Source organism: Battus philenor, unplaced genomic scaffold (genome assembly GCF_028537555.1).
Source record: "Battus philenor isolate CCGP_79_NKW_IND1 unplaced genomic scaffold, ilBatPhil1.0.hap1 SCAF_4, whole genome shotgun sequence".
Lineage (NCBI taxonomy): Eukaryota > Metazoa > Arthropoda > Insecta > Lepidoptera > Papilionidae > Battus > Battus philenor.
In genome coordinates, this window is record NW_027181704.1 from 8,022,416 (window position 1) to 8,094,504 (window position 72,089).

A 72,089-nucleotide genomic window follows, 5' to 3' on the forward strand; every position below is an offset into this window, starting at 1 on the left:
ATGTGATTAATTTATACTCAAATCAAAACTAATTGACTTTTTACACGTTTTTATAGACAACGTCACACAGGGTGGTTTGTTGAATACACAAAAAATCAACACCTTCGCCAGACAGAAACTAGTAGACACAAACAATTACCCTTATCTGAAACTTTTCTTCATTACATAGAAGAGAGGCTCCCAGAGTTTTTTCTCATAGACCACATTCAAAATTTAGCTGGTTACGGTAAACCTCCTTCATCTATATTTCTACGATATTCCCAAAACTTGTAAAAATGTGGATGTTAGATCTGACTATAGAAATTTTGTTGCAGCAGAGTTCCAACCACGAAATGAGAAGGCGGCGTTTTGCGAGTCTTGACCCATTGTACTAAATATAAAATAAGCAAGTTTTTACAAATAACAGTCGCTGAACTTTTTAAAATATTATCTACATACATTGATAAGCAACGTCAAACCAACATTTTAGTTCTTCAGTATCGAAAGCAGATAAAAGTTTCTTGATTCCCATTTACGAATTGCGAACCCACGTTTTGTTTGTAACGCGAATACAGACCCCTAACGAGTCTTCCGTGACTCCTGTGAGTCCTAGGACCGCCTTGAGAACTACTGGCCTGAAATGACAAAACTAAATTCATACCCTGATGATCAAAAAATCCTGTAAATTATCCTTTTTTAAAAATATTCAAACTTTTAATTTATTGTTATGATCAACTTCTTAATATTTAAAATAACATAGTTATCAACACCCAAGTAAGAAATCGAGGTCTACTCAAATGTTATAGTAAGGCAGAACACAATATCGAAAGCGGGGTACGCTAAGCTAACAATCACACGGACTGGCGCCATGTTTCAGTGCCAAGAAATAATCTCCAACGTGACATTAACATACATCATGTACAGAGCAGCTGCCAAAACTGTCTGCCAGGAGTCCCGCTCGCGACTTACCAACTAAAACAATATTAGGTGCTTAGGAAACTTATCCCGAAGCATTGGTAAACTTTGTCGTTTTGGAGCCTCACTATCTAAGAGCACAGAACACTATACCTAGCCTAACTATACGGAACTTCGAACAGAAAAACTAAAAATTGAAGTTATAAATGTATAAACAAGAATAATTATTTTATTATAATACTATGTTAATATTAATAAAAAAAATATATTCTTGTTTAATCAATATATTTATAGTAAGTAGATATGTACTACGGTTTGTAATATATTTAGTGAATACAATGTTTATAAACACACTGAATTTAAAAAAATAATATTTACTTTTCCAATACAAATAATACCCCTGGCTGAAATTTCGTAGTACATAAAATAGCGCCATTGTACAAGGGATTTGTTTTAAGTTTTATTATTGTATACATATACATATAAGAAAGTTTTCTCAATTTTGTTAATTAAAAAAAAGTATATATTACATTTTGTATTTTAAAATTGTTAAATAGTTATGACCAAAAATTGTTCAGGTTCTAATCAGGATTAGTTATATAATAAGTATTCACAAAATAATTTTTTTTTGATTTTAAATACGATGTTTTTCTTTAATCTCTTACCAAGTTATTTTAGAGGTTCCAAAAAACGAAAATACCACAGATCTACTTTTTTAAGACGCAATTGTTGTTGTACAAGACATCTGTATACATTTATGCATAGTAATAAATAAATCCAGTTCATTTAATATTTACAAATAACAAATATTTGTAAATATTATATATGTATATATATATATATATGTATATATATACATGTGTGTATATATATACATATCTGTATATATGTATAATACTATACATATAAATTTTAACATTACAATGTTTTTGTATTAATATTTAACGCAAATCCTCTAATAAGGTCTCTCTTGCAAAAGACCGTCTAATAGGTGTTCAGATTTGTTTAAACTTCATCATTTATTAAATAATTTCATGTTACAAAGTGAAACAAAGCGCATTTTTTACCGTCAGGTGCGACATTTTCGTCTTATTTTTATAATTTGTTACGGTAACAATACGTGTGTATTTTATTTACACTTGACATAAACCCTTAAGCTCCACTTAACATCAATCGAACGATGTGCATGCCTGCTCAAAGTTTAGAGATATGTCAATCAGGATTCCAAAGGATTTCTTTACAAAATACCCGAATAGGTAGAAAGTGCAAAAGAAAAATAGAGAAAAAATTTTCTTTGTACAATACGCCTTGTCGTTTACTCACATATCGTCAACTCAGCTCTGGAATAAACAGGTAGTTCTTTTTAATACGCTCTATTTGGCTTCGCATTAAATATTTATCAATAATTTGTTATTTTAAAACAAAATATAAGATGGGCAAAGACATTTATTCAGAAAATGGATCCTCCGGTTCGCACAAGCGTCAATTGTCCCCGGAATTAGCCGCCAAAGTTTACATTATGAATGTCAGAGAAGAGAATAGCATTCAGGTGTCTGGCTGGGGACTAGGAACTCTCCTATTCTCTCTCACTTCCTGAGCCTTTTCGCAGATAGTTTTCTGTTACAAAATTATTGCTTCCATGGCTTTATCAAGTCAACTATTTGTAAATACTGTTAGGCTTATTTTTTAGAAGATATTAGGACTGTGTAGCTCTTTTTTCTTTCTTTCTTTATTTTTTAATTATTGTTGACTTGAAATACAGTTTCATTTTAAAATAAAAAAAATGTTTTTTTTTTATCTATTGGAGTCCGAAGGGTCTAAAACTTCTGGCAGTACAAAATCTTTATCAGTACATATAGTGAACGGTAATTAATATTAGTACATACTAATCCTAATTTTAAAAAGACTTTTTCGTACTATTTTGTCATTGTATTGCCAGGTATGTGAACAAGCGCTCTCATGCCTCACGGCGCAATTGATGGTGTTCGAAAACCAGTACCTTAGATTATAGGTACGTATTTCATCGCTTTGAGGGTACACACAACTTGGAACTATCTAATAGCTCTTGTTAGCTTCTATTAATTATTATAATCGCCCTCTGGTATTTTAAAGCGCATCAAACCAGAAACGAATGCTATTGATCAAGAAGTCGTTTTATCTTCCGCTAACGACGCAAAAGCCAAAGCAAAACTTATCCTAACTATCGACTCATTAGAGAATCAAGATTACGAAGGTGCTGTGGGAAAAACTTAAATCTCTTTTCGATGACTCCGGCTCCACAATGAAAATAAATCTCCTACGACATTTGTGCCTATGCGTATATATAACTGCCTTTCCATGACCTCGTACATTACGCAAATAATCGAGATAGGTCAGAAATTATGAGGAACAGATTTTCGATTAATGACGAATAGATTGGGTCGTTGTACTTGGCTTGATTACCAGAAAAGTTCTCTCCCATGATCATGGTGATTGGGCATTCAGGCATACAAGTCACAGCGTATACCACAAAAAGTAAGCTACTTTATATGAACTCCGGAAATATTGATAGCCACGATGACAAAGATAGTGCATTTGCTGCAACCGAGAAATGGCATCAGAAACAAAAGCAAATGCAGCACCGCAACAAAAATGGCCCTTCAGATATACCAAAGGAAAATAATACCAATAAAACCTTATAAGCTGTCAATGTCAAATGCTATGGGTGTAAACAAATCTGACACTATCAAACACAAAGCCCAAATAATCCAAAATGAAACAATAAAAGTGAAAACCGTAAGCAAACCAATGCATAATCAGCAATATTCTTGAATGGAAGCTTTACCAAGCGAGACTAGTACGTGGATTCCGGTGCTAGCATCTATTTATCCGCTTACATAGATTGGATCACCATTAGCTATCACAAAGCTTAACAAGAAATCGTAGTAGCAAACCACGAAAAAGTTCCTGAACGTGTGCTGGCGATGTTAAGATAGTAACCTCAGTAAATATGTGTTCAATAATATTTTGATGACTTTAGCTAAATGATTTTTTCTATTTTTTTAAACACAAAAAACCCAGAAATGTTTTAAGAAGAGTAAGACAAGGACAGAAAACCAAACTGGTAAACACACTGGTTATAGTCTTGAAAGTGACAACAGAGAGAAATTTTGTAACTCTGATTTTGACAACTAATTAAAGAAATGTTTGAATAATACACCAGAAGACCATCCCATACATACCTCAACATAATGCATAGGACAATTATTGAAAAGGCTGATTGCATGTTATGCACAGTGTATCTCTATAATCTTACAGGTTCATCAGTGCTCAATGATGTAACACTATATGGGCTTTGAACAGGTGTGAAACTAGACTTAAGCAGTCAGAGTTTTTGGATCTCCTATCATGTCCATCATACATGTCAGTAAAGAGAAAAGATGGGACAAGAAATCAACTGAATGCATACTTGTTGAAATTCCTGAAAACATCAAGGGTGATAGAGTACAATCCAATAAGTAAATCTGTTATAGTTGAAAGTTCACCTGAGGAGAATAACAATGGTCATTTGAGTAATGAAGAACTAGAGGAAACTGAAATACAGGATTTAGTGGGGGAGATCATGAATAATACCTTAGAAAGTATTATTCATGATCCATTTAGACTATATACCAAGATCTTTTTATGAAGACATCATTGAAACCCTAGGTGTATTGAACCTGCTGGTGAGATTGATCAAGCAACGACAGGCTCCCAATAAGTATAGGTTTGGCAGCATGTGTTATACAGACAATAATGCATTTAGTAGGGAAAGTAAATTGACTTTAAAGCAAGCATTAGAAGGACCTGAAGGAAACCAGTGGTTGCGGGCAGTTCACAATGAGCTGCAGAGCTTTAAAGAAAATAACGCTTGGCAAATAGTGAATGTGCCAAGTGTAACATAATAGAGTAGTGTAAATGGGTGCTGAGAAATAAAATTGACCCTAACTATAAAGTGTGTTTTTGCAAGTTTGGTCACATGAGGTTTCATGCAATGGGCTATGGTAAGATTTTTTTGCTGGTGCTAAGACTATTAATGATTATTGCCTTGCCTGTAAAACTTTGATTTGACATTTTACCTTAGATGTAATAATATTCTTGAATGGCAACCTTAATAAATATATGTGCATGCAAATACCAGGTTTTAAATGTTCTGATACCAATGAAAGCTATTTATGGATTAAAAGTCAAATTTGGTACAATAAATTTGATTCTGTTAATCTGAAAATTTATATGGAAAGTCATTATATGAACCCATTTTATACATAAAAACTGAAGGGGAAAGTAAGACTATAATTGCATTATATGTTGATAATTTTTTGGCTTTTTCTAATGACTAATGAAGTCAATACATTAAAGTCTGTAGTGGTATCTGATTTTAAAATAAAAGGCCTGCATCATATAAACAGTGTCTCGGCATGACGGTTGCTTATCATAAAGAGAATAGAGTTCTAACATAGGATCAAGCAAAACATATTGACCAGTTGATGTAAAAGTTTAATACGTTGAATTGTAAAACTGCTTCCACACTTATGTTGTTTAGATTTAAACTGGCTAAAGCCAAGTCATGTGATAAAAGTTTACCTTATCAGCAACTACATCCATGAAATAATAATGACGTAAACCTAACTGTTAAATATAATGACGAAGGTATTTTGAAAATAACATGAGTAAATTTTGAGGACTCCATCTTGATTTCGATAAGACTTTGAAGATGCGCAGAATATATCTGTAATAAATTGAGTCAATTCTCATACGCACATGTTACGACATATTACGAAAATCAACAAACATCTCAACACTTAACGGCCTATCACGGGTTTGAATCACACATTACGACATTGCATGTTTTGAGGCAATGGCACATATAAATCTAACATATTTATAGCTCGAAAAAGGTGTATCAGAGCAATTTATAATTTGAAGCCAACAAACAGGGGTAACCCATATTTAAAAAATTCAAGGTTACTCACGTTGCCATCGTTGTACATCTACGACACGGCTGAGTTCACGAGACACTTACACTTACACCAATGTCTTTCTGGCCTGCGGAACGGCATTAAACTTAGTTTCCCAAAATCTAAAACCACGTTTTCTAAGATGTACTACTAGCAATGTCTGTGCGGGTATACTACAGAATCGACTGCTCAAGTGTAACTTGTTCACACTATTTGTCGGTAAAGCATATTGTACTGTTTACGAATTTTTAAATGATAAATTATTATTTTAGATTGTGTATTACGTATTATTATTATGACCATATTTAATTAATTCGTTTTTGACATTTCCAATTTTATTTTGATAATATTTTTTTTATAATTTTTCGGCCTTTCTTCCTGCTTCTATACCTACCCACATAACTTCCTTTTTATACTTACCTATATAAAATTTTTACGCCACTAGGCAGAACACATTTAGACTACTGTTCTCTTTTATTATCAACATCTTTGACATGTGTTTTACTTACGAGATAAACAATTTGAATTAATCATTTGATTTTAAACATTATTATTATTTAATATTTTTGGGACCATAAATTTTTGGATAAGGTGTACTATTACATACTTTAATTGACTATATATTGAATACTTTATATCCCATTATGAATTTACCAAAGTATTTTATTTCATTATATTGTTTTGTTATTGTAGGAAATTTTAAGTAAATTTTGAAAAAAGTATGCTTAAAAGTTAATTGAGATTATTATTATGAAGAAAAATAAAAAGCAAAGATTATACATTATAGATTATTTTGTGTTATGCCAACTGTTACAAAACTAGAGTAACGACGTTTTAGGCCTGACCGGGGCTCGGCCTGCTTCATTTATGTAAAGGTATGCCAGGAGGATTCCACGGATCAACGGGGATTAGTCCCGTACAAATCTCTATTTAGTGGTGCGATCTCTGCCCAACCAAACTGGGCCAATTAGAGCTTACACGCGACCAACTCTAACGTCGATACAACTGTGAACATTGATCAATCTTAATATTGTATTTATAAAATCATGACATAATGCCATAAAGGTTGATATAGTTTTAACCAATCAACCTGTTTAACATTAGTACCGCTTATATAGTAAGCAATAGCTTTCGATTACTACATATTAAAATTAATTATTGTTTACTATCTATCCTCCCAGGCTTTGTACTGCCAGGATTTAATAGCCTGTCGCATTCTATTATAAACAAGAAAAATATAAATTTTCAGAGTAACCACGTTATACAGAAAGCTAGGAAAATAATCATATTTTATATTCATTTATTGTAACTTATTCTGTCGTTATTATATTCAAACGTTTAACTTTTATACTTCTTATATTATGAATATTCTTCGCTCCGCAATATTTACACCAATGAAACACCAAGTGTTTGCACAATTAGGTTCGTTATGAGAGTCATACACTACGCAGAACCTGCGTCAATTTTCAATTCTGCTGTTTGTAATCAGAAGCAATGTTTTTTCCAGTTCAAACCTGCCAGGAATCAAATAAATGACTTTGTATCATAAACCCTTAACCAATAACGCTGCCTATATTTATTATTTAAGGGTGCTTAAATATATTTTAATATGATTGGAAAATGCAAGAAAATTCCGTGAATAAATACAAAAATCAAAAAATTTTCAATATTAAAACACTGTTTTTTCTTAATTTATTATTTTTCATTACTGTTCACAGATAAAATATTAAATATTCTGTGTTTGTTTTTTAATTTCTGATCATTATTAAATAATGTATTAGAAATATTTTCTCATACTTAATTTCTGACGATATTTTACAAAAAAAATAGAAAAGGGCAAGACTATAATGACAATATTGCTTTTTTTATTGAATCAGAAGAAAGAGAAAAGTCAACATGGTTTGATGTTATGATTTTTTAATAATATCAATAGACCCAAAGTGAAAAAATCTTAAGCTAGCTAACCAATGTTTATTTCCTGGAAAGAAAATACGGTCGCCTTATTAAGCAACAAAGTAGCAATGTAATTAACCCCCGAATCCCTGGCCAATTCCAGTGTTTAAGAAAGATAAACGAGAGAAAAGAAAACTATTTCGTCGAGACTTCAGCCGCGAGCACAACAGTTTGGTAATTACTACCTCAGTAAGCCGGGATAACGGGATAAGCTATTATAAGGTAAATACAATTTCCTTGTTTGATCTCTTACATCGTATAGAACAAAACTTATGTATCCATGGCGCTGATAGTTACGTATTAAAAAAGAAACAACCGTAGTCCAATGTTTATTTTTAATTATTAATAATACTCCATTCACGACTAATTAAATGAATTTAAAGTTTAAATTTATGTGCATTCGAGCTAAGACAGTAAGCGAAAATAAAAAAAAATGTTCCATAGCAATCTTCGCAATGTTTGTCATTGAGTTATGATAGAGATTAACTTATACTCTGTATATATTTCTTTAAAATTCATATCAGTTGTGAGTAAATGAAGTGAGAGAGCCGCTTATAACTTTATAGGTAGCGTAATTACGTTGCTGCAAGTTTTTCACGGAACGAACCGCGTGACTTTCGAAAACACTGAAACAACAGCAAACATTCGTCATTAGTTTACATTATTCACTGGATTGCTTGTTTTTCAGCGTCTGGCTTTTACAAAATGTTTTTCGTCTCGCTTTAAAGCTTCTTACATTTTTATTTTATTCGTTAAATATATTTCTTTTTAAAATCAATGGAAACGCATGTACTTTTGTAGCGCCTTGAATGATGCTTTGCCAGGTCCAAAACAAAGTAAAACTTTTCGCGTCCCCTACGGACAAGTTTATACTTTTATTAAAAATAGTGCCATCAAATAAACCACTAGTCTAACGGCAAAATATCCGTTAAAATAAGTTCTTAAGTACAGTTTATTCCTACATGTTAAAGTGATTATATTATTCCAAAACGATATTCCGTGACGATAACATGTATAAACTCGGAACAATTCTTATGACTATAAAATGCCGTAATTGCAATTATATATATAAGTTAAATCTGTGGATACTTTAATGAAATATTGTTTAATTTCGAAAGATAAAACAATTGACCAATTAGTTCTTTTCTACAAAAAATTACAGATAATCAATCTTCGATTATCTGATTATTATTATTATAGTTCTTTGTCTACATCATTTAATCCGATGTCTCTTACTTTATTTATTTGCGTATAAATATTTTATTTTTATTTTATGTTTACTTCAGCTTTAGGTTGCGTTTCTGCCCTGATTTAGTTTTTAATAAAACTTTGTGGTAATGAGTATCACAAATAGCAAAAACTGTGATTGCCTTTAACAAGTAGTACAACTATATTTGTTCACTTCATAATTTATAGAATATTTCTATGATTGTAACGGTTACTGTCAGTCCTACTTCTATAAATAAATAAAGAAAAAGTAATGAAACCATGGTAGATTTATTTCAGATCCTTGCGAAGTTCTGCAGCGATTTAGATCTAGTTCTCCTTGGTCGTCCCTTACCTTTATTGTATGATTTTCAATATAAAAATGTAAAATCGGTCTAACTCAATAATAATTCACTTTTACATTCTCCTATATAATGAAAGAAATAAATTTGTAAAAAAAGTGTTAATAATTTTGAATAAATTTATTTTTAACGTCAGTCGATACATAAATTACATGCAAGTGTAATTATAACGTAAACTGTGCGTCATTTGGTGTAATGCTTTCCAAAGATGTAATAGTTAAGGTTAATGTTTGTAATATATGTAATCAAAGTTCCATTAGCAGAGATTACATATAATTTACTAATTCTAAAACTGACAGTTACTTAATAATTTATGTCAGTTTCAAAAGGATAAAGGCTTGTACACAAAACAGATTAAGTTTTCATATCTGACAGAGGGTGTTCCCATAACATACTTACCTAATAATACTCAACAAAGATCCTACAATACAACAAGAATAGAAATGCCAGTCTTAAGAACAGACGGGTACACACAGCTCCTGTCCGTAGGCTCGACATAAGTACGTGATCACTCTCTAAATATTCCGCTTTATTGTGCAATCCTCTTCTTGTCATGAAGATAGGAAGGCTGCCATCTGAATAATTTAAACGGTCGACTGCGAATATGTCCCATTTATCCAAATTGTTTCCAACCTGGCTGCGGGCTGGCGTTAAAAATGAACGAGCCGTCAACTTCGAGTCTAGCTCGCACCGATTCATTTCACAAAATAAAACAACGGAATGTTTATTTAAACATATTTGAGTTACTCAAGCCTGATTAATGTTTTATCTCACTGGTCATAAATTTTATACCTTACTATTAATTTCGAGTTCCTAATCACAGTTTTTATTTTATTGTCACAAATAACATAAAGAATTAAACAAAAATTTATTATTCAGAATAGGCTGTACATATCGATAAAACGTACATTTTAATATGTATTTAAACACACCCTGCTGCCAAATCTAGATTGATGGTTCTAACGAAAAGAACCTAAAAAGAAACTCGATATTCTTTTAACGCCAACTTTACAATTAATCCTGTTATAAATCTTTTATTTGTCACCTAAAAATCAGCATGGTCCTAAACCCAGGTATGTAACCTATGTAATCTGATGAATTCTGAATAATGTTGCCTTAACATAAACGTATTATTTTTGCGCAGATAAATTTAAAATTTCCTCAGGAATTTTATCATAGAAGCGTAAGTATAATACACGTATGCTTTGTCCCAAAAATGATGAATCAACTTTATGTGAACGAAAACTTGATGTTAAATGCTTGTTTTTCCTCCTTCTATTAAAAGATATATATATATATATGATTACGTAAATAGCCGCGACCATCACGACGCTGTTTTTCTTTTCGAAAAATATCCTTATTAGCATAAATGTCACAAAATGTCATTGAGTCATCAAAAGAGATGTAAAACAATCGAGTCGAAATATTTGCACTTCATAACTACAAATAAATACCAATCAATATTTTAAGCGCTGTAGTCGCTGAGCATAGAAACAAAAGTCATTTCTACTGTACATGATCGGGCGACATCCCTCTCTACACCACACGTAGAGTTCAGTCCCTTATCTAACGTCACCTCCAAATCACAATAGAACAAAACACTAGTCACCACACCACAACACCCGTTCTTGGGGGGCGGCCGCCCGCTCCCTAACCGCGAACAGCGTGGGCGAACCAAAGCTGGATCCGGATCCATTCTTGGCTCGCCTATGGTGCACTCTGCCGTCCCAAGCCGCATACACAACATCAACACTACACAGCTCTACTCGAGTAGAGCGGTTTACTACGTGCGAACGTCATCGTACAACAAGTACATAATATATATATAATACCGTCGAGGTTTGACAGCAAAGCCGAGAACCCAAAATACGTGTGTCACGCAGTTTCCGTCAAAGCTATTGTGATAGAAATGACAATTCAACCCAGAACCATTTTCCACCTTATTAAACAAGACAAAAACAAACAAAACGAAGCAATGGACATCGCCTAACAGCAACTTACGTAACATAATCTTACTTCTCTTCATTCGTTTACTATGAATCAGAAATACAAGAAGTCAAAAAAAGGTGGCAACTACAGACAATTAGGTGTAAAGGCATTAAAGCTTTTTGCTGAAAATTTGCTGCACTTTAACCCCTTTAAAGTTTTAACTTTTACATTTATTTCCAATCACCCTCTATATACGTATTACAAAGGACAGACACAATCGCTTTGACCGGTGGCATAATAAATGCGATATATTATGGGCAGAAAATATAATAAAAAGTTATTACTGCAATGATAATGTATTTACGTAATCACTCGCACAGGAAATTATTAATACAATAAATCAATATAATAATCATGTACCATTTTTAAACATTAAGCTTTAATGTAGTTGCAATATTCGTAAACTATAAAGAGCGTTTAAGATGAAAGAGATTTCAATCACTAAGTTTATAAATTTTATTAGCCTTGATTGTATAAAATGTTTTCGTAGTTTTTAACAATCGCATGATTCTAGGGCATTAAATCCTACTACGCAAACATATAATTGTAAACTTTAATTGACAAACCTTTTGTCGACTCAGCCATAAAAAGATCACTTATATAGTCTGAAATTAATTTAATCGTTAAATTAGCAAGCTAACGAAATGATTTTTGGTAAATGAAGGACATCCACCCTCAAGGTGGACAGACATCACGTTAAGGTTGTCTTAAAACGCCGGATGTTAGCGGCTTTCAATCGATCCTATTGGAACATTAAAGAGCAGGCTTACGGCTGAAAATATGGTAAATCAGATATAATAAGGTATAATATCTAACTTCGATCCGGTATGTAATAATAAGTTTAATATCAAACGGATCTACTATTTGGCCTTAAAAATTGAACTGTTCGATTATTTAAATCGTAATACCATACAGCAAATGCAATATGAAAGTATAACATGAAAATGTTATAGAATTGATGAGATTATACCAAAGGACAAATAGTTGCTTTATTAAAGGCTACAAAGTGTAAGACTTCTTTACTGAACAAAGCTTACAAAAAATTCCAATATTTAACAACTAGAAATTGTAATAAAAAAGACAAGCAAAGAAAAAGTGTGAAAAACATTTAAAATAAATATGAGTTGAGATATAACAAACTGACCGTGTCATTTTATTATCCTAAAAAGGACAGAAAACAAAATACCCTTCGTGCAGAAAATTTCGATCTCTATTTTTACGAGCATAAATTGAAGAGGTAAATCAAATAATAAGGGTAAATTGCGTTATAGTCCCGGCTTCGGATAAATCGTGGAAGTATCGAGATAAAAAATATATAATTTCATTTTCTTGGTACGATTTAAACAATTTCGTTTGTTATAGAAATAAAGAGTGCGAATTATTAAATGATTTCAGATTTGTTTCGATTAATTAGAAAAGAAAGCGATGAAGATTTATTGACATTTATATCAAGGTTCCAGTTAATTCCGTCATCACATACCTTCTTCATCTTTACACTTCATAATGTTACCAGTACGAAAATTATAATCTAATGTAACCCGGAATACTTACACTCACTCGAAACTAAATTTTGACATATTACTTCTATATCATAATTATGTAGCCATTCACGCGAATATCATACACGAAAATTACACACAGGTAATAAATATAAATCAAATGAAATAGGTATATAGTTGAAGTACGTAGTAAGAAGTAGTTGGTGATGTTCTTTTTAAAAGTCAATTAATATTACTTAAATAAAAAACTAACATTTTGTTATATTTTTATTAAATTAGGCGTTACATTGCTCTTCTGTCCTAGCGAACTAAAGCTAATTTTCCAGATAACCGTAGTGGAACATCACAAGCAACATATGTTAGTTAATAAACATAGTAGACACATTTGTGCACAAAAATAGACAAGTTAAAATAAGTTTTAAATTATTCTCGAACGAACAAAATTGTTAAATGCTTGTTCCTTTGCATAAACGAAATAATGCAATAGCTATTTGTGAAAGTAAATTAAGCATAATTTTAAATACCAGAAGTATAGATAGATAGCAATCATAAAACAAATGTAAAATCTTTGCCATTTACAATGCTTCTGATCTTATACTATTAGGTTATTAGCAAGGACGACGGTCGGGCCCTCGACGGCGAGGCGCTGCTTTTAATATGTTATCTACACGTAATATCATTTCTGCCGCCTCGGCCGCTGACAGTAAGACTTGTCGCTTAACCACATACGACTCGGTTATTCCCAAAGTTTTCATGTCGCCGACACATCCATTCTCCATATCTGTGCATGAAAATTTATAATTAAAGTAAAATTATTGATTTAATGGTCACTTTCTGGAAGGTCAGCCAAAACAACAATCCCGTAAAGTTATGTTAAAGATGAAAATCTCTCACTGGATGGAAACTGAGTGGCTTATTAAAAAGAAACAAACAACAAAGTTTTATTTTCGAATTTCATTCATTAATATCAAGATGAATAGGTAAAGATCATTTTTACTAATAAAAACTAAAATTTGGGTTAAAACAAATGTACATATATATTCAATTATTAATTAACCAAATTCACCTCTATGTTAAACAAAGTGGACAACTTGTAACTAAAAAAACACGTGAGATTCAATCCTCTGTTAAGCTTCAGTTAATCAATAGTCAAATCTATGTCAGAATAATGTTAAATAACTAGAGATTAAATTAAATTAAAAACGATTAGCCTTTTGGAAAGCAGATATGAGTTTCTTGTACAAGTTTGGTAATAAAGGTAATTAAAAAAAAAAACTTATTTTTACCAGTGTTAAGTATAAAAATAAAAACTCACCAAGTCCCATAGTATTCTCTCCTTGTGCATGATGAGCCCTCAATCTAGCGATAAGATCGGCGCTATCATAGCCGGCGTTATCAGCGACAGCCGAAGGCAGACGGCGCAGAGCAATCGCGAACGCTTCAGCTGCGATAGCTTCTTTGCCCGCCGTACGCGACGCAGCACGAGAAACAGCTTCAGCCATCAGCATCTCACTGGCGCCTACGAAAATATGTGCAGTTTTGTTATTCTATTATAATCTGTAGGTTACAAAGTATGGATGACAATGAAGATTTTCTAAAATCCTATTTGTTACTATGACTAACTAATTTTTTTATCTGTATAACTGCTGTTAAAGTCGCATTTGCAAATTCCACGGGTACGAGGGGGACAGTGCGCTGAAAGCGCTTAACCTAACACTTGTCCTTTTAAGGTAGCGAAAGCTCGAGCGCGTGTTGGTAAACCTCGGCTAAGACCGCTGCATACTGCAATTTCACCGGATAGAGAGGCCACCGAGCTCTTAGATTGCTTCGGCGGATGACTACGGAGTGACTAGGCTCAAAGGCCCCCACGGCATGACCATGACTAGAACTGTTATTCATCAATAACACCCATTTCCTTAAATTAAAATTCAAACTCAAGATTTGTATTAATTTAATAATTATAGATCTTTTCTTTTTATTTAGAATAGAAGCTAACCAACTATTTATTTGTAATTTGTAAGTAATAATAAACTGTAAACAGCCTAGTACATATTGGAGGAAGAATTGCAATTTACTTGCTTTAAGTACAAACTTACCTCATACTTTATTATATGCTTTCTTAGGAGCTCCATAAAATTTGAGAGGAAAATATTTCAGCATAGTAATAATTATTAAAATAACTAATCCAAATTAATTATGAAGGTAGTTTTAGCTACAGTAGGCTTCCATCATACACACTGTTCATCTCTATCATTTAAAAATTCTGTTTTGTAAAAATTAGAAAAAATACTTTTGTATGCTCAGTCTTACTAATTAAACCCTAAGATATTCCTTTGATAAACAAAAGTAACCAACATAGTACATACAATGGCCACTGGAGCAATGTCCAACCCGCACCAGGTGGACAAATGCCTTTGTCGAGTTCATTAGAAAAAGCTGGATGCATGCCACTCTATTATAGGGCCTAGAAGGGCATTCACAGAAAATGATGATGGGGGGAGAAAATTAATCTCCCCTTTTCCTCCCAAAAAAGTAATAACATTTGCTCAAACTTACCTCCTCCAAAAATGACCTTTGGCTCTTTCACAGTAGCAGCAAGTACACATAGAGCGTCATGCAAAGACCGTTCTGCTTCGTCAATGACTTGCTGAGTGGCACCGCGGATAACGATGGTACAGGCGGAACCCAGCTCCACACCAGAAAACCGGATCAAACTTTCATCACCAATCAGAATCTAAAATTATCAAATTATAAGCTTACAGTAAATTATGGGTGCAGGTACTAAAACAGCAATAAGTACAATAAATCATTTTGTTACAAAAGTAAATGAACAAGCATTCAATTGTGTTATATCATAAAATACAACATTATCAATCTGGGCCTTCAATAAATAAAAGCATTCATTCACACAAATACATTTTCAGTTGGTTTCATAAATATGTAACTGAAACTCCACTTGTCAGATTAAACATCATATGTAATTATTTAACAGCAGTTGCAGTAATATTTTGTTAAACTAAAAAATTCTTTGTTTATATATTTTACCTGCTCAATCAGTTTGCAATGGCCTAGTTTAACCTTTTCAGGAGTATCAAATGTGGAAACAATTTCGCCCCCAGTTACAAGAGCAAGCCGCTCTATACCATCAAAATCTGCATGTTCAATAGCCATAACGCCTGCATCCGCAAATAACTGTTCTGGATAGTTATAGATAAGTTGCCTGAAAAAGCAAATTCATTTTATTATACCAATCAATATAAGAGTATAATATTATAGGTCACAGTGCAAAAGTTATATTAACATATTCTACAGTTGCATTGTAAAATAATTTAAATTATTTCGGTGTTACACATTTGCAACTTTTTGAGATGTTATATCAAAATAAGCCGAATAATACTACATGCAACATATTGACAATAATTCATTCACAAGTATAGAAACAAATCTATATTTTACATAGGTTTTAAGAATCAAGTATATACAACTTTTTTGCAATATCAAGACTGACAAACTTGTATATAGTAACACCCATATGATTTCAATAATATAGGCTTAATTATTACTCTCTTATTCTATTGCTAGTGTCAGAAATTATAGTCTAAGGACAGGTTTCTGAGGACACAGAGATCTTTCTCACCAACATTATATAGTCACTTACCTATTAATAAACACATTGCATTTATGTCCTAGTATTTTATTCACTTTATCTTTCATTTTTTCCTTTTCGGCAAGTTCCAATTCAGCTATTTTAGCCATTGAGTCTACTTTGATTACAGATCCAAACACTTTAATTTTGTCAGTATCCATTGGTGTGTTGGCAATCAAAATATTAGCATTTTCAATTCGTTTTGGCTGATGAACTCCAACCTTGATACAATAATACATAGTAGCATTAGAAATTTTATACTGAATAATATTTATATTTATCTTTATACGAGTAAACAAGTGAGAGAAATACTGATGACCCATACCTTTTTGTTTAAAAGAAAACCTTCATCAAGGAAAGATTCCTCAAGCAAGCCTCCACTAATTTTCATAATTTGTACGGCTTTGAGATTTCCAGAACCTTTAAGCCGAAGAACTGCATCAACTGCTAACTTTGTGAAATGCCTGAAATGAAACCAAAATTTTTTTTTAACTATTTCATAGTCTAAATATTCTAGTTTTTGTCATAAAATAAATAATTGTTATATTTTTTTAAAATATTATTAACAAAGCATAATAATATTTCTTAAATCTTTGAAAGAAGTAATTTGTATTTGATTTGAAGCCAGTTAAAACATATTCAATGACTTTTGGTACTGTTAACCTATATATATAAAATGTTACATCATGTTATTAAAATTAATTGATTCAATTTAATTATTCTATATCTGTAGTAGATCCTGAGCTTCTAAAAATTTAGAACAATTTTTTTTTCATAATTGAATCCCACTGATGTTTTATGGAATAGTGAAATATAACCAAACTTGCAATTATATCTACAAATCCTATGAAATAACTATTCTTGATCTATTAAAATTATCTATGCTGTATTAGTATTTTAAATTTTACTTACTCTTTGTGATTAGAAAGTATTTTAGAGCTTAATGTTGTGCGTGCAATCTTTTCTAAGTCAGCACGTAATGAAGCTTCATTCAAACTCTTTGCATGATCATAACTAGCTTCAGCAAGAGCCTGTTTTGCTGCATCCACAGCAATCCGCCAGCCCGCAATTATTGTTTGAGGATGAAGTTTCTGCTCAATTAACTTCTCAGCTTCTCTTAATAACTCAGCAGCTAAAATTAACATATATTAATTAATACTACATAATTGTTTAAACTGATAGAAAGTTACAAAGAAATGTAAAATATTTCTCCTTTGGTAAATAATCTTTCACAGTGGAAATACAAATATGATTTTTTTACCCCGTTTATTAGTTAACCTTTCTTCACCAAAATATTTAATTTAATGAAAAAATCAAAATTTTTATTCTGTTAGACATAATCCACTATAAAGCATTTTAATCATTGTTTATCTTTACTGTGTTGATAGTGATAGAAGAAAGAGCACCCAAAATATAACATGATATCTACCCCAAAACCTGTCAGAAAGTTACTAAAGGAAAGTCAAGCAAAAAATACAAGTGGCAGGCAAGCCTACTAGTTTTTAGAAATTCTTTATTTATATTTAAAAAAAACAAGTTTACTACTTATCACTTTATATATTTACATGTCAATATCTCATGCCTCACCAGGGTCTTCTCACCCTACAGATTGATTTAATTTAGTACTTTCAATGAGAGCCTTTGTAGAGTACACTTATTGATATACCTATTTCAGAAACACTTTTTAAAAAACTTTAATGTATAAAATCAATAGTTATCAATAACATAACCCTTAGAGGTTATTTCACATACCATGAAACCAAACTTAAATATGATTTACTATTGTAAGAACTATGCAAGTACCATGGTTTTGATGATAATTTATGTTTGTTTTTGAGTAATAAGTATTTTCTTATATAAAGGTGTGTACATTTTACTAAGATATATACTTGATATTTTATTTTGAATGAACTCTTAGCAATTGAACTATAAATATAAAACTTAGCCTTATTTTTGCAGCCATTAATTATATAAAAATATTATGTTATACCTAACACTGTGACAGATGTTGTGCCATCACCAACTTCATCATCTTGTACTTTGGACATATCGACCAGGATTTTAGCAGCGGGATTGTCGACTCCAATAGACTTCAATATAGTGGCGCCGTCATTAGTCACTTCCACCTACAAAGTGGTTCAAGTTTATAGTCGATTATTTTCTACAAGCCAAAAAAATCAATCAAAGTAAATATGAAGCTCTATTTCCAAAGTACCTGTCCCGCATTTCTTCCGCTAGATACTAAGATCTTATCCATTCCTTTAGGGCCTAGGGTACTCTTTACGAGATCTCCAATAGCAATAGCTCCAATGAAGCTTGACATTCGAGCAATCTCCGCTTTTTCTTCTTCTGCCTCATTTTTCAATATTCTTATCGGATTGAGTGACACCTGCACGTATTTAAATAAATTTAGCCAAAAATTTCACCATGTGCAAAGATTGTATCGGCATAAGTATTGCAACTGTTACTCGTACTTTAAAACAATTAAATGTAAAACCACTCACCATTTTAACTTTTTGCAGGTTCTTTATCACAAATACTAAAAATACGTATTTATGTTAAAAGATATAACCAAGACTATTTTAAAACAAAAAGCCTTAGTCTTATGAACTTCAGTTTTTGTCCGCTTTCAAACAATGTTGCTAGTTGAAAAACCATATGGCGCCTCCACTGAGTTACTAGTAACTAAAACAATAATCAATGAAAAAAAATATTTCCTTGCAAGTTAAGTAAATACTTAGTTCCCCGACGTGAAATGAGCGCAGTGTCACTTTATTACGACAACCAGCCCGCAAAGACGTTGGATTTTGTAAAATAAAACAATAAGGCAACAATGTGTAAAAGTCTCAAGGACCCGATCAGTATCATCCCAACTGGTAGTAATATATATTACTAGCATTTTAGATTATAACTTAACACTCATAGTTTGTGATCTTTACATTAACTTAAAAAAACGATATACCTGACTGAGATGGCTTTTCCATTAGATTTTGTTTTTTTAGAGTTACGTTATAAAAAAGTAAATTATTAATACATACTAATTCCCATTATTATGTAAACTAAACTAATACAACGAAAAACATAACGACGGCAACTATAACATTCACGAAACATGATTTAAAACCAAAAGGTAAAAAAATACATTAAATATCACAAATCTAATCAAAGACATTACAAAAACATAATGAGATTTTTATTGTACTAGTTTTGTCTTAAAATGTTATTATTTTATATAAAGCTACAGTACAAAATTTTTGAAAATGTGTAATTAATTCCTTTCGACCACTGTGCGATAACACTATTGCTATGATTTTCCATCCTCAATTGATGTTTAATATTTGAAGTCTGTCAAATGGAAGTGTTTGGGAAAGAGGAAAGACGCCATATTGCCATATTTACATACGTGACGGCAATTGAAAATTGAATTTTGATAATTTTCTTGATTCTTTTGTGTTTGTGCTCTAACTTAGTAATCATCTTAAGTAACCAACCATGGAGGAACAAGGTGGAACTTCTGCCCCAAGAGTAAGCGATAAGCGTTTAGCACAAACCCAAGCTAAAGTAGATGAAGTAGTCGGTATTATGCGTGTCAATGTCGAGAAAGTATTGGAAAGAGATCAAAAGTTATCCGAACTCGACAACCGTGCTGATGCTTTGCAACATGGAGCAGCGCAATTTGAACAACAAGCCGGTAAGCTGAAAAGAAAGTACTGGTGGCAAAACATGAAGATGATGCTAATCATTGGTGCTATAGGAGTGGTCTTGCTCATAATTATTATTGTGTGGGCTACATCCGGATCCGGTACAAACCCCGCCCCAGCACCAGCCCCGATTACTGAGCCTCCCCCGTCCGGTCGATAACTATTCCATTATGATGAAAACGGAAATTGCATCAAGATACAGCCATTATTAATTCTAATACAAAACTTGTTTGAACTAAAACTTGACTGAATATCTACCTGAAGGATTTTACATTATATTTACTTACAGATTATTACTATACATAAATATACTTCTTTCAAATTGAAATTATATATAGTAGCTTTTGATAAGCATCTACAAATTAATTACTGCATAAAACTCATATATTTATACTGAAAAATTATTCCGATAACTTTTTAGCTTTACTTATAATGACTTAAAGTCACCTATATATAGATAGTGATAAAGTATTACTAGGTGTTGCTTTGTATTTGGTAATCAGATATACAAAATGTGGCCAATTTGTACAGTATGGATGTAAAAGTTATCATATATAAAAAAATTAATATATTCTATAGAGCTTATTTATTGGCCAGTTTGACCGGAAGAACTGATTTTATACATCATACACCATTTCTAAACATTTTATAAAAAGGTTTAACCATTGGAGAATATTTGTTGGTTCTTAAATATATCCGATTTCTACTTAGCTTCATATTACATAAAGAAATAACTTGTTGATAAGCACAATTTTGTAGCACAAATTATATCTGAATTAAATACTTAATACAATTTAACTATAACTTTTTATGTTTATACACTGGTTAAAAGAGATTAAACTATCTGAAAAATTCACTGCATTTAAGAAAGTAGAAGAAAAAATAGGGACATCAGGGACCAAAAGAATACAGCAACTAAGGTCCATTCTGTCTAATTTTGCATTCAAGCTAATTATTGTAAGTCAATGTTGTGTACTAAATTTATATTATACTGTATTTACTTTGTTGTTTTATATCATATAAGATTATGATTAAAGTATGTATTCTTCAATAATCACAAATGTTTTATTGTAAATTTCCTTATCACTAGGTAGAGAATGGCTATCTAATTTAAGATAAGAAAATTTTATAGATAAGGAAAGTTATGCAAAGCGATTCATGCTAAATAAAGAGAAGTGAACATTTTTCCAGCTTGAGATGTCTTGTTTTTACATAGATGGTATGAGTAGTAGAGTATGCACTAAGAAAGGCTGCATTATTACTTACCCACTTGTGGGAAGTATACTGGCACTATGTTAAAATAATACATATTCAATGCTTCTCTTTGTAAACATAATTGATTTTTTCAATATTACTCATCTTGTAATGATTGAGTGTATTGGTCCATGTATAATCATTTTATTAACAATTATTTAGCAAGCCTTAATTTTTCAATCATCAATATTTCAATAATACTATAATTATCAATATTGGTACCAGTATTCCAGACATTTTTGGGCACATTAAGATAGAAAAATGCCATGTGTCCACTGCAATGAATATGGATTAGTAGGAACTTTATCAAGACTAAGAAAATACTTGTCACCACGCTGATCTTCTCCATGTCCTTTTTGGGGAGATCTTTAAAAACTAAAACAGAACCATTTAGCACTGGTGCATTTGAGATGTGCTGCTTGTAACACTAACACAGTGATAATGAAGAAACTGTCTACTTGCCATGCCATCATATGCACAAAACTGATTTTTGAGTTATTAACCCATGAAAGATGATGATGATGTGAATGGCCAGTGACCATGAGGTCACAGCCTACTGCAGTACTATAATACTATGATGTACTTTTCTACTTCTGTTTATCATTAGATGTATGTATTGTATGTATGTAATGATGTATGTATGTATTGTATTTAACTGTGTAGTTTGCATGCAATATAACTATTCTGCAAGCATGTAATATAACTATTCTGTATTTTAATGTGTTTGTACATTGGATTTCCAGCTTTTATTATTTGATTTTCCATTCTATTTTTCCTTGATAACCAAGTCATATTGTCTGGAAGAAAGAAATAGCCATTTTGCCTATTTCATAATTTATTTTTATTTTTTCTCATTGTTGATTTATTAAAAAGTAAAATAAATACACAAAACAGACTTATAAGTGTTTAGATCATGTTACTCATAAGAAATGAAAACAGTCACATCCACATTACATATTCAAATGTAAAATAATAAAATGTTTCATTTATGATAGTGAATTAATTCAGTAGCAGTGTAATTAAAATGTCTTTTTGTTAACTTTGAAGAATTAGTACTCTATTTGCTGCCTTGATTTGTCCATCATCATTATTATTTTTTTTACATTATTAAAGCTGTTTGGTTTTGTTAAATATTTGTTTCTATATATTTTTTAGGTATGTCTTTTAGAATAGATTAAATACAAAGTTTTTATTTAGTATATTAAAATTCATTACACCCATAAGTTGACTGATATCTGAAAGAACCTCATCAGCTTAAAGGCACCCACTGGAAGACTTCCAAAAATCACCATGATGACTGGTCTTGCACTACCCACACCCTACAACATGTAATTTAATCATGTGGAAGTAAAACTTAATTACAACAAGAATACTATTTAAAAATATATATTATGGAGCAATCTGTGTGTTGACAGAATATAGTATTTGTTATGCTTTTCATCATTATCATTTCAGCCATAGGGCGTTCACTGCTTGACATAGGATTTCTAACAGAACTAGTTGTAGGCTGCCTGCATTTTTCGTTTAATTTGTTTTTACTTTTGTTAATTGGATATTTTGAGTATTTCATATATTATTTATTTCCAATAAAGTGTGGAACTTGTTTTAAGCAAAAAGACTGGAGAAGAACATCACTGGAGGATAATTTCATCACCTAAATGATTTAAAATAAACGAATTAGTTTTGTATGAATGTCACTGTCTATCATTCTAAAATTTACCAGAAAGACATAACTTTTGATTCTATATGCCCTACATAATTTTATGTAATATAATACACAATCAAGCAAGGATGGATTTATGGATATGTTTATAATGTTAAAAAGCAGTCATTAACAGAGAGGCAATTTACCTATACTTGCAATAAACCTTATTAGGCATTGTTTCGTTAAAATACTTTATGTAGTGTACTGGAATGTTTACTTTATAAGGCTATGGTAAGTGAACAAGATACACTACAATTAGTTATGTGAATGACGTTGAGCGAATATTAATGAATGTTGTTATTGTTGCTTAACTGACATTCTTGTATAAACTGTATATCTCAATTGAATGAATTGCTGAGTTAAAGGTATAAGCACTTAAATTTTAATTTATTTGGTAATTATAATATAAGCTATACACCTGATCTGAGTTGTACTGAATCCAAAAACAATCATATCTATTTTTGAAAATTTGCAGTGTTGGTTCCAGAGGATTTTTAAAGCTTTTTAAATTGATAACATGCTTTTCTTTGTTGTCTGTTTTATATTTACGGTAATTATTCTTATAATTGCCGTAATATCTTAAATCTAATTACATTATAATACAGTAAAAAAATAAACTATATGGTGTTCTAATACTATAAATCTATAAATGGTACGGTAGCAAAATAAAGGTAGTTTTATAACTGTTTAAAGACTTTCTATAAAGTTTAGCTAAAATATCGAAAAAATAAGTGTATAATGTCTTACCGAGGGAGATATTATTTTATAATTGTATTATAAACAAATAATATAAAACTAGAATGTATAAGGAATAAAAACATGGAAACAAGTACAGCTAAAAACTTTATTAACAATTTGCTAATAATAAGTGACATCACTCAAACAACTTAAGTACGTGACAAAATTTTTAGAATACATTCATAAGGTACTTGCTAGACTTAAAATGTCTTTTGTTCTAAAAAATAAATTTAGATTAAGCTATGTATGTAAATATATTTATTACAGATGTTATTTTTTTGTCAACCTACCGCATTGTTGTTGCCTGTCATTGAAATTGCAATTTATCACGTATTTCTTAATAGCTTTGTATTTGCGTGTTATATAGTAAATTTTGTTAGCAATCCGTAATAGAAAAAAAATGAAAATGATCTAATATCTGTTACCTCTAAAGCTTAACGCTCTAAATTAAATTTTAAATCTGCAAATTGGCGAGCATTGCATCACGACATCCGTTTCGATGTAAAATCATGCAGGCGCTTACGAAGAATCGATGTTAAAACTATTAATTACTTTTAACACCGATTCTAGGTATTTATGATGTAATGTTCAGTTTTTAAGAGCCAGTAAATATGAAACTAATGTAAAGAATTTAGATTTATACAATAGTAATTTCTTATTTATTAGACACACGAGTTAATAGTTAATTAATTGAAAGGAAACATAAACAAAAATAAATATAAATAATATTTGAATTATTTAATAACAACATTCATCCGTGCAAAATCTTCATGTACGCTGTTGCTATACGTTCAAATTATATGCCCCGGATTTTTGTAACCGTTAACATTCAGCGTTGTTAACGTCTAAAAATAGGATACATTACCGAGACAAATTTACTCGGAGAATGATTCACGTACACAGTCATGCAAAGAATGACCAAACACATGACGAGATACTCTTCTTTAATTGTGGGCTGTGACCAGCGGACAATTTTAATTAATGTATTGGCGTTGGCAAAATGTCTCGGAAATTATTTAAAAGAGAATCCAACTAATGAAAATATTTTAGACTAAGTTCGACTTTATTCATAAAGCATCGTCGTTACTTACATGGTCTTAAAGACGTGAGAACGCATTAAATTACGTCGAAACCTAAGAGGTTTGTGGAGAAACATGCGGAAGAGGTTGCTTCATCGTGGTTCCGCTCTGCTTGTTAATTCCCGAAGCGTCTGTCACCTTGATCGTGATTGTGGTCATTACCTTATCTCCGGCGTTCGTTTTAAATTTCTTTATACGTGTTTATAGTTTGTTTTTATATTAAATTCACAATTTCAAGTCGTGTTTCAACAGTAAGGAAAAATAAGTAGGAAGGGTATCAAAAAGTGTATTACATTTTGTGAAGGAACGTTTTCAAACGGTTCTCAGCAACATTTGATAGGGAAAAGTAATTTTTTGTTTGTACATATTGCCGTTGTCTTGTTTCCGCATTGTCGTGACTGGGGTTTCTAATGCCTGATACCTGCTCGCCCACGGTTAAACTATGAGGAACATACGTGTCCGGCCCAAGGTGTAGGACTAGCTCAAAGCAGTTACTCTGTGTGGGCTCGATTAGGAAGAGAAGAGATTTTTTTCCCCAAGAAGGAACTGCGTGGGCGACTGTCGACAGGTCTGCGGATGTGTAAAGGCATGATCGTTATTCTGTTGTATAGCGATGACAGAGGACCATCGAGAGAGTTTTTGTGGGTGCAAGTCATGACACATCTTTGCCCCTGCAAGGGCGGGTGTAAGAAGGCAAAAATTCTTTTCGTATACTTATGAAAAAAGATGTAAAAATGTTAAGTAATATTGCCTAGCTTTTGAAAAATAATCGTCTGGTGATAACCTCAGCATTGCCAATATAAAAAGATATCTGTTAATACTGTAAGATAAACATGCTGTTGCCATAGTACTCGATCTACCGAGCTAACACAAATGAGACACGACCGTTGTCTGCAGAAGATTGAGAACATTGTCGTGGTAGCTGCTTTGTTATAATGTGGTGTTAAATCACGTATAGGTAGTGTAGTTAGGCTAAAACATCTCATCACCCTAGTACTTTTCCTACTTACTCCTGTCTCTGGTAAGGTTAAGTTCTTCAACACGGACGATGCTAGATTTTTGTATTTCAAAATTTGGGTAGTTTAAAATAAGTTTCGCCTTATAATGTATTACACTTACTGCAAGAGTGAAGTTTTCTTCTTGTGATTATACTTAAGGTATATATTGATTTTGCATTTGTCTAATCATAATTGAATGGGTTGGTCGTAGGAGCTGTGCTAATTTTCCTGAATATTTTTAAAAAGTCGCGTTTATTATATCAAATTTCAATAGCCCTTAAAATAAATTGTAATAAGGATAAACTCTGATGTTGAAAGAAAAGAATTATTTATTTTAAAATAAGTATATTTTTTATCGTCATGGACGCTCATTTTATGATGATGAATAGTTTCCAATAAATTATTTTACGGATTCCATAAGTTGTGTTAGAAATTTTCATACGTTTTTTGAAATAGTGCTCATAAAATATTTTAACACTAACGTCGGCATAATTTGTGAGTATAAATTAATAATAATATTAAATTTGTAATTATAAAATAATACATTTTTATGCGAAGAACTTCTCTAGGACAAAATTGGTAGTGACAATCATCGCCATGTTTAAATAATTAATAATACCTGTGTCACTTACCAAACCAATAAAGTTGTAATTGCGATTAAAAGATTAAAATTCAAAACGTTCTAAGAATAATTTTCTGTGACAATCCGGACGTCAGCTTTACAAGGCAGCATTCCTTAAATGGTGCGCTCGATTGGAGGTAGCCTATCGTTCACGTTCAATTCCTAATTCGCAAATGTCATTCACCCGTCTTCATTGTAAAGCAAGAGACACACAAAATAACCTGAGAAATAAATTGTAGTTCTGTAACGATTAATTTTATTTTTAATTTAAGGTCAAAATAAATAAAATCTTTGATTTTATAACTATTTTAACTAGTGTAAACATATATCAATGAACTTCTGACGTGTTATTTACTTGTAAGTTATGTTAATCTTGCGTGTTAAAAGTTCGACTTGTTTGAAATTAATTTTTGTGATAAAATATTTAAAAGCTTTAAATATTTTATCAAAATTGTTAAAATTATTATTTAAATATTATGAACAGCACAATATTCACCGAGGATTTGATTTTCATCTTAAAATCTCTAGTTATATAAAGGTTTGATAGAAAACGGAGCTATGTTGTTGTTCATGTAGACTTTTTTTGATTAAGATGATAATTACGACTATCAATCTCGACTATCCTATGTTTCCTTCTATATATAGGTCCATGAAAGTAAACACACTGGTTTTCTTTCGTTGTTGAGGCTTTGGGATAAAGGATTGTATTTGCTCCCACGATTCGAAATTAGCTCAATGTGAGAATTAAAGATAATACACTTGTTTATCTGTAAACTGTATTTTAAAAATATTGTTTTATAAGTTAATAAAGTAAGATAAAATGTATGTATGTATTTAGCATTTTTATGAGGAATCTTTCTTAAAACAAATGCGAGCACAAAAATTTGCATACAAATCGCAACAGGGATCTTCAGAACAATCTCAGTATAGCTTTCTTCCCGTCGTGACGAGGTGTGAACGACCTCGTTGCTTATCGCTTTCATCGACATTCCAAACGGAACGTTGCAAGTTTCAATAGAACTGCAGGTTAAGCTATTTCAATGGTCGGTATAAATATTTTGAAATTATTTATTACTGGAAAGTATTTACAATATAATAAAAATGATTTCAAAATATTTTATAAATAATGTTTTAGTTGTTTATGAATCTATTTGTTATAGACTTTTAAAAGTGAATAATTATAGGTGTAAAATCAATAAAGGGGTGAATCTTAATATGTCCTTGTCAGCAGTAAGCTTCGATGTTTTCACACATGTTTCCAATCACACAATCCTGTACAAGTAGATAATCATTCTATAAGACAATTTTTTTCTTTAAGAATGCGATAGGTTCATTTTTTCTATCAGTTTAAATTCTGCAGGGAAAAATAGTAAACAATAATTAATTTTAATATACAGTAATCCAAATTTATAAAACGCTTTTACTTTTACTTTTTTATGTTATTTATTAATTCTGAAACCATTGATTATTGTATAGGGTGTATCGTACAATAATTGATATCAAACAAGCCAAATGTTAACCTCCTTTAAAGCTTTTACAGATATAAACATTCACACTTTATAATGAGAATCGGTGACAAGAAAGTAGTTTAAAATTCAGAAATCAATTTTCGCTCAAGTTATTTTAAGGGTGTTATAGTTAGTGAAATTACGCGGCTTCAAGACAATGTCATACACAATAATGTATGATAGGGAAACATGTTCGGTGGTACTGGCAATTGTTTAATGCACATAATGTAGCCAAAGTCAGTATATTGACAAAGGTGAATATCTATTATTGCAGAAAATTATAATAGAACAATGATAGTAGCAGAATAATGGTAACTAGTCATAACAATTTAATGGTAAGTTAAATTACACGATCCATTTCATTTATTTGATCGACGTGGTTCTGCTTATATATAGACGCTCAAGTTGCGTTTTGTGACCACGATTAAACAAAAACAGAACTTATTTATAACATTATCCACATAAGTTCAATTACAGTGACCACTGGTATGCGTTATAATAATAATGCCTGAAGAGTCCAGTTTGATTGAAACTAGAACCAGATTGACCTCCGCTATAATGGCATCATTCAACTCGTGTTATGAGAGTTCCAAGCAGTCCCTGATCTGAGAAGAGCCCACAACAACGGCACACGGTTTTCTAGTCACATAAAAAATTTAAGTCCAAGCTTTATAATCAATTAAAAAATCCTTTGCTTGTTATTAGGATTTTTGACAAGACGTGACTTTTTAAATTTGTTACGTGATAACTAAAAGACAATAAATTGATGATTTAATCATAATACCGTACACACTTTACTTAACCCATTTCGTAATATTACACAATATCGAATGCCTGTAGAAGTTGTATTGTAAGCGTAAATGCGTTACAAATCGGCTGTTCGTTCCACTGGAAGAAATATCTAAAAATAGATCGGCTATAATGTTTCCGGTAGGCAGTGACGTTAATGGACGTCTGACCGTGGTAAAAGCTTCGTTTGGGGAAAGTTTACCAAATATTTATTTTGTATGAAATATAGCAGGGTTTGAGTTTTAACACATCTACATTTTTTAATTTCAGTTTTACGTGTTTAGTATTTTCGTACTTTTATTTCACATGCCCAAACTTTCCTTGACGCTTTTCTAGTCCAGCTCGGTGAAGAGGAGCTCGGGATTTCTTTATAAAATCGAACCAGAAATTAGGAAATCAGTAGAAGAATAAATATCAAGCGAAAGTAAATACATAGTCCTGTAGATTAGCAACTAGAAGTGGCAGTGGGTGGTTCACATAGCGCGCAGAACAAATGGCCTTTGGGGTTTTTATGTATCTGGAGTGAACAGCACCAACCAGCAAACGCTGCGTGGGACGTGCATCCTGAAGAGCGACAGATGATTTTGTACCAACCGGTATTATAGAAAGGCCTGTGGAGAAGGCCTATGCCCAGATATGGACATCCTACAGCTGAAATGATGATGATTAAGCTTTTTTACCACTGATTTTGTAGCTTTGGCTCTGTTGGGTATTATACAATATTCACGTAGAATAATTGGTGTAAAATATGATATCCTTATTAAAACAGAACACTATTCTTTTGTTAATTTTATTAACTGTAGTGTATTGATTCCGTTTGTCTTATAAATTTGTAGAAAATGTAAAACTACAAAAAGGAGAAACAGTGAAAAAAAAGAGCAAAATTTCATATTTACTTCTAAATATTGTTTTATTAACGTATAATGAAAAATTAGAGTTATCTAATCAACGATTGATAATAACAAATTTAAAACATAAATTCTATCCATAAATTTAACCGATTCCGAAAATGTATGACTGAATGTTTTCATGAAGCAAATTGTAATAAAGTAGTCATGGTTGAATTATATTTAATGACTCGTTTCAATTTTACACAATCCTATTATTATCATAAGTATTACTTTCATTATCAGATAACTTTGTGTAGTGGAAATTGATACACCAATAACTTGGTAACAAGCCAGCATCTAGCGGTGTAAACGCAGCATTTCTACAGTCATAAACGTAACAGTGTTTCACATGATTCTGTGTTTAGAACACCGCTTTTTTATATTGAGGTTAAATAATGTTGGAATTTTTAAAATGTAACGTTCAAATTACAATCCGCTAATGAAATATATTTCAAATTATTTATTTTTCCACTCTTCATCATCTTTGGGAATGATTAAATATATTAATATACCAAAAAAAAAAAGAAATTGTTTCAATGCGTTGTATATAAAAACTCATTGTAATAAAATAATATTCATAAAATTGTTTAGATATAAAATCCTTCGTGCACGGACTATTTACTTCGTTGTCAATTGTATATCTTCTTTCAAATATTTCGTAAGACGACCCTTGTCGCGATCTGTTCGTAATATCGTATATAATATAGTATATATATATATGTATTGCCATTTGGTAACTAAATATTTAAATTATTATCGTTATCACTAGAAACTTGTATAAATTTGTATATACACATAATATTAAAAATATTCTTGAATTAACGAATACAGACGCAGACTAACTCATTACATTATATAAACTGAAACAGAGCTTCTGTTGCTAATTGAATACGTTTTCATGGCCATTAAGATACAACAGATACTTATCTGAAGTAGCACATGTAGATATACTAAAGAATAGTCGGGTCACGGCATTGTTAATAATGCCAAGTGTGTGATTGATTAATAGTTAGATGATTTTAATTTGTAATTCTATACTTTTTTAAAAACTGGCCAAGTTAAATGAACAAATTTAAAAGATTGCTCCTCGTACATGTAGGTATTATAAAAATTAAAAATATTATGCAATATTTATTAAAAAGAACTTACAACATAACGTTTTATTTAACCAATTTTTTTTGATAACGAGTATGGAAAGAGTTGTTGATATATTTACGCAATAAGCTCTCTGAATTCCTCCGTGTTATTTTTATCGTATGATTTACTTGAAACGGTTACGACACCAAATAAGTGTTGCGCAAAGAATTATTAAAGAATGGGTATCGATTTAATTGATTTGCGTGGACGATGCAGATTCTTGTTTTATTCGTCTGCCTTTGTGCCCCTCTATAATACCCAATTAATACTCTAATTTATTTTGCCTTATCTGTATTCACCATTTATATTAATAAAAAAATAGTTATACATTTTTTTATTAATATTTAAATAAAACAAAATCTTTAAGCGACCATCCCTTTCCAACGGCCGTCTACTGCACGTGTGATGTGTCTCGCCCACTGCCACTTTTTTTTCCATCTTCTTCTTCTGCGGATCTCCTTGTTTATTTATTTATTAAATGTAAACGAAAATCTATAACCGATGCAACCATTAGACGAATAAAATTAATTTCGATCGAGTGAATTGACAAACGCGGGATACATATACATTTAAATATACAGTAATTTTATTTTCAAGTTTCTATGTTACTTAATTACGATTAATATAGGATTTAAGTCAATGCTTTATTTTTAATTAGAGGGTATTTATTTGGACTCGATATTTTCTGAAGAAGGGCTACCCTATCTCCTACATGCCTGTATATGCGAAAGAGAAAGCCTTCACCAGAGACGCAGCTGATTTCTTCGGAGTGAACCGATTGAAATATTGTTTGGATTTGTAAACATTTTATATACTTTTTTTTATTTTATAATGAAAGAAGTACACCTATCCCCCGATTTACACGGTACTTGTTTTACACGTTTTCGCTCTTGCACGGTTTTCCAAATAAGTTTTTTTTTGTTTTAATAACCGATTTTATAACCGTCTCTCATAATGTAAATATTTCTGCTTCAAATATCGAATCGGCATAAATAGCTTCGAGTGATGAAAGTGAATTCGAACCTTCGATTCCGAAAAAAAAATGTGAGTAATTTATGACAGTGATAAAGGATAATAAAACACCTTTGGTTTTATTTTTTGTTATTCTGTTTAATGTATTGTAATTAAAAAAAAAACAGTGTTTCCGTAATATATTAAATATTTTAGCTTGTCAATGCATTTTATTTTTATTTCTGTGTACACCTAAAATATTGAAAAAAATCACGACTGTTAAATAGCAAAATTATGCATTTTCTGCAAGTTTTTCGATTTACACGGTTTTGACTTGAAAATTTGTAATTTTCGATTTACACGTTTTTCTCAGGTATCTAGCGTGGAAATCGGGGGATAGGTGTATTTAAATAAATAAAAAAAGTTCAAACAACTTTATCTTTGTTCCGAGAATGTTATCTAGATGTAAATTTTAACAAAAAGCATATTGATTTTAATTCCATTTCATTGAAATTTAGACCATACTGCAGTAACGGCGTTTTGTAACCGTTATTTTTTTCATACTTGTATCTTTTCTTGTTGTTTTAAAGACCTCCATTTTTACTTTTAGCGGTATGAACGAATATTCGTTTTAATTTTCGCTTTCTTTTTAATTATCATTTTTTAATCGAGCAATAAGTAAAATAATAAAATTCTGAAGTGAATCCATAAAAGCTATCGCTGGCCAGTTTGCCAATAATTGATAATCAATAAATTGACACTGACCTACTTGCTGCGTTCTTTAATTTGTTCAATTGAATTAAAACATCGGTTATAGATAGCCAATAAATAATATACAAGATTTAATTCAACCTAGTAACATATTTATTTCATTTTATTCATTAGTGGCAACTATAAGTTTCTTAGTTTTAAATATCCAATTTATTATTTTTTTAAGATATGTTTAGGTAATTTTATAATCAACAACAATATCATTCCAACTGCAGGACGTCCTCTACTAGACATAGTTTCCGATAGCCCAACAGATTGACAAGTAGTAGTGACAGTGGGCATACCAAATGGCCACTGGGGTCTCAAGGTTCTGGAATGGAGACCAGGGGCCGACAAGAGCATCAGTAGGACTTCCTCTAACAAGGTGTACAGGTGTCAGTGTTGAGGTCGTCGGAAAACGCTGGGTGCAAGCCGCTTTCGACTGGTCTTATTAGAATCTTATGATGTTAGATAATAATGTCATATATTATTAATGTTTTTAAGGTTGACATTTAGAATACTCATATTATACGACAAATGTGGATTACATTAGCTACACGCAACAGACCTCGTTAAAGAATTATGAGATGGAAATGACTCATCCTTAATGATTTAAGTATGCATACTCGTCAGCATTAGGGTCTACTGTCTTAATATGTGGCGCATGTGTGTAATATTCCATATTTAAATCATATTAGCTCTCTTTGTAATAGTATGGTTTGGCTTAACCTTTTTTCAATAACCTCAAAAATGCAACATAAACACGTAACTACATCGAACAGGTGAAACCGCACCACGTAATTCGCACGTTGATTAAAGTTACTGAAGTTATGTGTAGGTGTATGAAGGTCACTCTGCATTGTTCAGTCGTTAGGTAACTTCCATCTGGCTCATAATATGTTGGTACCGTGCGTTGACGTAATACACGTCACTCTCGAACAAGGTGACAGTATCTAGTATCCACCGGCTTTAAAACGAATTGAAGAAGGCCACCAAATTAACGTTAATTTTGGTTTTCCGTCTGTACATTTGTTTAAAACGGCATGAAGCTAAATTGCCACGTTTTATGTTTTATAAAATTACAAAACTACGTTGTTTTAAAACAGAAAATAACGTTTTTATATATTCATCTTTTAACTGTTACTGATCACGATAACAATATATTTTCGAAGAAGAACGGAATCAGAATTCGTTAGTTTGTTCTTCTGGATGTTTAATGAAATTCATCAGCGGCATTTAATAAATTTACAATCTATTTTACGCTAAAGAAAATATTAATGATTTTTTTGTTAAACGTGTCTTTATTTATAATTAGGTTTGAATTAATATAGTATTTTAATTATTATTACGTTATTAACACTACATAATATAGAAAAATACGAATCACTGCTGATATGCAACGTAAATTTCCTCATAAAAAATGTACTTTAATATTTCCAGTATGTTACGTAAAGTTGTATCTTACTTTCTTAAAACTCCTCCGCTACATTTTAAATTTGACGTTAAGCAAGCCTGAAATAGACCTTTGACCCCCGTGAAGTGTGCGTGTGGTCGTCGAGGTTATATTATTGATTTACTGAGCCAGTATAATACATATTTGACGTTGAAGTTACGACAGCGACACTAATGTTTACAAAGTAAATCTTTTACTACGACGGTTTGAAGAGAAATAATCTTTAATATTAAATAATGGAAAAACAACGAAATATTTTATCAATTCATACATTACGTACAAAATTTAATAAACTTTCTTGTTATAGCCATGTTTGCTCTATCAAATTAGTTCAATAGTTATATTTTTCAAAACATGGCAGGTCATACGCATGTTAGTGAAACCTTTTCTTGGTCGGTTTACAAATATAGTAACTTCGCAGTCATGAATATCACTAAGATCGACATTAACGAAGTTTCTTAAATTAATAATTATCTTGGGACTATCACTTTTCATAAATATCGTTTAAAAATATAAAGGATGTTGATAGATTTAAAGGAGTGAACGTTTAGCTTATCTGATTTCATTTACTGTATTGTACAGCCCTCTTAAAAACCTGAATGGAAATGGTTTCAGAAATATTAAATAACATAATAATAATATACCCAGAAAACGCTTTGTTTTCCAAATACAGAATACTAAATATTAAAATTAATTATTCATTACTATCTGTCCCTGCAGACTGTCAGAAGTTAATGGCATGTCACATTCCAATAGAAAAATAAATTAATGTAATTCAGGGTGATCGCTTTCTACAGGTTGATTGGAAATAGATATAGCATTTTTAAGGCTTTTGGTATACGTTCATCACTTTAAAGCTTTTACACGTATAACTTCATCCTTTGTACATAGACTACTGCCGTATGCAAAGAGCACTAATAGCTGATCAATATAATTTATAAAAAAAATTGTGTCTTATTATTTAAACCATACAACATGAAAAATTAAATTTTAAAATGGTTTCAACTCATATTTAATCGTGAAGTAATATTGATCTTGTTGCTTGATTAAAGTACTGTTTAAAAAATTGAAAAGGTAACCATAGGTCCAGTACTTTTTTTAAATATATATCGACAAGTATAAATTTTTATTCACTCATACCTTTGAGCGATGAAATATGTTATATTTTAACCTTTTCATAGTGATGAGCTAGTAGTGACTCGCACGGACTATGTTTAGTTACTAGTAACGCTGTTCATAAAATTGCCATGCCATGTACCGTATTGGTTTTTACTACGAGGTTATGACATTATTTTTTCAAAATAAAATAAAAAATGTTACTTTTTTCGCCCATATCACCTTTTAATTTAAAAAGCGTATAACCTGATTTGAATGTAGATCTAGATAAAATTCACGATTTATTTAAACTTATTTTTTATTTAAATAACGATTGTAATGCATGCTTATAAAAACAACATGTATGTCGTGTGATACTTATATGGATGTCATTTGGGTGGTTATCAGTTGTTATGACATAGTTTTAAATTTTTTTATAAGAAATTTTAGATTTTCTGTTCATTTGTAACTTAAACCATTAGTAATGAAATTATTGATTTTTTTTCAATTAAAACTATGGATAGCACCACATTGTAATGTACAAGGCATTTTATTTGCCTTCGGATAAACGTCTCTTTCGTTGTAAAATAATCGATGCTTTTAAATTCCTCCAAGACGAAGATAAATTAAAGTTTTAATGCTAAAAACCACCGTGTAAAAAGACAAATTAAATGGAAGATTTACTTATGGAAGGTAGATGTCGGTTAGCGTAATCGTAAAATGCGTTCCTACCGACCTAAAGTATAACAAACGGCTTGTAAAAATATCTTAATGATTAAGGCGCCGATTTATGTACTGCGATTGCCTTAAACAGTAAAGACAGATCGAGATGTAATGATTCATCAATTAAATTACGTTTGGGAGGCAAAGTGACGCTTTTCTCGTTGGCGTTTAGGATTGTCGGCGGAGTAGTGACTATGGATTACGAACGTGGAATGAGCGAGAAACACAGTGTGGGCCGCATGACGCCGACCGACTCTGTGGCGGCGTTCGAACACGAGGCTATTTAAAACACTGCGCAAGCCCCCTGGCGCCGAGTCGCAACCAATGATCAGTCCTGTCTTGGCTGCCTTACAGTGTGCATTGACGCCGCGAACAGTGTTTACGAGGACATAATTCGAGTGTTTGTTTAGTTTAAACGTTCCAAATTCGTACGTGAAAATGGCTGACAGTGGATTGAAGAGAAACATCCCGATCAAACTTGGTGATTTTTCTGTCATCGACACAGAATTCTCGAGCATCAGAGAGAGATTCGACGCCGAAATGCGAAAAATGGAAGAAGAAATGAGCAAATTCCGTTCAGAGCTAATGAATAGAGAGAGCAACAACTTCTTTAAGAGCACAACGAGGTATTTATAAAATTCGATATTTTTAGAGTAAGCTTAATTAATATACATGCTATTGTTTAAAAAAATATGTAATTGCTTTATAATTTGATTAAAAACGTATGAAACATATTTTAATATTAGATGAACAAAAAAATTACAGTAGATCAGATCCACAAAGAAGGTGCGACAGCGATATATTTAGATTTAACTCATTTATAAATTTCGTCGGCGTCAGACGCAATTTTTCGACCCGCATTATTATTCCGTCCGTTCTTACGTCTTACGAGACACGATACGCCTGGCGGCCCTGTTTACCAAAAAGGGAATATTGAATAAATTGGGAGTTTCACAACTGTCGCCCACCTTGGCGGTCTCGGAGGTGACTATGCGAAAGTAACTTATTCAAGAGGCATTATTCGGGATCATTCTGCGGAACGACATCAACTGCAGACATCTCACTCGGTTCCATTTAAAGCGAGTTGCGATACGAAAGCCCGACGCGGGTGATGTCATAACTAGAAATAGCGCCTGCCGGCGGCACTGCGCGAGAACAATTACTTCATAAAGAACATCATTTCGTGAAATCCTTGCGACGAAATTTGTTTCAAATCAATTTTGGAAGACGTGCAAACATCAATTTATTTACATAATATATTCATAGTCACGTAATGTCAATTTTTTATATACTAATTTGTCAGCAAGTAGATTCATTGTAAAGATTTTCTTGATTTTTGACAGCGATGGATATCATTACAATGTGAATGCAATATGCTCCGTGAACGATATCGAGCCTTGGCGAACCAGTTTACGATTATTTTATCAACCGAGTATGTGGGTAGTAGGTATAAAGTTTGAAGTCTAAAGTAATGTTTATAGCACGAATACATGACCCAGATCGAACGTACGTTTCAGGCTTTCGATGATGCAATGCCGATCGTCGCATGAAAATTTAGGGACTTGGCGTGGAAAGTGGATTCACAATCGTTGCGTAGGTTTTAGTCTGTCAGCGTTGCGCATTACAGCTACAAAATCTGTGAACTGTCTGCTCTAATTTACTGTGGTTGCAATATAACTGTCTACAAAGTTGATCAGTAAAAAAGTTTTGTGTATCGAGTTATCATTCAAGTGAATGCGATAATATTGCTGCAATGTAAGACTATTTAGTTTAGTTATTGAAAACCCGTCCGCCTATGTAACTTTACCGTGTTTTGAATTACGTGGGATGAACGCGTTTTTAATGTAAAGGCGAGCATGTCACATGTGGGTAGTCATCAGCTGTCGATAAAAAACATCCTTGAATATGCAAAGAAAAAACAAAATTACTTTGTTATTACTTCGATACTTCAACGTCGTTCACTTGAGTCTCTTGTACAATTATTGTCGTCACACAAATATTATCTAAGGTGTTTACGTTGACTTTTTTGACCTTTTAGACACTCTTGACTGGTTTCATGAAAATTTCACAATTGGTTGTGATAAATTTATGCTTCAAGCTGATTTTTGGCCAGACAATATTATTTTATATATTTATTTTTGTATCAAATATTGTATTGCTTCATACTCACCATTCACTATGCTTTTATATTAACCAAATATACCTTGTATTAATAAAGATTTATATTGTGATAAAGAAGGATAGACATAATAAGACTAACAGAAAATATTGCCTTTTGCATGTCTTACAATTTCGAATCTGTTTCCACTGGAGGAGTAACCAAGTCATCAGAGAGGTAAAATGTAATAAACATATATATTATAAGGTATATTCACACTGCACATATGGTTTAATTACCTATTATATTTAGCATTTTATTTATAACTTTATAGTGTTCCTTTATGTAATACATATTGGATATTTATTATCTATATATATCAAGTAACATTATTACGTGAATGTGCAATTTAACAGTATCAATTATCAGATAAGAAAAATTAAAACCATGTTATAAATTTTATCTAAAATCCTTAACACCCGGTAAAAATTGGGGATTAAAAGTAAGGTTACGTGTCATTATCGGCTTACGGGGCAATTAAAATGTTGCAATACAACATATTAATGATGAAAATTAATAAAAAATTTGCAATATTCAGTAAAGAACACTTGGCGACACAAAATAAAATGAACCGCTTGATTGGTAACATGTATATAAATAAGTTTAGATTACATCGATGAGCTCATTTATTGACAATAACCTTGTAATGCACACGGGCATGACATCAGCATCCACGAACTGATGACCGGTGATAATCAATCGCGAACTGAAAATAAATATTGGTGGAAACATTTAAAACTAACGATACTTTGTGTATATCTCGTGCGCTGACAACATTATATTGACCATTTTTATGTCACTTCAACTTAAAAAAAGAGAACTGCTCATCTCAGACCTTTTTGATTGGACTAGACCAAGAAGTATTTAAACTGTTACGCTAATACAGGGATAAAAAAGGACAAGTGGATGACAGATAGAGTATAAAATATCGAGTAATGAAATCCATTTTCTTTGTATACAAAGTTAAAATTAGTCGCTTATGGTTAGATGTTTTGGATATGAAAGTAATGATTTTATTATAAGAAATACACGCATATGAATAATTTAACCAGACAATTTGTAATGCTAATGTATTAAACAACCGATGTTAAACTCACTGATCCTAAGATTGTATTTTTAAAAAGATTTAAAAGATAACAAAATGCACCCCGCATTGTAAATTCATTGTACTGAAACAAATGAAACTGAGAGTGGAACCAAATGGTTGCAATGAGTCATTCTTTATTTAAAAAACATGACCTGTTGTTAAACATAACTATAATTTTATTCGATTCGCATGTCTTAAACATATTTAGCTTTTCAGTAATTGATTCTAACAAAAGAACATTTGAAAGCGAGACAAAAAATATTTCAGATAGACGTACAGTCAAAAAACTCTGTTTTACATAAAATTAATTTATTTGTGATATCATAACTTATTAAATAACAATTCTACTTTTGTATTCTTCACAGCTCCTCGACTACTACACAACACAGCGATAGCAGGCAGCTTGCCGAACCAAGCCATTGGGACAGTCTGAATTCGCCTTTGATTCAAGATGAAGGCGATGGCAAATCTTTAAAGCTACGCTTCGACGTGAGCCAATACACTCCTGAAGAGATCGTCGTTAAGACAGTCGACAATAAATTATTGGTGAGCATACTAAATTTTGTTTTAATAGAAAACCAGTTTTAATTTCATTTAAAATTTAGTATTTACTATTTCAAAATATATCTCGCAGGGATCCTACAGAATACGTTTTCGAGACCGTAATTAACGTGTTACAATTTCATTCGTATCTGCGTGATGTAGGTCATGTTACTGAATTGATGTTCATTAAAAGTCACCTCGAATCGCTTCACAGTACACAGGCAACATGCCAACGCTGCCGTTAACATGCGCTTTTATAGGGGTTGACGAACCAGTAACTTTGATACAATCTAAAGTGTTATGCTAATGCTTTCAGGTACACGCGAAACACGAAGAGAAATCGGACACGAAGTCGGTGTACAGGGAATACAACCGAGAGTTCCTGCTGCCCAAGGGCACCAACCCTGAGGCTATCAAGTCTTCTCTCTCTCGGGACGGTGTACTTACTGTGGAGGCCCCGCTGCCTCAACTCGCTATTACCGACAGGAACATCCCTATTCAAAAGCACTGAGCGACTCACATCTTAGTGGTTCACGTCACCAGCTATTCCATACTACTGTTAATAATTTATTATAATTTATGTTTTATAAATTACTATAAGAAATATTCGGATATTATTTGATATTTATTTTGTGTTAGATTAAAGAATCTCAACGTTTATTAACACATCCGTTTTAAAACGTTTGCGGATTTTAATTCCGCTTTATTTTTGCAAATTGCAGCGAAACGCACCGTCTTGCTTTAGTGGCAATGCTTTCACTGTGATTGAGTGGTTTAGTGCATGGTTCATGCATTTACGTTGGTTTTTTTGAATATTCCAGTTGTACGAATTGAGATTAATAATATCTCACTTCTAGTTTCCAAATTATTACAGCTGAAAATACTGTCTCACCTGCTACATTGACGCGGCATGAGACCTAAAATAGAGCTTATGAATTCGTGTTCATATATATAAAAGAAATGACACGCATAAAAAAGAAAATTAAAAAAATTGCTTATACAACGACCACCAAGAGTCCATTCACTTTAACATAAATTTAGGCAGCAATAACATTCATCTTATACAATGTTAACAGCTTTTTACTTGATACACATTTATATTTTAGTACAAACAGTTGTTACGAAAGTCTAGATGTCAATAAAAAAGATAAAAAGTAAGATTGTTTTATTTAAAAATCCTTTCAATATTTTTCCCATTTACTGTCATGTTAAAATTATTTATAGAACAAAAATAAGATAATTATTAGAAACGCTTTTTGCTGTACTAAAGGGTGGATAGGCCATGATAATATATACAAAAATTATAGAAACTTAATTCTTTTCTCTATGACGACAAAGTTCAATTTGAAAAATAAATGTTTTGTTATATGAATGTGTGAAGTCAAGTTTATTAAAACTTCAATGACGTTGAGAGAGGAAAACAAAAATGGCACGAGTGGAAAATATTTTTTTTAAAATTATGATTTATTAAGAGCAGGCAATTAATATTGGACACAGATTATTGTTGAGTCAATTTCGGTTTGCTGCCAAATGATTCTCGCCGTAAATAGGTGACAAGGCCACTGGTTGGCTTGTGTAAGCGAGATTGCAACTTATAATTTACAATGTTAGTATGTGGGCAGTAATTTATGTGGCTTTGAAAGCTTTTCGTTGCTATGCACCGATAATAAATTCATGCGAGTACACTTTTGCACATAAAATTGTACGAACTATTTTAATTCTTATTTACAATAACATGAATTGTTTACAAACAATTAAAAAGCTCAATAATTATTGAACGTGTTTATCAAATTTCTTAATATTTTGTCAGAAGTTATCAATAACTTCTTGGTATTTTCATTCGCTTCGTGGTTAATCTTATGATTCCACCAAAAATACTAAATGTTGAGAATCTTTACATTCGTTTCTATACGAGGATAGGATAGTACATAAGTAGAATCTCCACTTATACTCTAGAGAAAGTGGTACGTACGAGGATTACTAAAGATTTGAAAATGAAGTTACTGTCCTCTAGGATATTCCTCTTTCTTTAAAATATAGTCCATGTTAGTTTCTTTCGCCCGTTGTTCTCTGGTTTAAGAAATTTATAATTAGTAAAAGCGGCTGACTACTTGACGGCAATAAGAGATGTAATCCGTCACGAAGTTGCAAAATATTTTTTTTTCGTTCGAATGTCGTGACCGTTATTATACTTGTTGGCAAACTTCTATTCATTCAAGTATTATCATGACTTTCATGATTGATTATAACGTTAAATCATAAGTGAAATAGGTAAATTATCAAAACATGTTTTTATTTATGAAACAAATTAACAACAAAGCTTTTAGCGTTGTAGATTAAAAAACCAAGTGAACATACTATAGCAATTTCCTTAACGTAAGTCATTACTATATCTTGTGCAGTCTTTTCTTTGATGAGATCGGCAGGTTGGGGATTAGATTTACTAATCTGAAAAAGTATAAATAAAGATTTATATTGAGATGAGAAATAATCATGATGATGAGAAACAAATATCTTTTCGTGTAATGACGAAGGTCTTTGACCAGTGTTTGTTGCCGGTAATAACACATGGCTTTATAAGGGAGCAACGGAGAGTCCTATGCTTGGAGCATCGCGGCGCATTGAATCAGAAATGAGATCTGATTAGAAGTATCAATGTAACCGACGTAACTCGAGGAATCGCTCGTCTGAAGTGGCAATGGTCGGTGTCACATCGCCCGCGCTGACGACGGTTCTAGAGTGGCGACTATAATCCTGTACATGTCGCATGATTAGGCTCCCTACTAGGTGGACTGACGACATAATCAAAACTGTGAGAAGTTGCGGGACGCGGGCAGCGCTAGGCCGGTCATTGCGGCGATTTTAGAGGGAGACTCTTGCCTTGCAGTGGGCGTCTTATGATAGTGATGAGACTGTAGTATATGAAAAGATTTACTCAAAGCATTCTTAGTAATGTGGGAACAAAAGGGGCTCGATTTCACGACAGATTTCATCTTCGAGAGCTGCCATGTAGCGATCTCCAGTGTCTAAACAATCAAACACGTTAGAAAAATTTGGACAGTCATACGTTCTGTTAACCTATCGTATGCGTAAGAGATGTTTCCACATTCGAAATACTTTTACTCTAGTATGTTTAAACGTGGATCGACAACAAGCCTAATGAAACTTCCAAGTGATTTTCGAAATTCTATTTTGGATGTTTGGTTCAAGTAATGATCGCCGCTACTTGGCGCCAATAGGCTATAGTTATTATGGGCGTGGTTCAAACACGCATACGAAAGGGTAAACACCATGACTTATTATTTTAATAACTGAAAAGACCGAGCCCAAAAATATAATTTGAAAATAGCAAACTGCCATGCCGGGGTCAGGTCTTTCGAGCGCTGCAATTGGAATGCTAAACGTGTTTCAAGTGACAGCCCCAGCCGAGTTCTCATCTGTGATTCCCCTGCCTAACATACCCAAGACCTTGGCGTTCTTCCGATTCGATGGAATAAATGATGTAACCAAGGCTCTAAGTTAAAGTCATCGAGATCTAGCAACAGTATAGAAATCTGGGACGAACTCCTTCCGTCCTGAGGCAACCCAAATCCTTTGCAGCTTTTAATATAAAAAAAGAACAAGAAAGCACCTACCTTGGTGAGTAACGACTTCATAATTTTAGTTTCATTTCTGATACTATTAATATTATTCTGTAACTTCTTTGCAGCTGCCTTGAATTTATTAAGCAGTGGCGAATCAGGTGGTTCATATTTTATTTGATTTTGAATTCTATCGTATTCACGAAGAGTGTATTGTAGAGTGGCTTCTAATATGTACAGTTGTTGCAGGTGGGTGCCCAGTGTTGTCAAACAATCTATTACGCTAGTGTAAGAATAAAATGCTACATTAGCTAATAATGCTTAATAAATAAGGTAATGCACACTAACTCCTTATAATTATATTTAAACAGTTTTTGTTCTGTTGTTTTTACAAAAGCAAAGGTATCATATATGTTTTGATACTGGCTAGATGATGTTAATTTTGTTTTTGTTCCATACTTAAACGTCTTAAAAGACAAAGTCCAAAGTTCTTGCCTAGAAAGAAACCTATTGATTTTTATCTTGAAGACTCCTAAAACTTACTAAAAGACAAACTAACAAAGAACTGTTTTTGGAGATTTTACAACAAACTTTGAGGATTTTAGATACAAAAGTGCATTAAGCCAACACTGACGTTGGGCATGTAAAAATTCATCCAAACATCCGACTTCTGTTTATCACTGCTTATTGCTAAGGTGAATTTTTATATCATAAAAAAATGCTACTGATCACGCGCAGTTCATCGTAGCCTAAATTTACTACTCTGAGAGCTGGGTTTTCCAGTAGACACAGTAGAATACCAATGAATTACGACATGGAACCGTGATTGATTGAGTTGAATTTTGCTTATTCACTAATTACCCATAAATAAACGTCAAGCAACGAAAGGCAGAAATTTAATTAAAAATATTTATGTCATTATTTTTAATATTATTTCACTATGATGTTTATTATATCACAGGGACTGTAAATCTATATCTTTCTTTTTATCGAAAGTAATCATTCTATAACGATAAGAAAAATTAATTATGTTCTGATTTTGAAAGAAAATTACACTTTTTTAAAACATGTACACATAATGATTACTACATTCAAATTTTTAAAATTTTATACCTGACTTGATTAAAATCAGGGGTTAGCCACTACCTGTCCCAATTATCGGATTACGGTCTGACGTTGATTTATGGGAATTATTTTATGAACGTGGTTATTCGTACCTGTAGTTTTCGTTCTTACGCGCGTACAGCCCAGCGACTGCATTGAGTTTCCAGCCTCTCATGTGAAAATTCCGTAAACCCTGACGCAGCCGCTGCCTTTCGAATGGCATATCTACACCGAGTTTTATCATATCATCTTCTTCCATTAATAAAAACGCTCTTAAATTCATTTCATCGTTCATAAAGTGCGGCGTGAGCTGTTCGCAGTTCATTCCGTATAAGAGATGCGGTATTTCACTTATGTAGTTTGGTCTAGAATTAAATAAACATAACTTTTGCAATTACAACACAGACAAAAAATAAAATAAATAAGAGGTTCTTGTCCATATTTAGATTGTCGAGTGTCTAGTGAAGCAAAATGGTTCAATAGTAACACAGCACACATAAGTATACTTAAGTTTATATTGAGTTTTGTATTTTTTGTTGCGTAAACAAATAGTAACCAGAATGTTAGCTTTAATAACGCTTAAAAAAAGGATATTAAGCCGGACCTGAAATATATTATATTAAGTAAATTTGCCAAGTAATAGAACAAGATCAAAAAGCATTTTCAAGTGATGTATTACAGAATATTGAATAATTGCATTTGATTTGTTTATTCTTATTTAAAACAGATCATAGTTGCTTTGTACAAAGACGAAAACATTGAATCTTTGTATCATCTATTGTTTATCCAACATAGCGCAGAATATGATGATAAGGACTTTGTGCACTCTTTCTATCTTTGTTTTCACCAATGTCTGTTCTAAGACCAAAGTTTAAAGTTACCAAGAGAGCAACGAAGAGGTGTATATTCGGAGTTTCGCTGAGAAATCGACTTAAAAATGCGGAGATCGCCGAAACAACAAAAGTCACCGACGTAGCTCGAAGAATTGGCCATCTGAATGACAGTGGGCGGGGCATATTACATGTGCAGCCGTCGGCCGTAGGGGTTCAAAATGTTTTCGAGTGGTGATTAGGAGCCGATGGATGCGGCGTGGGCAGGACCTCCACTAGGTGAACCAACGAAGTAGTTCAGATCGCGGGAAGTCGCTGGATGCGAGCAGCGTATAAATCGTCATTGAGAGGAGCCTATACTATGCAGTATGCGTCTATCGGCTGAAAAGAAAAATATACCGGTTTTACATTGTCCAGATGAATTTAACCGTCGTTGTAACTACGAATTTGCAGTCATTTATAATAGCAACAAGCTTCAAAACTAATTATTAAAATATATGACATTGATTGAGTTCAGATCTGGCCAGTTTAAAATAATGATGTAAGTTAATTTTTGAATACACAATATTTTACTAATATTTTCACGTTCTTTTCGTCACAGCGTCATTTATTTTCACAAATTGGCCGCAATTTAACATCAGAGTCAGCTTAGTTTTTTTTTATTTGGAATTTATACGTGAAAAAGTCTTTTGATGTGTTACTTTCAGGCATATGACGTGTTATTAGTAAATAAACTAGAAATAAAATAGAAATTAGGAGCATTTCCAATATAATAACTACATACACGATGACTAGCAGTATTAATAGTTTGATGTTGTTTGTTTTAATAACATAGAATTAAAACTTAAAAACACTGCAATAGAGCAAGTTGCCAGAAAACCTATGGCCATTTTTTTCATACGACAAAAAAAATTATTCTTTAAAAAAAAGCAATCCTACAGCATTACTCTACCGTGTCATAGTTTACGTTAACTTTGGCCTTTAATTAGTCCGGGGTGAAAATCATATCACGATATGCTCTAATGTTAATGATTTGCATGAAGCCAATACATAATATCTCTTATGCTAAATTTTTTCTTCATTACCTTTGGCTTACATTTAGTCCGGGATAAAAATCTTTCCCTGAGGTTATTATTATGAACTAATTCTTCATGAAGTATTGATCTATTTTTTTTAACGGCCCCTGTTACTAACTAATTTATAGGTCTGAGACATAAGTTTTATTAACTTTTTCACATCTGTTTTTATTTTTATACTTCTTATTACCTCTCTCTCCGTTCTTTCACTCTACAGTTCCATTTATCTTTCCCTTCCTTTCCATTCCATTCATTCTTCCTCAATCACTACGGTTCGCAATCTATTACTATTTACAATTTTATCACAGATTTTGTATGTTTACTTTCTTACAGTTATATTTATCACAGCTTTAACATCACAATTCGTTTATTTACATTTAATTTATTCCTACTATAGTGTATTAATCTATTTGTTGTAATACTAGTTTTACTTACTCAAAGGCAAGGTACCTTTATTTAGTCCGGAATAAAAATAATGACATGATATAACCTTATTAGTATTTATGAATTAAGTTTTGCATGAAGCATTAATATACTGTGTAATATTAGTTTTCCTTTACCTTTGACCTTTATTTAGTCCAGGATAAAAATCTTGCCATGATGTGACTGTATTATTAATGTATTTCTCTTTCTCGTCATTATCTATCACTACGTCCTTGTTTAGATGCTTATTAATTATGTCAACTATATCTTGAAAGTCATGCAAATTGGCCAATTCAAGCGGAGTCCGACTAGATCTATCAACCTCGTTCAGTCTTGCTCCATGTTTAATAAGTATTTCTACTAAGTCAGGTTTATTGTGGTGAACAGCCCAAAATAATGCCTGGAAACATTTTGTTGCATGAAAGATAGAAAAAGACATGCTTTTTTATGTTTCTACAGCACTCTGTAACAGATATTATAAAAAATTCAAATGTGAAAAAATTACCACTAAATTTATACAAGTTGTTCCAAATTCAACATAAACGAAATCGGGGGCGAAAGCAAATGTCTATATTGCTAATCTCTTAAAATATACACGGCATTCGCTAAACAGAGAGTATTGCAATATTTTTGTGACTACAAATCATTCCTTACATTTTTTTTCATTTACATGTTACCGGTAAGTATCTCTCGCGATGTTAATTATTGGAAACTGTTTGTTTATTTGACGGTTTCAAATAAAAATAGTTTTTACGTATAATATATGTAACGTCGTGTTTTGTACGAATGCAAAGCATAAGAATGAGTGATGAATGTATGAACCTATAACAATAAGTGACTCACTGTCCATCCTTGTTGGTCTCTCATTTCTATATTAACGTTTCTATCTAATAACAATTGAACTACGGCCGTCCGACCGTTACTAATGGCCCGCATCAGAGCCGTTTGTCCGTATCTGTCGCCGATGTTCAAGCGGCAGTCTTTTTCAATTAGATATGAAACTATCTTGTAAATTACACCATCGCTCGCGCTGCTGTTTGAACAAGCGGCCATCGCGGAAGTCATGGAGTCTGTAAATGAAGTCAAACAACTTGTTATTGAATGATTGAGGAATATTAGACTAATGAAAGCTAACTCTCCTCAAAGTAACTAATCTCGAGGGCTCCCTGGCCGCCGCTCGTGTCGTAAAGCTCGCTTAAGTAAATTTTCTAAAGTGTGAATTTGACGTCAAGACCCAAAGATGCGCTCGCTTTAGACTGTCACTAGAAACGCTTACAGTATTTCGAGAAAGCAAAAATTAGCCTAAAACTTTTGCGTTATTTTTTATGAAAGTGTTTCAGAAGTTACAGCTAAGTAATAATATTTGTCATCATAATTTCAGTCATAGAGTGCTGCACATATTGTTTTCCCGTTGATTAAAAAAGACCCTTTGGAAGCGACCTGAATCCAGCGACTTTCGATGCCCTTAATAACGTCGTCCTTGCCGCTTTTGCCGCTTTTACCGCTTTGAAAGTGGACGTCCTACTCCACTGTATCCATTCCAGAACCTTGAGGCCCCAGCGGCCATCTTTTCTGTGTGCTATATGACCTGCCTATTGCTATTTCAAATCCGCAAATAATAATAATCCTTAAGATATATTTCGTCTAAAATAAATAATTTAATCCAATTATCAGCATTTATTAGGTTTTGAGTCTAGAGGAAACGAGAATCTGACATTTAATTAAAAGTTAAATTTTAGAATGAGCAATCAAAGCAGTGTAACAAGAGTATGAAATGATTCTTATAATTTGTGATGTATCCGATAATCTGAAAGACACAATGTTTCTTTGAATAGATCACTACATAAAATTATTTAATGATGTTTATGTTTGAGGTATTTTGTATTTCTTTTAATATGTTTGTTTGCCCACTGATTAGTTTTCCATATACTTGTGAAAATGATTAAAACATTAAAATCGACTAAGTAAGGATCTTCCATCTCCCGAATAGCTTGCAGTTATTATATTTCCTATAATGATATCCTTCAATTTACTTAGATTTATTTTATCAGTTTTTTTTTAAATATTTACCCAGGTGATCACAATAGATGAATAAATAAAATTAAATTTACTGAATAAAAAATATAAAAGTAAAACAAAATCACCAGCGCCGCAACGATTCTAGGAAATCAATTTCTCTCGAATTTGGACAGACTTTTGCCAAGTTAGCTTTTGACAGTAAGAAGACAAAGACAGAGAAATTTAGATAAAATACTAACCCGCATGCAAGTTAGGATCCGCGCCTTTGTCCAACAGCATTCTAACAATATTGTCTTGTGCCTGAAAACAAGCGTGTATCAACGGTGTCCATCCACTGTCGAGTTTCACATTCAATGCATTGTTTAAATCTGAAAAGATATTAATATTTTTTTTTACATTTAATCGCATGACTCTTGCTCAGTTTTCTTAATATACACCAGTTACTCATGAATTCTTGCAGAAAGTTTATTGCATATGGCTTTTATATATAGGTATATATGTGTGATATATATAACGATAAATAATACAATATAAATATAAAAAAAAACTTTAAAAGGAGTGAATGTATAGCTTTTTATTTGTCAGTACTCTGAAATTTATTCCGTTAATTTATATTTTCTTTTGGAAAGCGTCAGGCCAATACCATGTGGCAGTACAAAGTTTGCAGAGACATCTAGTAAACAATACTGTAGTAATACGAAAACGAGAACGAGAAATTTGATAATGCCTTTTCTTACTACATTATTATAACATAATTCATTTGGTATGATTACTAAAATTATTTTGGAATACGTCAGTTCTGTAGCTACTGGCAGTATAAACCGCTGGGTACACAATAACAATAATTAATTTAAATATGTAGTAATTCGAATTTGGAAAAGTCTTTTCTTACTATATTATCATAACATTATTTATTTGGAAGGATAACGTTGAAATTCTATCGGAATGCGACACGCAAATAACTACTGACAGTGGCAGACTGGTTGGCAGATAGTAAACAATAATTGACTTTGGTATATAATAATTCGAATTTTGAAAATGCTGTTTCTTACTATTACATCATTACGTCATTTATTATAATTCCTGTAAAAATTTATTTATTTTTATAGGGAGCACCGTACATTATTTAACAGAAAATGAACTATACATTCACACCTTTTAAGCTACACATATATCTAATAATTCTGTCTAGGTTTCTATCAAGTACTTTAAATACAAATATATTTGTATAAATTGATTCGTGGTTATAAATAGAAGATATTTAATTTCATAGAATCTCTTACGAAATTGATAAAGTGTATTTTGTGATATTCTTAATAATAGCTAAACCTTACGCCTTTTTAAATTAAGTAATTTTTATGTTTACAAAGTATGTATTGTTTTGATTTGTAAAACGAAATTCTTGTTGGAAGACTCCTTATAGAAGAAAGCACTACACACAACAACGAATATTCGTGTAATGTGAAATAAAACAATAAATTCTGTACAACGTTATGTTAATATAGTGTTCCGTACCTCTTGAACCCATTAGTTTTACTAACAACAGACCCGTATGATCTTCATTAGTACCACATACCACCATGACGGTTTACATTACCAAAAAAATATGTACTCTTGTGGACTAAACACAAACATTATGCCATGTTTATACATAACAAACATGGTATAGCCGTCATTCGAAATATTGAAAGCCTTTTTTATTCGTAAGTCTAAGAAGGAAACTTGGTAGTACATTAAGTGGTTTCCCATGTTTATAAAGCAACCGTATAATTCCAGGAAGTACGGCATAGATAATGCATCGTGTATTTCTTCATCGGCGAAGTAAGCCATTGGCGGAATATAGAGTGAAAGTTACTATGTATTTTAGATTATAAGAACGACGAAAATAAAACTAGAAAAATATACAGGAAAGTTGGATATGAAAAAGCTTTAAAGTGATGAATGGGTGTATAGCACATTTCATCAATTAATGTAAGGTACACTATATTTAAAAAACAATTGTCTTAGACAATAAATAACGTAATGATACAATAATTACAAAAGTATTTTCGAAATTCGGACTATTAAATACTAAAAATACTTATTTTTTACTTCCTACCTCAGCAGTCTTTGTACTGCAAGAAGTTATTAGCCTGTCGTATTTCAATAGAATCTCAGAATGATCATTTTATACAGAATGAATGGAAACAACGGCAAATGAGCGATACTTTCACCCCTTTACACTTTTTACACATATAGCCAATCACCCTGTATTTTTGTTAGAAATCATGACTGTTATTACTAATATTATGTTTTTCTTTATCTCGGTAATAATGTTTATATTATTTAAACACGATATATTACTAAACACATGTTTTATAAAATTTGGATCGCAAGACATTTGTTTTTGTTGCTGTGTCAATAGAGACAACTACTACTGCACGAAATGTACGGTAATTGAAATATTACGAAGATGAGTGTTCTTTAAATTAATGAAAATATTTTTTTCATTAGTATTATAATGAACAGTATTCAAGTGGAGAAATTTATTTTATTCCTGCGAGTGATTTTCAAATTAAACAGGTATTCACTGAAATACTTCATTAATTGCAACTATTCATCTTATGGCATTGTGATATGGTAATTGCTTTAATTAAATATAATGAAGGCGAGGCGCAAGATCCGTGTGAGCGTGAAAATATTCGTGCGAACGCAATGCACTGAGTGCTAAGCGTACCAACTTGTACCGGCTTGTACAGTTTTTTTTTTTTACCGCAAAATTCAAATATGAATAAATCGATTACGCCCATATTAGTAACGGGAGTTTACTTTTTTAATTAAAAAAATAGCCGTAATTACTTTTCGATCGATTTGATTTTACACCCTATTTTGGATAATTGTGTTTTTTAACTAATAGTTTATTATGATATATGTTACTAAGTCGCTGTTTGTCAATAGATGGCTACAATACGAGTACAGGCACGAAAAATTAATTCAAATGTGAGCATGACAGCGTTCGGGCTCATATTGACAAACCATTTAAAACCATGAACCATGGAATGGCATAAAAGGAAAGTCTTGTCCTACACGCCATTATTGTAATCATAATATCAGACGGCTGATGTCCCACTGCAAGACATGGGCCTCTCCCAATGGCCGCCACGATGACCGACCTTGCGTTGCCCGTATCCTACGAGTTCTCCCGATTTTAACATAGGTATAGGGTTTACTACATGTTCAGTGTGATAGCACATGCAATTCCGATCATATAGACATCGAAATGAAGCTAAATTGGTTGATAGCAATTTTATCGTAACGGTATTCTAGATCTGCCAGAAAAATAGAGAACGTGAAGCTAGTGATGAGCACTACTTTGGATTACACAGGTTGTTCGGTAATAAAAAGAGTGATTGTATAGCTTATTTAACTGCAAACAGTTTTAAAGCGTAGCCTATTACACCTATTTCCAATCACCACATATTAAAAGCATGTCTGGTGACAGAGATACGAATATTTCAAAAAGTCATGACTGGTACGGGGGGAGGGTGGTGCTGTTGGAATCACTGACCGTGCGGATTTCTCAATACCGTTTTCCCAGTGGTTGAGTGAGCATCAGAGACATTTTTTATAGTACTGCTTTTTAGGTAACTACTAGTCGACAATTTTGTTTCTACTTAGGTATTGGACGATTAAGTGATGGACAGTAAATTTAATTCGTTCTTAGGTGCAGAGATTCCGCGCCACTGCTTCGGTTATGAATAAACAACGTCCAGGGTTTAGTTGACCCTCATGGATTCCCGAAAACGTTGAACTGTTTAAAAGCAGTTTACATGAAAATTTTCAATACGGAAAAGAGCAGCCTTATTGGGACTCCCAAGAGCAATTATGCACAAACTTTCAAAAAATAACCACTCCCATCCTTAAAAAATTCAAATTTGAAGACTTTGTTTCATAAAAAAAAATTGTCATACGATGTTGGTGCGCTTTCGCACTTAAATCCGATTTTTTGGAGCGTCCAGGCTCATTTTCACTTAAATGGCTATGACAACAAACAAAACTGCTGTTATTGGTCTCAAAACCCGTAATCCTCTACAGAAACATCAAAAACCATTGCATTGCCTCAGCATAACTGTTTGATCGAATAAGATATTCGTCGATAAAGCACACCAAACTGATTTTTTTAAAAAATGCTCGAGGCCAGGTCATGAATGGTAATAGTGAGAATTATCAACACATGATTATGGATTTCTTTTTGCAGAACCTGCAACTCATCCATCATACTCATCACACATGTGGTTTCAACCAGATGGTGCAATAGCACACACTGGCAAAATATTTGTCTACAAATAAATTTAACTTGGATATTTTCTTATTATGAATAGAAAATTTGAGAAGCAAAAATATTACATATTAATAAGTAGCTATATGTACTAATAAATAAAAAAACACTATATTAAAAAAGGCTATCAGAGTATTACTAACATCATCATATTATATTTTCAGGATAATATATAAAAACGAAACAATTTTTGGATAAAAAGTATAAGTGATGAGAATACAATACATTCTTAATTTTTCCAAAAATATTCCATATGAGAAATAATGCTTTTTAGAAATATACTGATTAATAAATTTAGATTTGTAGAAGAGAAGTTAACAGCAACTGTGTAAAATAATACAACATTACCTTGTGATATTATATCTTCTACAAGTTTTACATCTCCATTCAGTATAGCATCTTGAAGTTTCATTTCTATTTTTTTCTTTTCATTGTAAACAGTGGGATGGTAGACCTAAAAGTGAAATTGAAATGTTAAAAGGTATTTGTAACTATTCAAACAGAGAATTTACATTTTATCATCATCAGAATGTGTGTTATTTAAATAAACTGAATAGAGGATAAATATTAATAAAGCAAGACCCTTCATCATTGTTATGATGTCAGGTGATTGAAGCTCAGCATAAGCCTACCCAAAAGATTTCTATAATGACCGGTCTTATACTCCCAGTCCCCAGTGACTTCTAGCCACCATGAGCCACCGCTGCATATACAGACTGATGGTAGCCACTTGAGAACCTTGTGGTCTCAATAATTCACAAGACATTACAAGTAAAAAATTATTCATTACATATTATTTTTGTTGCGTGATTGATATAATAATATACAAACTATTCCAATTAGGTTTTAGCAAAAGCGATATTCACAAAATGGGCTCATATAAAGTTTATTCATAAGTTAATCAATTCTAATAAATTTTAAAATAAATAACAAAAACATGCATGTCAGAGCTTTTAACAAGTCAGTATTTTAAGAGAATAAATATACATCTTCATTATTTGAGAAAACAAGTATATAGAAAACAGCAATACATTCATTATGATAGGTTATTTTACAGGACAGGTGTTGTAATAATAAGTACAGAAATAAAAAATGGTCAATTTTCTCACTACATGTACTTTTGTGTAAAATTGGATATTTGTAGATGTCTGCAAGAACACTTAAATAATTTCATTATAATAAACGAAAAAGTACAATGGGTGGTCAGTCTTACCACTGCAGGCAATTTCTTTCAGACAATCATAGTATGGAAACAATAGAAATATAAATAGTTGGTAGTTAATATATACAAAACTTACATACATATGTAACTAGCATTTATACTTATAATTAATAGGGTATAATACGTATTACAGCACCTTTTATAATTATATTACAATAATAAATAAAAACATCGCACAGACTTGGATCTCGCTTGCCTCAGAAAGAATAAAAGATCAGATAGAAACAAAATGATTTAGGGGTAAATAATCATTGGTCTAGTAAATATCATAATAATTTTCTTAAAAACAGATAGTGACTTCGCACATCTTATATTCAGTAGTAAATCATTCCACAATCAAATGGCATGTGTTGTAAAAGATTTGGTCATACATAAGAAGAATTTGCAGGCATTTTCAGTTGCAGATTATTTGATTTTGATTAAGAGGGAGTGAGCGAAATGAAAAGATTTTTTTATTTGTTAACCAAGAAACATAAAAAATCAATGGGTTCATCAACTATTATCAATAATTATTCATAAATATTATAAAAACAACAAATTAAAAGAATAGGACTATGAAATTTGCAAAAACAAATTAAATAATATCATAAAAAAATATATTATCTTACCGGTTTTTCAAAGAAACCATAATCGTCACTGTCCGTCTCGTCGTCGGAAAATCCTGCTGGTCTAAACTGAGCCATTACAAATGCGATGATATTCTAGGAAATTTAACGATAATCTCATTTCCTATACTTTCTATTTTTTAAACTTTTTTTTTGGATTGTCAAGCTCTATTTATGAATTCCTTCGGTAATATGACAGATACCGTCAAAGTTTGACAATGAAAGACTACGTCTGAAATTTGTAAAAAGATTCTGTTATAATGTAACGAAAACAAAACACAAAATTTAAAATTCAAAATGATTAACTGCGTTGCCAAAATATTAATAAGTTTATAGATATTGTATAAGTGGATAATCGACTAAATTTATTTAGAAATAAGATTTTATTCATTAACGAATTCATAATTTAACGAGGCCGTGTAATAAATTGTACTATATATTAATACTAATGTAAAAATGTAATATAAAAATAAATGTGTAACGTTTATTACACCGCAAACACTTGTTCAAATGTCTTATAAACTACTACTGTGCTGTTAAAATAAAAATACCATGAATTAATGATTCTACTTGTAGAAGTTTAATTCACTGATACTAAGATATTATTAATAAAAGATGTAAGATAAAATAAAACCAGAACATTCAGCTACTGACAGATGACAGCCCATAATTTTAGAAAGTCCTTATTAATGTTTGACTGAGTTGATATCCCTTTGTGTCAGTCTGTTAAGGACTTTGGACTGCTAATTGACACCAACTTAAGTCGGCGTCCTCAGGCGAATGATGTTTATCAAAAGGTAACTAGTTACTTGCGTCCTCTCTATCGATTAAAGAATTCCCTCCCGAACAGCACTAAGACGATGCTCACATAGGTCCTCATTCTCCCTATCATTGATAATGCTGAAGTGCTATTTCGATCTGAATTATTTTTTTCAACAAATCCGACCGTTTTACAATAACCACACCACTGCTCATCGATCAATTATGAATTGTTACCTATCCGCAAGCTGAGAAATTTGGGTTTCTTAACTACTCTCTATTCCTTACTTATGTCTATCACTTTGAATTCCAACTAAACCCCATACTTGCAAATCCTTAATTTGAACCATGAGAGAAATCTGTGGTCTGAACTCATCATGTACTACTTTTTTGACTTTGTCACAAATCACATTACATTCATTTTGCTTTTCTTATTTAAAACCTTGTTTTAAAATAAACTTCCCTTCGGAATTAGAGCGCCAGCAAACTGGTACATGTTCAGCAGAAGGTTCGAGACCTATTCATGGTAGATTCGTTATAACTTTCTCGAAAAAATAATTATGTGTATATATGTGTGTAATTTATGTATATAATATATCCATAAATTTATATAAAACATACATACATATATGTGTACAATAAGTCTGCCATAACCCGAATTGTATAAAGGGTAAATAAATAAATAATACAATGACGTCTATAAACAAAACTTTTTCTTAACTCACGTACTTCACCCTCTTAATGGACAGGTTTCCAAAACACTATGGGCCCCAGTCCGAAACATTGCCAATTCCGCCGTATCATTTAAAATTAAATAATAGCTTTTTATTTATGAAATTTTTTGAAAACTAAAAGATTTAAATACATAACACATTTCGTACGTTTTTTTTAGTATGTATGAGAATAGTTGGATTTTTGAGGGTTTCTTTTTATTCATCACAACTTTTTTTTAGTAATTAACAATTAGATAGCCATCACTCGAAACAGAGAAAGGACCACTTAGTTTGAAGATTTCAGAGAAAAATTGTGTAGTGCTTCTTAAGCTTAGAAGTCATTCTTCGCGTCGGAAGGTAAGGATAATAGGCAACAGTTCCAATTAAGCGACGACGAGGGCGTTTGTTAACATTTAATTAACGTCAGGGAGCTATTGTGTCGGCGTCGGGCTCCAGGGCCGACGAGCTTCGTCTGTTGCGTCTTGATGAGCCCACAAGTCATACCGTTTCGTATTACAACTAAAGCATTCATTTAACGATCTACAACAATTGCATTGTTTGTTATATATTGCGTGTTAGTTTAGAAATGTGTTTTTTTTTATCTGTGACATATGCAGCAATGAACATCAAATACAACTGAAGTGATATAGTACTTTCATTTATAAAGATACAACAGTAGAAGCCGACCCTGCACTACTGGTAGGTGCCGCTTGCTAATGATGCGATGCCTAGGGCTTCTACGGCGTTGACACTGGAAACCCTCATTGGAACTTCTTCAAGCGTCCTTACCGCGTTGTATTTTACAGACACCTTTCAAACCTTCCTTAAAACATCTTTGTTAACCGTATCTCAGTTCCAGTCATTTAAAAACAATACAATATTATAATATACACAAAGAAACCTACTCCTAACAAGGTTTTAATTAAATGTTTGTATTCCGCGTTTAGTTTTTTTGTCAAATTGGGATTTTCCTATTTCTGTAATAGTCAAAGAAAACATATCCGAATGTAATAAGGATTTTTCTCGTAGCGTCGTTGAAGGTAAGAGATTTGATTTATAGCAGTGGGCCGGGCAAGGCGCTGACCGCCGCCCGGCCGCCCGGGCGCGTTATTAAACTTTTCCCCATATTAAACATTCCGGAGACGAATACATTTTATTGTTGGCTCGGACCGCCGTCAGAGGCCCCTACAAAGCGAAACTCAAAGACGGCAATTGCGAAATAAATTGAAAGCAATTTGATATTGCGTTGTAAGTAATAGCCGACAGAAGCTCGGAACCCTGTTGGTGATGTTTAGAATGCAATCCATATTTTAGTTAAATATTAGACGTACTGTCATTTTACTTAGAAATTATTTAAGTTTAATTAGATCACGTAACAGTAAATGAAAATTTCTTCCGCATCAATCATTAAACAACTTTAATGACGGCCATTAAAAAAACCCTTCGGCACCAAATATTATTTTGTATTAAAAAAAATAATTAAGAATTAACCAAACCTCAGGGGTATTGAAGACATGTTTGGAATTCTTTTATAGTGGAGTACTTTTTTTTAACTATTATTTGTTATACTAAGTAACATAAACTATGTTAAAGACACTTTAAAATTTGATACACAATATTAATTCTTATATAAATGAGTAAAATATAAATAAAACTTAAAATAATTAAAAATAATATTTATTAAAATTGATTTAAATTGCCTTTGTGTAAATCGGGGCTGTTTTATTGTTAAATAGATCAATTCCATGGAGAAAAATAGGCGCAAAAAGAACTAGGGAGGATACCAAAGGACCATCAGCTAACATAATTTTGGAATAATACTAACTAAAAATTTTTTTACCCGCCATTTTATATCTGGCAATGACAAAGTTGACCACGGTAGTATGTTATTAGTAAAATGGGTCTCATCTTATTGTTATTTCAACAAAGAAATATTTGTAACGTTCGTTTTAGTGACTAACGTAAACCAAACTTTATGACTAACATTAAATAACATCCAGAAAATTATGATAGCGTATATGAATAAACGAGTAGCCTTTTACAAATGTCCTCTTACAACTTACCGCGGCTGTAGTCGCAATGCTAAGTGATTGGATCGAGATATTATTTTGTATCTGCTGATTTCTAACTTCTTTGAATCATTCGAGTAATGCATGTGAACAATAGATAATAAATAATGGATTAATAAATATTTTACCCCTTTATTATGTTGTATATGCTCAACATTTATAAAGTATATTTATTGTCGTATAATATATTTGTCATAATGTCTAAAAAGATCACAAAACTACATTTTTGTCAAAGATATAAACTAATTAAATGTTGTGACGTGTAGTCATTTCGCTTACAAATTTTCGTCAGGAGAATTAAATTATTAACACAAGTAGGATTCAACACATAATTTGATGTTTATGACAAATCTTAGGCTAAACATTTTTGTTAACTTTATTGTGATAATTGCAAGCTCAAGGTAGGTTAAGGTCGTTGAAAATTTGTAGATGCAAGCCGTTCCCAATAGGACTTATTGGAAATCTATGAGAGAAGGCTATATCAATTGTGGACGTCCTATTACTGAAATTATGTTTATATGGTACACTGCATTTAATTTACATCAGTACAAAAATATTCGTAATATAAAATTGTTCAAGAATATCGCGATAAGCAACGCTTATAAATTTTATATCCGTATGCATTTGTATTTTAATGTACGTAGGTACCGATATAGTAAGGAACGAGAGAGTTACGAGGTAGACTTATGGCTTCCATTCAGTGGAAGAGAGATAATGCTTGCAGGCAATCACATAAGTGGATCAAATAGCTGTAGTCCATTTGGATAATGAACTAGCGACTGTAGCCTCACTGAGTTCTTTAATTCTCTTTATTGTATGCTCGATATAAATTAATTGTGTACATTTATTGTAAAACACAATTTTGCTTATGTAATATTGATTCAAATAATATATTTAATTAGCAATTGAATAAATTTTCAAAAGATATTTAATCACACTCTTAGAACCTTGTTTATGGCATGACTTCATAATTTACTATTATATTTGCTATTTAATTTGCACCTTTACTTATTAAGTACCAATGTAAAATGTCTATTGGTCCCGGATGATCAATTAGTGTTATCTAAATTATACCTTCGTCTGTATTAATTATGTTCTTGCACTGATGAAGGAGGAGTATTGTTGAAAAATTTCTGAATATATTATTATTATTGCTATCTAAGCCTTTATTTTTTTTCACAAACAATAGGGTACAGTACATACAGTAGAAAATTATATTAACAAAGACTGCAAAGAAGACTATGCCTGACATTTCTCGACGAGATCGTATCAGAAATGAAGAGATTCGTAGGCCAACGGCAGTTACCGCCAGTTACCGATTGGCAGAGACTGGCAACGGCAGCGATCACGGACCAGCAAGCACAGCATTCAGAAGAGAAAACACTCAGAAGGCGGACATATGACCTTTTTACATAGTTATCGGAAGTTCTTTGATGCAGAACTCTTCCAACCGACCCTATTAGAAATCTTTGCGGTAGACTTATATCCAGCGATGGACGTCCAATGTCTGAAATTATGAAGAGAGGTTACATTGAAGGTTACATTAATGTAAAAGGAACATTGCAATGTTATTAGTATTAGTTGGTCGGATCATTTAGCTAAAATCTTACACTAAATTTTAAATTGTATTATGTTGTATTGTATGGTGTAATTTATGTTAAGTATTATTTATAGTATAAACACTTAAATGTAATCGAATTTACCTTTAAAAACAAAAGGGTTTTTTATGATTTGTTTAGGTAATTCAAAAATTGATATCGGTAACATTTTCTTTCTAGAACTCACTATTATTAGAATACCTAAACTTATTGTTATCAAAACATTTGGAGTCAAAATATCAGCTAAGTGCATTTCGTGACTAAGCGTTTGCACTGGAGCCGCGCTGTAATTTTACCAAAAACATTGAAAGGAATAAGCAGGCAGTAAAAAAATTAAACACTAGTGATATTGCCTGTTATAAATAGAAACAGTGTTAATGTTTTCTAATAGTTTTAATATCAGAATATGTCGATCAGCAAAAAATTGTACAACGTATTCTTTGAAGTAGAATATCGTAACTTTTTTTTTGGATTTATAAGTTATTTTCCTCTTTCATGCTTCATATTTTCTTTTGTTCATCATCATTTGTTCTTCTCAATATTTGTCATTTTTTACGTTCTTTGCATTTCATTTAGACTTCTTCCTACATCCTTAAGATATCCCGGATTTGTTTTAATTATCACATTACTTTGCTATCACGGACTTAGTCACTGGTTTACAACTTCCGTCCATATTACAACACCTAAATTAATTATAAATTTTATCTAAATTTTAATTGATGAATAACGGTATTGAGGTCTTTCCTGCTTCTGCCTTACGTAATTACGTAATCAAGTCTTATTATTACGTATTGCACTCTGTCCTATTGTTCTGCGCAACCTTAGGAATATGCGGCGAGGTACTCGGTCGCCCGCCAGGGAGCAATTTCATTTGCCTTAATCCTTTATCCTAGCTCCAAATACGAGACAGTCTGTCACCATTTGCATCACGGTCTGGTCCATCGCTGGGTCATAGGTGCACGAGGAACTCTTAAGTTTAAGCCTGTAGAGGGAGGTACACAGCGAATCACCCGTGCCCCGTAACATCTGGACCAGAACCGTGTTCAGGTCAACTTTGTGCAGAGCAGGTTAACATGTTGCTCGAGAAAAATATCCGTGTTGTGGATGCCCTCGTTTCTTCGGTATATCTCTTGTTCTATTCGTCAAGCGACTCTAAACTGTTGCTTGACAAGCGAAATGGGGCATCTCTTATACTCCGGTCGTCTCTTAATCTACAGGCCTGCATCCTTGGCCAAGTGGTCCGTCCTCTTACTACCCTCCGTCTTCGCGTGCGCTTACACCTAATACACTTTCACATTTAGACGGTCTATCAGGGCTGACAGCCAGGGTGTTTTATTTTTCGTCGTCGCTGGTTTTGCCCCTTTCGCCGTTTTCCACTCTCCTACACTTCTCATGCTTTTGATGGGCGACATACTTATTATGCCGACTGCCTTTTACTTCTTTTGGCTTACGTCGCCTTTGTGATCTGTCATTTTTTTGAAGATTTTTAGTCACCTTTATTTATAAATGGCATCGTCTGCAATTATTAAATTTTATTAATTATTGCCAGTCTTTTTGCTTTTAAACTATATTTTTTAAATGATTTAAAAATTAAAATTAGTGTAATAGGGCAATTTGTCTTAACATTTCTTTACGAGAATAGGGTCGGTCGAAAAGATTTTTAGATATCCTACTTTCTAACTATTTAAAAATCTTTACATCATTATAGGCTTTGCATTTAGGTTATGTAAAAGTAGGTTTATTTAACAATAAAAATTATAAAAAAATGTCGAATGCTAATAGCTAGTTTACTAAAAAAAAAATAATTTTGATATTAGGTTTGTTACTTGGAGTATTACAGTAAATTGTGACTTTATACAATTTTTTTTTATTTTTCTGTAGAATCTTTTTTCAATGTTTTAAAATTGTAATATTTAAACATTGTGTATAGTGTATTGATATCGACGATAAGGTAAACAACAATAAAGTTGATACAAAAAATATTATTCGGTCAAGTTTTGATTTTTAAAAAAAAAACCTTAAAATTTCTAAAAGTGCAATAAATATTTCGTTAACGACATGCGATGGTCATTAACTGGTTACATTGCGGCTCACACAGCGGTAGTGAAGTAAAGTGGTATCTGATCAATGCATTATCTCGATCCGTACTTTGTCCAAGAGCTGTTAAGCCCCCAACTTCACGACACACATTTTCCATTTCCCCCCTTGTTCTTACACCGGCCCAGTGCGCCCCTTCCATAATTCAATCCATACCGAATCTATTGTGAACGATACTCTCTCGCGACTACTACACACGTTCGATATATCACGCTTTGTTTCTGTTTGAAACTATACTTCGACACTTGTTATGTAATCGAGTGTCTAAATCCGAGTACAAAGGATCACTTTGTTTGAAATATTGAACGATACACTATTGTAGGCGACGTGCTGACGGATAATATTAAAAAAAACAACACTCGTAATTTTTTTGTTAAAGGCAATTACAAACCGACGTCTCCTTTTTTCTATTTTTATTTTAACCATCATGAATAAGCGTTACTGCGAAATAGTAAAATTATTCTGTATTTAGTTTAATTACATGGCTAATATATTTAATGTTTAATGTGTATGTGAGATTACTAAACATTGTGAAGCATCGCATTGTTATGCACAGATCATATCTTTTGCCACAGAATTAGTAACTCTTTTGTAAATATGTAATACATTACACACCCATGTTATAAATCAAAGTAGTTCATTAAACAACAAATTATAAAAAAAAATCGTATTACAGTAAGAACGTAAAGAAGAAGTAAAGCTTTGGAATGAATTGCTCTGCCCCCAAAGGTCGTTACGATGACCTGTCTTGTGCTGCCCGTATACAGCGACTTCCTAGGATCTTGAATTTGTTTCAGGTTTCTAGTATTATTCTAGAATTATTGAACAACTAACACCGCAAATGATACTACTGCACATTAGCCGCAATATTCAAAGCGCAAAAGCGAGACGTGTCCTAACGCAATGGCCGCTCTTCCTCCACAACGTCTATTTCGGCGAGATCCATTACTTCAAAGTGGCGGCAAGAAGCAATCTCATTGAATGACCGTCTTCCCCCCACCCGCTCTCCATCAGATAGTCGCCCCCTCCCCAGTTCCACGCCAATCGGTAAATATGCGTGTTAAATATGTATGTGCTGTAAGATCCCAGTAAGTGTATTAGATTTTGCTTGCTATTTCATTCTGTCAAATATCTACCTAATCTGCGAGAGAGGGGTAACACCTTCATCAAGTTTAACTATTTGAATTGCAAAGCTTCCAGGATAAAATATCGCATGTAGTTTAATGTAATCTATTGCAGTTTTAACTATTAGTTATAGTTTAGTTTTATTTTGATTAAATATATTAATTGTTAGCCTATTTTTCTAATTTAATTAATATTATTGTTATGGTTGTGGAACTAGCTTTAAGAGAACATTTATGAGATCGTTACGTGTATGCAAATGTATATTTTACGTACTTACTTCATAGACTCTCCAATAATATAAACATTAGTAGGCTAGTCATTAAAATAATAAATAAATACTTTATACTTCATTGTCAGTGTATATTATTTATTTGTAAAGCAATAAAAATAAACAAGACTTCATATAGCACAGGCTTTAAAATGCGCATTTGAAATGTGTACCGAGTATTAAAACGTCTACGCGTTTCAATAACTTATATCTTACAGCGACGGAAACTTGGAATGCACTTTGGAGTGACTAGACTTTTCCATTAGTGGCAATTATCAGTCACAACAGAGGATCCCGTGCTTTCGCCAGTACAGCTGCCCCATCCCGAGACGGAACCTGTTAGAGATAACGTCATAAAGTCGCCGATGCAGAGCGCCGGACTAACGTCTTTGCTGCTGCCCTCACTTCGGGATAATGGACTACACCCCTCTCCCCTTCCCCCCCCCTGCAACAAAGACAATTTGCAAAATGTGTAACGCCGCCGACACCGATCTAAATGCAATGTTGTGTTAGAGGATGGACTTTAAAAGTAAGCCTTTTGCGGCGTTAAAGCCCCCTTTTAACGTAATAAAACGTTTTCATGCCTCATTCCATGAAATGTTTAATTTATTTATGGTATTTATATATAACATATACTCAGTATTGAAAATTAAAAAACGCAATGAAGTTTTTTGTGAATTTAAGAAAAATTTTAAGTAGTTTATTATACATTTATAAATTTAACTCTAATAGCTCATAAATAATAGTAAGCTGATAAATGTTTAACGTATTTCAATGAAACAATAAATGCCAAAACGTCCATGTCAGAAGTGCATTAAAGAAATTTTAAACTAATTATTTTTTTATTTACGTTTGTCACGTTGTCCTGTGTGAGTTACCGGTCTGTAATCGGCTTACGACCGGCATATAAGACTACTAATGAACTAATGGCGTATCAAACCTCCCATTCGGTCCACCCTCCGCTCTCTCGCTTAATGGACTAACGTTGATGCTCCGTCACTTTACATTTGACTAGGCGGCTTTTACATCGCCACTTACGTAATACATTCTAGCACTATATCTGCCAAAATAAATAGTGTGTGTAGGTAGCTTTTATCGTCACTGCAGATACGCCTGTATTTTGTGCTCACCTGAATAAATAAAAAATAAAGTAATTATTTTGTTTCTATATTTTATTATTATTGTCAAATCACACATTTGAAGCGCTTTATAATAGATTATTTTTAATAAAGATAGCGTTTTTCCTTCTATGCCTATGCATGTCACATGCATTTTTACGGGACTGGGAGTTTGCCGAACACTTAGATCGCTGAAGAGGGCGCTCCATGAAGTGACTTGGCGCCTTCAGAGTTCGAGTTGTCACTTAAAACGCCTTTAGAATTACAACACAAGGGCGCCCATGAAAACCAAACCTCGGTCTGGTCGGTTGCTATTGCCTGACTAACGTTACTATTAATTCAGAAAGCGTCTAGTTCAAAGTGACTGCTATTTTGATAGGCACGTAATATGCTTTTGCTGGGAATTTACTTGATATTGTTTTGTACTTAATTTTTTAATAAATTTTTGGTTAGAAATGATCATAGACAATGTATAATTTTTTTAATTTACAGTGCGATCTTTGCGGTTTAATTCTAGTTTTATTAATTTTGCAAAAGTGGGAAATTTTAACTTAAGAAAAGTAAACTTAAGAAAGTATAACTCTAGTAAAATGTTAAGTTTGTGTTATTATGTATAAGCACAAATTAACAGCAATATACGTACGGAAATGAGAATTGATTACACATTAAGAATTTAAATTAACCGACCATAGGGGAAAACTAATTCATTGTCATCCTGTCAGTAAGTCTAAGGCCCTAAAGATCGCCTTGCTGCCTTACCTTGCTCTCTTCTAGCGACGTCCTGCGATTTTGACTACATCGTCGGTCCACCTAGATGGGAAGGTAGACTAGCCACACCGCGTCTACTGGCTCGTGGCCGTCAATCGAGAACCTTTCGGCCGCAACGGCGTCGGCCATCGGAAGCTCTAGCAATGTGTTCCACCCACTTACACTACAGACGGGCATCTCTTCAAGCTACATCAGTGACTTTGGTTCTTTTGCGGATCTCCTCATTTCTGGTTCGATCTCGCAGCTCCGAGACTCTCCGTTGCTCTTTGGGTGATCTTGAAACTTATTATAACGGCCATCATAAGAGATCAAAGACAATAACCTTCATCAAAGATCTTCAAACATTGCGGTATTTTGAACAAGAAGCAACTAATACTAATTAAAAGGAAGGAAAATTTGATAGAAGAATTAATTTATTTAATACTAAATGTAATGTCGTAAAAGTAATGAATGTTATAAAAACAGCAACTGACTAACACCAACAACCAGTAAAACAGATCGTAATTTTGTTAACAAATATACAGCCATTTTTTTCGGTCATTTTCTTGCCACGTGAATCTGAAGTCCCGAATGGTAAAAATGCGACATTTTTTAGGCTTACGTCTAGTGTTGAGTGGCTTCACAAACGTCGCTAAAAGCTGGACGTCATTGTTTATCCGGCTAACATTAGGCGGGTAACCGGACACGCGCGCTCTGAGTGCGCTACAAGTATCCGCTTTCAACTCATTACGGTTCGGACGTGGTGCGTAGGCTGCCCTCCCACTTCACTCCCCATCCTACCGTCTTTGTCCTTCGAGCCCTCTTGTAATCTTCGATCCAATTTCGAATACTCATACGTCTGATGTTTCTTTATGTGTTTCGTATACGATGTCGAACGGGTTAAGCGATGAGCATAATTATCTTTATAAGTACATACAAATAGTATTAAGTAATTATAATTTAATTACTTAATACTAACTTTTAAATACTTCAACATTCTAGTGATTTCACATCTTTACATTACACATTATTCATAATATATGTAACAATTATTTGACATTTTATCGTTTTTTTTAAATTTTCGATTTAGATTAATTGCGATAAACTGACTTTTCGAAAAGTTAATAAATTAATATTTCAATAAAACTGAAAAATTGTTGGTAACACAATACGTTTATGGTACATAGTTTCTAGAGTCTTACTAAAATTAATTCACGAGAGAGAAGTGTACAGTATGTTTCCAGTATATTAAATAGGAGTAAACAGTATTTTTAGTATAGCTATGATCGAGGTTTCTCTACGAGATCGAATTATAAATGAGGGGATCCGTAAACAGATGATAGTAACTACCGCAGCAGCAGATTGGCAAGTTGGAGTATCAGTGGTCAGGCAATATAATGCGCGGAATCAATGACCGCCGGGACCCTAAGGTTCTGGAGTGGAGGCCACGGATCAGCTTGCGCAGCGTAGAACGCCCTGTCCCAAAGTGAATAGACAACCTTGTTAAAGTCTCCGGAAGATATTTAATGCGGGTAGCTTCCTACCAGTCCTATTGTAAATATATGCAAGAGGCCTATGTCCAGCAGTTGACACCGAACGGCAGAAATGATGATGAATTTAAAAATAATTATCCAACGTATTTTTTATTCCGACATTTGATGTAATAAGAAAATTCACAGATATCTTGGCGACATTACTTATTTCATTTAAAATTTTGACAACTTTTATCGATTAAAGGCTAGCTACTAGCTAAATATTCCTTTAGATTAATGTGAAAGAATAAAATCCTTTAAGTTATTGCAGACTATTTGTAACTATAAATGAAATACAGTACATCAAAATACAATGGCCTGCGAGTGAAATAGTTTCGTGCGTATTTTTATTTCTTTTAACGAAACGAGCTATGTTGGCAGAAAGTGATACAATCGCTAGGATTTATTCCAAATTAACAATAAAAGAAATTGCGACCGTGCCCGCGTCAGATGTAATCTCAAAATAAAGTGACATGAGTCGGTATCTTAATCAAGTAACCATTCCAGGGAGTTAGAGGCTGCGTAGCTGTCCGTTATGGGCGATTCCGTATAAAACTGGTAGCGAGGTTACTCGACCCGTGCAATAACAGTTTGAGCAAATTGAGTCCGCCAAATATAGCGGCAAGGGTGACAGCGTCCGTTGGCTTAATTAATTATCCTGCTGCTAAATGAGAATATAGATACCATGTCATTTAGAGGCCTTTCGATGTACGTGTACGGGTGTCCCCTAAAACATCATATCTATGTAACATACACTAGCACTAATTGATTAATATAGTTTTGGTTACATTATTTATTCGTATGGAGCAAATTTATTGTGGTTTATGTTTTTCTGAATATCCTTTATTATTTTGTCAGAGTAAAACTATCGAAACGTATCCGACTAGTCTCTTCAGTGGCTCCTTTCTACCTTAGAATAATTGATTACTCGTTTTGTCTAGTGTCTTTGTTAAGTATAAACATTACCAATACTGATCAAAAACGGAACATTTTGAAGTTAAAGTCATCAGAGAAAAATTATAAATTTTTTCATCATCATCATCATCATTTAAGCCACAGGATGTTCACGGCTGGATATATGGACCTATCTCAGTTCCAATTGGGTTGGTTGGAAGTGTACAATATATAATATCACCCTAATATCAAGAACAAAACTATATAAAAAGTAATTTCGATATCAAACTATGTAAAAGGCGGTATTAGTGTCGTATACAATTTAATGAGACTATAGAATAAAATCTTGCCGGGCACGCCTCAATTGTACGTTAAAGGGAGTTTTATTAGAAAAATCACAGCGAACCGCGGTTGCGCAAGTCGCTGGCCGCAATAACATAACCGTTTGGACAAATTGTGGCTCGCCGGGTCCGGGATTAGCGGCTTTATGGAACAATTCGCGTATAGAATGCCAGCTCCGCGTTCCTGATAATTGATATCAATGTCCCACGTACAACAGCGACAAATGAACGCCCCCCCCCCCCCCATTTATCTGTATTTCTTTTTACTTTTACGACATAAGACCACGTTGCAAGCTATCGCAACACCTTCATATAATTTAGCTCGACTTCCATTGTCTGTCTTTAAACGTAATCTCTACTTTTTAATTAATCTTTCCTAATTTAATTCTTAATTAAAATGTTAAATCAGATACTTGTAGTAAGCAAGCGCAAATTAGTTTTTTCTTAACAAACCTTTTTGAATAGTAAACAAACTGAATAGGCCGCCCTAAGTAAAGTTTAATCCGTTTTTATTACAAAGAAAAGAAGTAATTACTCTACCCTTACCGCTGCAGAGGGTTGGCGCTCGAGGTAAAAATTTCCATAGATTTATCATAACCAAATTAAGTTTATAATTAAAAACAGGAGTTTTGTATAGAAATAATTTGAATATGTAAATGATATTTTTATACGTATATCTTATTATAAGAAAAAAAAACTAATTTCTGTCGTTTCGAATCTTTTAGACGGAATTAGGAATGGGAAACAACAAAATTGGTTTTAGGAAGCTAAATGAGATTTTTATAGAACACAAAGCAGGTAAGGTTTTTGTTGATTACCGTTGTTATTACATAAGTTAATATTAACTCAATGTCCGTAGACAGGTCGCGCGGATATAGTTTTAGCTCACTATGTAAGGAGTAAGAAGCCCGAGTTTCTTGCGCAATAATTTTTTCTCATCAATTAGAATAAATAATGAGGTTACTAATTTTTTTACTTTCTTTATTAATTTATGCATGTGGACAAGCATAAAGATCTGGAGTGGAGATCGAGGATCGACCACCGCAGCGTAGGACGTCCCTTACAAGGTGAGCAGACGACCTTGTTAGGGTTGGAAGGTGCTGGATGAAAGCTGCTTCCGATCAGTTCTATTGGAAATCTTTAGAAGAAGCTCATATCCAGTTGGAGACGTACATCATACGGCTGATATGATGATGATGATAATTCTACTTATGTACATCATGAGAAAAATGCACGAAGAGCCCATTTAGATAGAAACCTTATTCAAATTGAGTTTTTGTTGTTGTTTGAGAACTTAAAGATACGATGATTCCAAACGCGTCCTTATCTGAAAAGAGCCCACTACAAACTCAAACGGGATCATTTCTTGTGGTCAATTTAACAACATCCTTAGCACTGTATTAAGAGACTAAATAATGATAAAGCTAAGGGGATTTATAATCTTATGCAAATTAATTTTGTAGACTAAAGAAAGTTTATATATAATAGGTAAAAACGAACTAAAAAGTATCACGAGGTTCTTAGCAATACCTTAAGAATAGGTTAACTTTAACTGATCACGGTTTTCAATAAAAGTTTGAATAGCAAGTACCATTGAATACTTAAAATTTATTGGTAATTAAAACACATCACTTTCGAAAATACTCCTTAAAAATAATGTGAAAAATTTATAGAAACTCTGTTGTCTTCCCTATAACTGCATTGCGGAGAGTATAAGTACTAGAAGTTATTATTAATGCAGTTCACTAAGGATTTCTTGCTTTAATTTGCTGTATTCAACTTACCAATGAAACGCGAAGCAGCGGATAATCTTTTCATGTTTTTTTATTACTTGGAATCGTTATCTATTCTTTTGATTTATTAATTTCATCAATTATACATTCATTTTAATAATGTTTCAATCATTATAAAAACAAAGATTTGTACAATAAAATTATGAATTCATTTTATTTTATTTTATTATACGTCTAAAATAACATAACAAATTACTTTTAATAATATTCACTGATTAGACATCATTGGTATATAAGGTAATGTAATGTAAATTAACCACTTTTTATTTTTGTTTACAGAATAACGGAAACTAAATAAGAAAGATTTTTAATGGTGAAAAAGTTCTGGATGCTACTATCAATCAGAATCCTTCGACTGGCCATCTTCTACCCACTGCCAACTCCGTTCTAGCGCTATGCTATTTCCATAGGCATGCTATGTTCATCTAATGTCACAAAGTCGCAGATGATAGTGAGTGAGAGCTATTAATAGGAGATCCTCTCCTAAAAATACTAAAACTATTTCTAGGGGACGATTTCCATTCTCCTGTTGTCTCGAAATGCACCCCTACGTTGCCGTGTTGGGTCTCCGAGTTGCATCTGCCCTCTGTGATTTGTTCATCAACACACGTTCCGCTCTCTCGGAGGCTACGGTTCTCTAAGCGGATTACTCTCCCAACACGTCGAATAGACAGCGAGCAAGCAAATGTTTTTTTCTGATCTCACACCAAGATCCGCCGCTTCCACGGTTAAACCCGGACAATTAATATATCTATGAGAAGTCAAACATCTCTTACGTATATATTTATATTAATTACGGTTCGTTATTATTTTAATAGATTTATTGTTTAATCGCCAAAGAAATGATGAACTTCATGAGGATTAAATTTTAATCGTGATGAAGTCGTACTTTTTATTATTATCATTATTATTAATATCCATCATTATTTAAGCTGTAGGAGGTTCAGTAGTTGACATAGGCCATCCCCGTAAAATTGAAATATCCTTTCCGGCTAGAAGCGGCTTTCAAGCAGCACCTTCCGACGATCTTCATAAGGTAGACAGTTTACCTCGTTAGTGGACGATTTAGAAAAGATCGCCTGTTCTGCGCGAATTATTAATCCAAAATTGTGTCCCCTGATTAAAGAGTTGATACATATCCAACATGTTATTAAAACAGTAGTGCTCTAAGCTTATATGTTATACCAACGTTGATTGTATAAAATCAAAAATATGTATAAAATCTTTAAAAACTGCAAAAAAAGTTCGTCGAAGTTTTAAAAGCTAAAAGGATTGACAACAACGAACATTTTAAATTAATTTTGGCGAACATCTCGTGAAATCGTCACTAACTCAAGGTTAAACTCTTTTATCTGCATAGGATAGCGGTATGACTTAACCTAGACTTTATTTCAGGACTATCCATTTAATATAATGACTATATAAATATAAACTCTACAATCTATGGACTACGTTCTATTTTTAATCAGGTTTCGAAAAAGTTCTTTCTCTTTTATTGCTGTTGTTTGCTTTAAATTAGCAGCTTACTAGCGGATTGAAATTTACTTTGTATTTTACGTCCGAGTTATTTTATATTTTATGATTTAAAGTTTTTCGTATCGATCGCCACAAAAAATATAGTAGTGGTAACTACTATATTTTTTGTATCAAATTTTTAAAATAATGTGATAATTTAGATATTTATTTTAAAGATTTAAATGCACCTCACACAGCGTCTGCCTTCAAAACACAAAAGATAAAGTAATTTTACCATTCCATTATCGTTAGAAAATACTTTAAATTTTGTGGTGGTGGTGAGTTTTGTTTAAAAAATTAGTAAAATATTAAAACAAGTGTCGTTATGCTGTGCATCTAAGATTTAATATAAAGTATAGAACTTCATTTATTTATATTGTACATATAGGTCTGTGGAATTTGCAATGATTCACCAGTTACACAACATTGAAGTAATCTCTGATAAATTTTGTAGAATTAATTAAAAACGAAAGGCGTTTGCAACGCCTCTTTTGGAGTATGTTTTCTATTTCATCTTCGATATTCAGCAACTTTTAGTTTTGGTAAATATATTTTAAATGTTGCAAGTGTTAATTAGATTTGTTTAAACGATGCATTACTTTGACAAACAAATTAACAAATCTTTAAATTCGGACT

At 32.5% G+C, this 72,089-nt stretch overlaps 4 protein-coding genes across 4 annotated transcripts; 2 read left to right on the plus strand and 2 right to left on the minus strand.

The window, feature by feature from the left end:
* Positions 1-13,133: 13,133 nt before the first annotated feature.
* CCT2 (chaperonin containing TCP1 subunit 2) lies at positions 13,134-19,178 on the minus strand. Its single transcript, XM_068771501.1, has 10 exons — positions 19,030-19,178; positions 18,741-18,914; positions 18,516-18,651; positions 17,438-17,657; positions 16,851-16,989; positions 16,538-16,746; positions 15,925-16,099; positions 15,436-15,613; positions 14,195-14,398; positions 13,134-13,660 (listed from the first exon to the last, which is right to left on the minus strand). The coding sequence occupies exons 1-10, from the start codon at positions 19,030-19,032 to the stop codon at positions 13,488-13,490; spliced, it is 1,611 nt and encodes a 536-aa protein (XP_068627602.1). The 5' UTR covers positions 19,033-19,178; the 3' UTR covers positions 13,134-13,487.
* Positions 19,179-19,856: 678 nt separating this feature from the next.
* On the plus strand, positions 19,857-21,290 carry LOC137928679 (synaptobrevin-1-like). The gene has a single exon (XM_068771609.1). It carries the CDS (start codon positions 20,018-20,020, stop codon positions 20,384-20,386), a length of 369 nt encoding a protein of 122 aa, XP_068627710.1. The 5' UTR covers positions 19,857-20,017; the 3' UTR covers positions 20,387-21,290.
* Positions 21,291-36,157: 14,867 nt separating this feature from the next.
* On the plus strand, positions 36,158-40,864 carry LOC137928683 (heat shock protein beta-1). Its single transcript, XM_068771612.1, has 3 exons — positions 36,158-36,544; positions 39,529-39,709; positions 40,023-40,864. The coding sequence occupies exons 1-3, from the start codon at positions 36,357-36,359 to the stop codon at positions 40,215-40,217; spliced, it is 564 nt and encodes a 187-aa protein (XP_068627713.1). The 5' UTR covers positions 36,158-36,356; the 3' UTR covers positions 40,218-40,864.
* Positions 40,865-41,931: 1,067 nt separating this feature from the next.
* On the minus strand, positions 41,932-55,062 carry LOC137928826 (ankyrin repeat, SAM and basic leucine zipper domain-containing protein 1-like). Its single transcript, XM_068771813.1, has 8 exons — positions 54,888-55,062; positions 53,406-53,511; positions 48,979-49,107; positions 47,564-47,790; positions 46,858-47,120; positions 44,505-44,756; positions 43,342-43,570; positions 41,932-42,154 (listed from the first exon to the last, which is right to left on the minus strand). Exons 1-8 carry the CDS (start codon positions 54,960-54,962, stop codon positions 41,999-42,001), a joined length of 1,437 nt encoding a protein of 478 aa, XP_068627914.1. The 5' UTR covers positions 54,963-55,062; the 3' UTR covers positions 41,932-41,998.
* Between the last annotated feature and the right edge of the window lie 17,027 nt (positions 55,063-72,089).

What these genes read in the sequence shown, in the direction of transcription:
- CCT2 (XM_068771501.1), bottom strand. An exon ending in AACATCTGTCACAGTGTTAG is followed by an intron (nt 17,658 to 18,515) that starts GTATAACATAAT and finishes TGTTAATTTTAG; the next exon opens with CTGCTGAGTTATTAAGAGAA. An exon ending in TGCAATGTGTTTATTAATAG is followed by an intron (nt 16,100 to 16,537) that starts GTAAGTGACTAT and finishes TTGCTTTTTCAG; the next exon opens with GCAACTTATCTATAACTATC.
- LOC137928679 (XM_068771609.1), top strand. Translation starts at nt 20,018, where the DNA reads ATGGAGGAACAAGGTGGAACTTCTGCCCCAAGAGTAAGCGATAAGCGT.
- LOC137928683 (XM_068771612.1), top strand. Translation starts at nt 36,357, where the DNA reads ATGGCTGACAGTGGATTGAAGAGAAACATCCCGATCAAACTTGGTGAT. An exon ending in TTCTTTAAGAGCACAACGAG is followed by an intron (nt 36,545 to 39,528) that starts GTATTTATAAAA and finishes TATTCTTCACAG; the next exon opens with CTCCTCGACTACTACACAAC. An exon ending in CAGTCGACAATAAATTATTG is followed by an intron (nt 39,710 to 40,022) that starts GTGAGCATACTA and finishes TAATGCTTTCAG; the next exon opens with GTACACGCGAAACACGAAGA.
- LOC137928826 (XM_068771813.1), bottom strand. Translation starts at nt 54,962, where the DNA reads ATGGCTCAGTTTAGACCAGCAGGATTTTCCGACGACGAGACGGACAGT. An exon ending in CGTAAGAACGAAAACTACAG is followed by an intron (nt 43,571 to 44,504) that starts GTACGAATAACC and finishes TTCTTACACTAG; the next exon opens with CGTAATAGATTGTTTGACAA. An exon ending in TGAAGTCGTTACTCACCAAG is followed by an intron (nt 42,155 to 43,341) that starts GTAGGTGCTTTC and finishes ATACTTTTTCAG; the next exon opens with ATTAGTAAATCTAATCCCCA.